Raw genomic sequence first — 71,728 nt, 5'->3', positions numbered from 1 at the left:
AAGTACACGGCGTGGAGCTTGGTTGTAAATTCCACAGTCTGATCTGCTGCTGCTGTCAGTGCCCTGCAAACTCCACGGGAATGACCAAAACCTTGAAGAAAACCCACCCATATTCATGATCCATATTGGAAACACAGACTGCAGACAGTGGCAGCAAAAAGCCTGCTTCTTTCTGCATGTTTCTGAAACATGGAGAGAGGGGAAAGCCAGAACAGACATGGCAGCAGCTCTGCCCTGACGGGGGATGCACCCAGAGTCTGTTAGTATGGAGGGAATACTAGAACTGTGTACATAGGTAGATGGTTGAGTTGCTGCAATCCTCCTGGCTTTCACAAGCAATGGCATGTTAGAACATCACATTGAATCAAAATTGAGTTCTCAGTGATTGCCTCTCTAATGACTTTAATTATAGCAACCCGGTAAATCTCTGTAAATGGAGACTACTGGGGTACCACAGGTGAGGGCTGAGGCTATGGTGTCAGGCTTTAGCTTGGAGCTATGGCTTGGACACCAGATGGCTTTCAGCTCTTGATGAAGTCACTTAACCTTTCAGCTCCATAGTTTTCTAGGCTATCGTGAAGACAGATTATAAAACATTTAGAATGTACGTGGTGAAGGCTAGCTGCTTTTATCATTTAGATACATAAGATATCTATATAGTGTTGATGAAAAATTGCAATTAACAACGCAAAACAAAAGCGTCCGTGTATTCCAAAGTCAGAAATCAAAGAGAAATAAGTTTCCAGAGGAGACCATAAAACAGCAGATTCTCACAACAGTGGCCTGGGGCTGTGGGCACGCCCTCATAAAAAGAAAACAAGCAAAAACAAACCTCAAGTCTGATGAAGGTGTTCGGAAAGGGAAGTCCCGCCCTTCTAAAAAATAAGAGGTACTAAACACATAGTTAAAAGTTGTCAGAACCATGGGAGTCAGCACAGAGTCGTGGCCCATGCCTCCCATCCCAGCAACTGGGAGACAGAGACACACACAAACACACAGCGTAAAGTTTGAAGTTTCTCTGCAATTTGCTTTTTGTCCCTAGATGAAAGTGTGTCACCAATAGTGGATTGTCAGAATATGGCACAGAAATTACGGCGCTATCTTCCTTCCCTGTAGTTGTATCCGTGTGATCAGGTTCTGCCCTGCTCTATGGTTAGATACTGGGAGAAACAAGAGCTCTCAAGGGGTGCCTTGCCCAGGGTTGATTCCATCAAAGGCAGAACGACCTCACATCCTGTTTGTTCATATGGATGCCACTACCTGTCCGGCCTGAAACACGGGGCACAAATCGATAAATAACTTCTTCATGTAATGGGCCACGTATGAACTTTCAGAAGTTCCTGGCTGAGCAAAAACGTGGCTGGGAACCTAGGCTTTCATTGTGAGAAGAAAGGGAAAAGGGCGGACTGTCCTCCAGGGGAGGAAGGTGACGGAACTGAGACATCAGCAGAGTAAATACAGTCAGTTTCTTCTTTCTACAGAAAAGGGCGGTTGTGTTACTTTTCCTGGAGATAGATATAAACAAATACCTGTTCTCTTCGGATAGGCACAGACGAAAGAAATGATTCCACCCAGGTCTAGCCTGACAAACCACTGAATCTAATCGGGGTTGTTTACCAGAACCTGGTAACTTACCTAAGAAGGGTCTTTCCCGAGAAATTATTGACAGATTTGTAGCCTCAAGGAGGGGTGGAATGGCATTTGTAACTGCATGCACCCTTCCCCCACCCTCAAAGAGGCGTGCCAGTAAACCCAACATTGTGAAGGTCTCAGAGCCAAAGTAAAGAGAGAGAGAGAGAGAGAGAGAGAGAGAGAGAGAGAGAGAGAGAGAGGCGGCTTGGTGGCAAGACCAAACACTGTTTTTTATGATTTTTAAAAAAATGCTGTAAGATCCCCAGTGGCAGTAGGCAGCAGAAATGCTGTAGGTCCCAAATGGTGGTAGCAGGTCATGTGGCGGCAGCCAGTGGGCTCTGGGAGCAGCCAATCCCTGGCAGAGATGGCTGCCGGTCCCCAACAATGGCTGGTCACACACACACACACACACACACACACGCACACGCACACGCACACACACACACACACAGCTCACATCTATAGCTTACTCTCATCAGACATTTACATATACAATTAACTACTAATTATTTTACTTTATACAAAATAAGATTAAAGAAAGCAAGCTCGGATGGCTCTATAAATAACATATAAGAGAGGTCTTAAATACAGAGCATTACCCGAAAAAAGAGGATCATGTTATGTTTTTCAAAAAGTTCAATTCACAAAGAATATATTGAGAAATTCTAAAATTGCATATGTCTAATAAAATGACTTTAGTATATAAAATAAAATAGACACAACTATAGAGAAAACTTGAAAATTTACATTTATCCGACACAGCAAAACAATGCTAAGCAGAAAAACAGTGCTGGAAGTATCACAATTCCTGATCTCAAACTACGCTATAAAGCCACAGTAGCAAAACTGCACGGTACTGGCACACAAAGATACAGACAGACCAATGGAGCAGAGAATCAGAAACAAGTTCTCTCAACTGCAGCCAACTTTTGACAAGGTTGTCAACAATAAGTTAGCCTCTTGAACAAATAGCTTGAGAAAGCTACATACCCACATGGAGAAAAACAAGCTAGGTCAGTATCTCTCACCCTGAGCTAAAAGATAATAATGTAAAAAATGTAAGAGCCTGAAACATTGAAACTGTTAGGAGAAAGCACAGGTGAAATGCTTCAGGGTATGTGTGTAGGCAAGGACTCTCAGAAAGAATTCTAGTACAGGAAATAATTCTAAAAATTGAAAAATGAAATTCTATAAAACTAAAAGGCTTCTACACAACTAAAGAAAAAATCCCACCATAGTGAAGACATACATATCTCCACACACCTTTTTCAAAGACAAGAGATTAGTAGTTAGAATATATAAAGAGCTGGAAAAATTAAACACCAAAGAAATTCAAAACATTCCATCAATAAATGGACTAATAAATTAAATAGTTTTTGAAAGAAGAAATACAAGTGACCAATAGATATTTGAAAAGGTATTCAGTGGTCTTGGCTACCAGAGAAATGTAAACAGAAAACCCCCAACCAGAATGGCTACCATCAGCACATTTTGTCAAAGTGCAAGAGGAAGGTGTTCCTAGACACTGCTTTTAGGCAGGGAACATGGTCCAGCCACTGCATATGTCAGTAAGACAGTTCCTCAAAAAGCTAAAAATAGGACTACCACATGATCTGGGTGCACCATTTCTGGATATATGCTAATGTCAACACACCACAGAGATGCCTGCACATCCATAGCAGATGTTTACTGCTATGGTAGTCACAGTGACGAGGAAACGGAACCAACCCAGGCATTTATCAATAAGTGAAAAAACAAGAAAATGTGGCACATAAACACAGTAGAATTTTATCCAAATTGGAAAAAAATTAAAATTGTCTACTTTCAGGGGAAAAAATTGATTGAATTTGAAGCCTTCATGTTCAAGGAAACAAACCAAACTCAGAATGTCAACTGTGATGTTTTGTCTGATATATGAAATCTAAAGTTATGGTGTGTGTGTGTGTGTGTGTGTGTGTGTGTGTGTGTGTGTGTATGTGTTGAGTAGAAACGGGAGAGGACTGTTGTAGGGTATTTGTTTACACTGTATGATGAAATGTGTCTATGTTTTGCCTCACCTGCCTAAGGTACCTGATTGGTTTAATAAAGAGCTGAACGGCCAATAGTTAAGCAGGAAACTCCTGGGCAGAGATGGAAACTCTGCAGAGAAGGGAGGTGGGATTCACCAGTCAGACACGGAGGGAGTTGGACCACAGAGAGTAGATGACTAGAACTGGATTAATTTAAGTTTTAAGAGCTCGTTGGGAACAAACCTAAGCTAAGGCCAGGCTTTCACATTAATAACAAGTCTCTGGGTCATTATTTGGGGGCTGGTAGTTCAAAGAAAGACTAGTAAAAAAAACTTGTTATAGAGGATGAGATTTAAGGTCAGGGGTGGGGAGAGAGAGGGAAAATGGAACACAGGAAACACAAAAGTTGAAGTTGAGGAAAGGAGGACTATGTGGGAGGAAGGAGAAGGCGAACAGGTAGTGGACAGGAGACAGGAGAGGATAGTGGGGAGGAGATAAAGCAATGGCGCGTATATATATATATATGTGTGTGTGTGTGTGTGTGTGTGTATACATATATATGTGTGTGTGTGTGTATATATATACATATATGTGTGTGTATATATATACATATATGTATGTGTGTATACACATATATATATCCATATATATATATAAACACCGTGTTGAAAGTCATTGCTTTTATGTTAAAATTGAAAATTAATCTAAAACACAAATGACACTGACATAAAAGCAAAGCCTACATCCATAGTGACCGATTGTAACCTAATCTCAGTTATGTTTAGACAGCATCAAAGAAGCATTCCAATGAGAAGAAGGCCACCGTACCTAGGAACACATGCACCTCCTGAAACAGGAAGTGGGTTCTCCTGCTCAGGTGAAAGATGTGAATCCAAAGGGAAGCTGAAATGGAAAATACGGCATCAGGCTGGGAATGCAGCCTTACCTGGGCTCAGTACTAAAGTGGGGGAGGGGACTGAAGAACAATGACCTTCTTTTTTGTTTTGTTTGTTTCTCTTGTTTTGTTGTGTTGATGTGGGGTCTCACATAACCCAGGGTAGCCTCGAACTTGCTCTGTAGCTAAGAGTCCTCTGCCTATAGCACTGGGCTTATAGGACTGAACCACCGTGCCTGACTGAGAGAGTCTTTATTACAGAAAACAAAATGTAAGAGATTATCTTAGGTTACCTTCATGTGAGAAGTGAGTAGGCTACAGGAAGAAATTCAAATATTCTTATTTATGAAAGTGCTTATTTATACTGGCTAAATCTAGGAGATAGAAAAAAAAAACTTGGGTACATCAAAAAGCAGAGTTTTGTTTTAGAAAACCAAAGTGAAAACAGGAGCAAGGATGAACGCTATCTGGCTGGGTGTGGTAGCACTTGCTCACAATCCTGGAACCGGGAGACCGAGGAGCCTGAGGCAATGGGCCTGCCCCGTCAGCACACTGAAGTGCTGCCTCAGGCAACCACTCCTCCTCATCCCCACCATTTAACAAACAAAAACAAAAATAAAAACAAAGCCAGCAGTGGTGGTGCACTCCCTTAATCCCAGCACTCCGGAGGCAGAGGCAGGCGGATCTCTGTGAGTTCGAGGCTGGCCTGGTCTATAGAGCAAGTTCCAGGACAGGCTCCAAAGTTACAGAGAACCCTCCCTCGAAAAACCAACCAACCAACTAACAAACGAACAAAACAAAGAACTGGGACAAAATAAACATGGAAATAAGGAAAAAGAGTCAAACTCAAACACAGGAAGCTTTCGTGGGAGGGAACAAAACTTAGAGTTGTTTCCAAAAGATAGTCCTAAAATAAGATTTACATAAACACTGGAATGGAGTTAGTGAGTGTGTGTGTTTGTGTGTGTTCATATGTGCATGTTCTGGCGTGCACATGCATGTCTGGCTCCCGGAAGTTGACTCACATGTATCCTTCTTAATGGCTTGTTACCTCAGCTTTTGCCACAGTCCCTCTCAAGGAACCTGGAACCCGACGGTTCAGCTGGACTGACTGGCAATACCCAGTCTTCACCTCCCCGACTCTGGGCTTAGAGTCATACTCTGCTGTCCCACCTGGCCTTTATGAGGATGCTGGTAACAAAACCCAAGTACTCACGTAACTGACTCAGCCATCTCCCAGATCCTGGAGACAGATTTCTTTTTAAATATAACATATCCTGAGAATAGTTACACAAAGAATAATGATCATAGTGAGTGTGGCGGTATTAATAGCTGGTTGAACTCTATGCTCTCTGCTGTCACTAAAAGAAAGTGAAAGGGACAGCTTTAATTACAGCCCACAGAACTGTGAGAGTCACAGTGACTTGGACATTAATCCCAGATCTTCAAGGTCCAGCAGTCGCTCCTCACCCATGCATGTTCCCTAGGGCAGTTGTAATGTGTTAGCGATGTCTCTAAGCTCACCTGGGCTCCATCTAACCTGTGTCCTCTCAGATCACATCAGATGAGCGTCCTTGGAGCGCACTGAGGATGTAGCTGGGAGGGAAACAGCAGCTAAGGACAGCTGGAGAAGGGCCTGGGGGAGAAGGAGACTTCCCTCTTGAGGCACGGGATTCCCATGCGAAAGAAAACTAGTGTCTTCAGACACCAGAGTCAAGGGATGTAACTTGGGGCTCCAAGATGGTCAGTTTGTGGGTCAATGAGATGGTTCATCAGGTAAAGATACTTGCCGTTCAGCCTGACTCCCTGAGTTCTAGCCCCCAGGACCCATACAGTAGGAGACAACCAGCTCCCTCCAGTTGTCCTCTGACCACCACACTCAGGCCGCAGTACTCACACGCCTTCATGCTGACGTGCGTTTGCTCGTACGACGTTAATGTAAAAGTAAAATCTTTATAGCGACTGTCCCTTTTATCAGAGCCTGACAGCGTTCCATGTTGCAGAATTCCGTCCTTTCTCATTTCACACCCTACATTCTACTGTGCGAGATTTGGAATGCAGCGAAGGTGTTGTGATTCAAGAGCTCACACAGTTACTCTTTACAGCTTACCCCTAGCAGTATCAGCTCAGTAGCCAGTAGAAATAACTCCCTTGGAGCCGAAATCGGAGCTCAGGTTCTCAGACGGCAACCCAGACTGAGGGTAAAGGACGCAACCTTGCCATTTTCACTCAGCAAATACTCTGGTAATGGCCAGAAAGTTCGCGCAGAGTCGCAGTCCACACAACGGTCACAGCAGTCAAGCGCCTGCGGGGTAGGGGAGAAGCAGAGAATGTGCAACCATTGGCGTTTAGTCACAGTTGCCCACAGGTGATTGCTCGGTCCACTGAACCCAGCTACCTGCCACAGCGGGGAGTGCTGCACTTAACCCCAGCACCCCAAGTGCCATCTGTAGGTGCCTGTGCACTCAGGAGGCGGGACCTGTCTTCTGGAACTAATTCCTAGGACAGTTCTCTGTCAGATGGGAATGGTGACTTGAACAAGAAAGGTTTTACATGCAAAACTGTGAATGGACACACGTTAGTAAATAAGGACACTCTGGGCCAAAGGAAGAGAAGCCATTAGAAGGAGAGTCAAGACAACCCTGGAGCTGAGGAAGGGAAGCATTAGAAGGAGAGTGGAGAGCAAAGTTGGATGGGCTGTTCCAGCATGGGGTCAGCTTACGGACCCCTTGGAGAGGATTAGGCTGTAGCCTGTCACACACTGGGTGTAGCCAGCACAGCACCCAGGATGGGCCCGTAGAGATAGGACTTCTAGAGGGCTGGTACCTCCTGGACGCGACAGCTGTGACCATCTACGCTACAGGTTACCCCCAAGAGAGCAGGTAGGCGTGCGAGTGGCAAAGGGTGTGCGCGGAAGCAGGGAAGCTCTGTGGTGTCTCCTAGCATCCTCCACTGACAGAGATGATCCCTACTGTAAGTCAAAGGAGAAAGGTTGACCGTAAATCTGTGTGATTGCATATGGAGGAACAGCTTTGGGGCTGACAAGTAGTCAGTTGGCACCAACTTCGCGTCCCTTTCCTTCCAGGCCTGGAATCAGCCACCAGGCCTTCACTGCCAATGAGGCTGAACCCTGGAGCTGCCCAGGGAGTGTAACCAGAGGGCTCTTAGCTGTTATTATGGGATACAGTAGCCCAGGACGGGCAGGAAATTGGCTGGTATCTACCACCCACATTCCTCAAATCTTCATACTAGTGATTTTAACTACCTCCCCTGCCTCCACACAGTTCCATCTGTCACCCAAGTGACTCTGGGTCTTCCTGTCCCTCATTTTTGATGATTTACTTAACAATAACTTCTGAAGCTACATGTAGACTGTGTGACTGTCCCTTTTGGTGGGGACATTTATCCTTTGGTACACATGCACAAAAACAACAACAACAAAAACCACCCCTACACACACACACATTTTAGTTGGAAGAAGTCAGTAAAGCGAGTAATTGAGTTCTCATTAGAGGGGAGGAAGGTGAGCAAGGTTACAAAGAAGAAGACTGGGTAGGGGCAGAAGCAAAGGCAGAGGTTCACTGTGAGTTCAAGGTCAGTCTACTCTCTGTAGCGAGTTCTAAATCAGCCAACGCTAAAGAGTGAGACAGTAAAGAAAAAAAGCTGAATGAAAAACAAAGGAGGAAATTAAGGCACGAAAGGATAACTTGAATTGTGGAGTTAGAGTAGCTGGCTTGGAATTTCGAAATAAAGTTCCTCCAAATTCCACTTGTTTCTCACACAACACTAGAGAGTCAGAGTTTTCCTTGTTTGCCTGATGCAGCCAGCAAGCTGTGACAGAAAGCGAATTAGGTACAAGACTTCGGCAAACTGAGTCGTCTCACTCTCAGGGCCATTGTCCTTCCCTCTGTCAGAGTTGAGCCTTTTTCAAGCCCAAAAATACTGCAGCAGAAGCGAATTCCTGAGTCCAGAATCTGGCAGTCGAGTTCCCTCACTTCCTGTCCTGTGGCAGAGGCACGCAATCTGACTATAGTGTGACGGTAGTGGTTTCATAGCAAGAAGTCTGCCTGGTACGGGGAAGGAGACTCTGGCTGGCATTGGCAGAACCCTTCAGGCTGGTGACTTTGAGAGAGTCACGGGTGGTTAAATGTCACCAGTGTCTCCACTTTGCAGCCTTGAAGTTTGTGTGTGTGTGTGTGTGTGTGTGTGTGTGTGCATGCGCGTGTGTGTGTGTTCATCTCTACCTTCACAGCTTACTCATGGGACAGCAGGGAAACACATGGCTGGAATCTGGGGAAAGCATTAACTCTGACCTATAGTAAATGCAAAGAGCTTTTAGTTTTAGAGGCAGCTGGCCGTAATCTAATAGGATAAGAAATGGCCATGATGTAATTCCTCCCCGGGAAGAGGAAGCTTCATAACAACATTATTTTCATGTGTACAGTTCATTACCGAGGCCAGGCTTCTTCAGGAGTTTCCAGGCCCCTGATGGATTTGTGTGGCTCTAAGCGATCAAGTGGGTCAGGTCTTCTTCATCTGCTTAGGCCGCTCACCACTAAGTCGGGAGGACTGTGGAAGGGACGCGGCTGCAACTGTCACCCAGCAGGCTGCACCCTCTCCCATGCTCCTCCATCCAAGCTCTGAGATGAGAACCTGAAGCCATTCTTATGCTTGCATGGAGGAGACCTGACATCTGTATCTTCTGATCCCAATGCTCCAGTCTGGAGAACCAGCGTCACAGACCTGTAGCTGTCAGAGAAGCAGGTAGGCAGTGTCCACCACTCCTGTGACTGGTAACAAGTGACTGTCTCACCTTCTACTTTAGTAGATGTGAATCCAGCACCCGTGGACGTGGCAATTGGGCAGACGCTATGGAATCTTGACCATAATGTCTTTCACACTAAGATTCTACAAATATTCAATGAATAAACCTTAGAAAAGCCTTCAAGAAGAGTGCTTCGTTTTACAGCTGAAGAAAAAGATGTACACAGAGGGTAGAGCTTACCCAAGATCACAGCCCCCATGGCCTATTTCAAAGGCTCGTGGTTTTTACCCACGTCCACACACCCAGGCACTCAGAATGGCATGCCAACTGTGTATCTGGAATTAGAGAAAACAGCAGCATGCCTTTAATTACACCTATAATTCCAGTATTTGGAAGGTAGAGGCAGGAGAGTTTCTGTGAGTTTGAGGTCAGTTTGGGCACCAAGTAATAGAGAAAAGGACCATATTGCCATCACAAGAGATGTAAGAAACCAGAGGAGTGCTGTCCTTACTGTAAGTCCTTTTTTGTTCTCTGTGTGTGCAGGTGTGTGTGCCATAACTTTTATGTATGGGTTAGAGAACACCGTTTTGGGAGTTGGAGCTCTCCTCCCACCTTGCTTTTGAGGCAGGGTCTCTCTTGTTATTTCTGGCACTATGTTGTGTATCTGAGCTTCCAACCCATCCTCCTGTCTCTGCCTTGATTCTCTTGTCCCTACCTCCCATCTCTCCATAGAGGTGGTAGTTCTAAAACTACAGACACTAACTATCAGATCTGACTTTTTAAGACATGCGTTCTGGTCATCAGGATTGTGTGTTTACCCACTGGGCCCATCTCACCAGTCAAAGGTCTTTCTATTCTGTTGTTTTTCTTCCAAAGTAACAGTGATAGGAATGGACCCGAGACTCTTCCAATGTCAGGCACCTCCTCTTGCTGCGAACTAGCAGGAAGGGGCAGTGTCTAAAATGGTTATCCCTCCAGTTCAAATGAGAGACCTGATTGGAAGTGGGGTGAGAGGGAAGCAATGTAGGCTCCAGTCTGTGGGACTGCCCTGCCACCTCCTCCTTGGCCAGAGTGCTGGCCACTGGGATTCTTTTCTGTGGTGGTTTGAATAGAAATGGCCCATATAGGCTCATAGGAAGTGGCATTATTAGGAGGTGTGGCCTTGTTGGAGGAAGTGTACCACTGCCACTGGGGGCAGGCTGGCTTTAAGGTTTCAGATGCTTAAGCCAGTTCTAGTGTGAATGTCTCTCTGCCCACTGCCTTCACATCTGAACGGAGAACTCTTAATTACTTCTGCAGCTCCTTGTCGGCCACATGCTAGCAAGCTTCCCGCCGTGATGACAGTGGACGAAACCTCTGAACGGTAAGTCGGTCCCAATTCAGTGTCTGCCTTAAAAAGAGTTAATGAGGTCATCGTGTCTCCTCACAGCAATAGAAAGCCTGAGACATTTTCTCTCTGCTCTCTACAGCCACAGTCAGCTAGCTTTAGAGACCAGTGGCAAAAGGGGACTGAAGGACTCTGACCCTCGACTGACTCTCCACAAGCTGCCATGACAGACCGAGTCTTCGCCAAAGTGTGTAACACGTGTAAAATGATGAATGTATTTTTAGTGGAACAGGCTCTCTGCCTCAGGAGGCAGGCCACTGGGACACGCTTCTGTCCCTCCTATCAAGGAACGGAAATGCTTGGTAGGATCTGGTTGGTTGAAGCCTGTTTCCTGTGTGGCCACACAGAGCTGGTGGGACCCTTAAAAGGTAAGGCCTTGTAGGTGTGCTTGAGGTCACGGGGCTGAGAAACAAACGCTGGTCTGCTGGAGGATGAGTGGTCATGGCTCCTGAGTCGCTCGCTGGCTCACAGGCTAACTCCCGCCACAATGGTTTCCAGCACTATGTGGAATGTATCACCCATGTGATTAGGGATTCCCCTCTGTAGGCTATGAAAACCATTGGTTGATAAAGAAGCTACTTTGGGCCTATTGCAGCACAGAGTAGGGCAAGGTGGGAATGCTAAGGAGAGAGTCGGCCGAGTCGAGAAGTCATGTAGCTCCTGGAGGAGAAAGAAGCCTGCCAGATCCTGCTGCAACTTTGCTGGTAGACCACTACTTCCTGGTGATGCACAGATGAATGGAGATGAGTTCATTTAAGATGTAAGAACAAGCTAGAAATACACTTAAGCTATTGGCCAAACAGTTTTGCAATGAATACATTTTCTGTGTGATTATTTCAGGTCTGGGCGGCTAGGAAACGAACAAGCAGCCTCTGACTACACCTGTGGAGCCATATAATCTTGGGCTGGGAACACTATCAACCTCCTTCAGGTATTGCATTATAAGAATGAAAAATGGGCTAAGACAGTGCCTCTGTGGGATCTGGATGGGATAAAATAGGCTGACATACTAAGTCTTGATCTGACCCCCTAAACTACTAACACCTCTAGAGTTCTGGACAAACACAGGACTCCACCTCTCCACCCCAGCAGAGTTGAGGATTCAGCCCAGGGCCTTCTGCATGCTCAGAGGTACATTCCCAGACCTAGAATACTTCTTGTACATCTTTTCTACCATGGTCTATCTCTAGGAAAGAAACAGCTCCCATTGCCTGACCTGCCCCAGCCCCTACCGAAACAGCCCAAAAGCTCAAACCATGCCATTGAGTCCACCACACCATCAGTTACACAGGTTTTATCAGTAGGAAGTCATTTGGTGAGAGTGTTCCACCTTATGAAGCTATCCCATTTCCCAGCGCCCTTACAGTGTTAGTTAGAGTGGTCATATGCAGGATGGGTGACAGCAGTTAGTGACACAGCCCGTCCATTGTGAGCCAGATGATGTCAGAGGCCCTGCAGTGCAAGTGGCCGGGCAGCAGCGTTCCCATGCACACCCCTCTCCAGGGAACGTTTCCAGTCAGGCCCCGTCCTCCTTCCCAAACTCCTTACTCCGAGAGCTTTAGTTGGACCCATATTTGGTTATATTTGAGGAAGGGGCATGCTGGGCCAAAGGCCTAAAGGAGAAACTATGCGTATATAAAGTAGTGAGAAGTTTAGTTCCCGCATACTGTCTGGGAAAGCAATAGGCCGAGATCATATAACACCAGATCCAAAACCAAACCCTCTTCCTCCATTTGGGAGAACAACTGGCTGCTTTGATCAAATCTCAATTCAAAGGCTGCAGGGATAAGTTGTCATACTTTGGAAGTCTTAGTGGCTACAGGACATTGCTGCTGCCAGGCGGCCTTGCTAATCATCAGAACTCACAGATGTCTGTGTGTGTGTGTGTGTGTGTGTGTGTGTGTGTGTGTGTTTTAAAGTGGGTATCCTTCATCAAGATAACATAAATTGACCGACAAAAGGAAATGACAGACAGCGGGCAGGGGAAGCAGGAGGTGGGAGCAAATGTCCCCGCTAAAACCAGCACCCCACACCCAGGAGAAAATGTCCCTGCTCTGGAAATGCTCAACTTGACTCCAGCCAGTCAGGAAAACCCTGGCACAAGAGCGTCAGTCGCGGGTTGGGTGACCAGTGAGAAAGCGGCACAGGGCTGAGGAGTGTGTGGGCCTAACAAAGCAAGAAGCCAGGAGGAAAGGTCACGGGGCTTGGCTAAAATTAGAACTTATCAGATAGATTTAAGTCCTGAAAATGTTATCTCTCACCACAGCGGGGGGGGGGGGGGGGGGGGGGGGGGGGGAGGTGCTGCCCAAAGGAACACAGACCACAGGATGAATAAGCAGAAAAATGGGAGGAAATGACCATGCAAATACGTCAGGCGTGCGCAGTGGCAGTGGCGGACTGCTGGAGCGCTGACTGAGACAGCAGGGTCAGAGCCCAGGACCAGAATTCGCTCTGGCAGAGCTCTCCACACACCGGCAGACACCCTGTGTGGGGGAAGGAAACAGTTTGCCCCTTCCCGCCTTTCCAGAATTGTGCATCCCCTCTGTTTGCAAAAAGTCAAGTCTGCGGAGATGGTTTCTTGGGAAATTCCCACTTCCAGCATGTTATGGCACACATGCAGTTAAATTTCCAGAATCCAGATAGTTGGTGAATCCCAGGTCCTTCCCCCAGCCCCTGCTCCTTTCTTGGCCACCCACAGCTGGGAAGGCAAGAGGCTTCCTAGAGCCACCAGGTGGCTACTCCAAGACACTAAAATACCAGCACACCAAATGTAATATTGTTATGCCCAAATCTGCAGGGTCCCCACAAAAGTCAACAAAGGAGACCCAGTCCCATATGTAAAAGCAAAGAGCCTTTATTTTAATCAAGTTTGCAAACTCAGTCTCTCCACATGTCCAACGTATTGGAATATCCAGAGAGCCCCAAGTTCAATTAGAATAGGGTTTTTATAGTAGTAGAGGTGGGGGTGAGGGGTCTCTGGGGTTTAGGGCCCCTGATTGGCTGATATTTGTCTAGGGATGTCCTGTTGAGGTGTGCTGACAGGTGTCTCATCTACAACTCTTAGAATACCAGGCTTTTCCTTTGAATGGTCTGCTCTTGGGTGGTGGTCGGGCAATGTCAGCCTGCCAGGCATTGTCTCAGGGTAAACTATTGAGACTCCAGACTCCATTTAAATTCATCGATAGCTAGAGTCCCAGGTGATAATGGTTGGAAATAAAGATTCCTTTGGGTGATCTGCCCAGACTTAGTTTATCATGGCTGACGCCCACAGTGTTAAGTTGGGAGCATCACCCCAGCCCTGGGCATCCATCCCAGCCCCCTGGCCTGGGAGTTGCTTTGGTCTGGACTCCAAATCCCAGCATGCCGGGTCCTGACCCCTCCCCAGGGGAGGATGAGGACCACTCCCACAGGGTATTTAAGTGGGCAGCCAGAGTAGGAACACATGGTTCCGGGTTTTGCATGTGCTCCCGAGTTTCCTGTCTCCATGCCAGGCTCTTGGTCACCCGAGAGTGCTGCATTTAATAAAATATGGGCATTTTAATGATTTTTTCCCCTATTACCAAGTACATCCCCTCACCTCTTAAATCCTGTTTCTCTGTGTAGCTCTGTCTGTCCAGGAACTCACTATGTGTAGACCAGGCTGGTTCCTGGACAGACAGAGCTACATAGAGAAACCCTGGGGTGAGGGGGTGTGGAGATTTCCCAAAAGAGCTTGCACTCAGGAACATATGCAACTCCTTTCAGAAAGGCTGTCTGTCTTAAGTGAGAGAACAACCAAAGATCAAAGTTCCCCCAAATATTCTTTTTTTTTAATTTTAGTCTTATTTCATACTATATAAGTAGACTGAAGGCCATGGGTCACAAGGTAGGAATCTAGCTGTGTCAAGAAGAAAAGGTAGAGCTCCCTCACTTCCCTGGAGGGTTCCTGACGTAGGAACACAGGGGAGGCAGCAGGCACACTGCCCAAACGCTCCAGGCTGCACCCCAGCGTTCTCTGTTCCAAACGACCAGTGTTGCTTACTCCTATCTTAAGGGTGAGGATGTACCCCAAACAACTCATGCCCAAGAGGCCAATGTTGGGTGCAAACCCAACCCTGCCACCCCAGTCTTATGAGGCAGGTACTATTTAAGATCCTATTTAAGAGGCAAGAAAGAATTCAAGAGTGAAGCTGGGGCTTCTGCCTGTGTGGTTTTTACTGAATAAGGACTCCTCCAGAAGGCTAGGCCCGGAACATTTGTGAATAACCCATTATGGGGAGAGGAAAAAAGAGACGGCGTTGAGCATTTAAAGTTCGCATTCTCTCCCGCTCTTTGTTTGCCGTCTGTTCTGCAGGAAGGAAAAGAAACGCCAAGGAACTGGAGGTCTGGGGTCCGGTCCTGCTGTGCTGCTCCATCACTGTAACCTTGGCAGGGCCACCTCACTGTTCTGGGTAGTTTCCCCAGCCGGGAGGGAGGAAGAGCTGCCTCGCTGCGGCTGCAAAGAACAACAGTGTGTCACGTAGCACAGGCCCCATGCACACAGGTATCCCCTGAGGACTGTGGCTCCCCCATTGTTGTAGGCTTCCGTACAGGACTCTTTCGCTCTGTGTTTGCCCTTACAAATGTAAAGATGATGCATAGGACCCAGCCATGGATGCAGTGAGAAATAACACATTAGAAGTGACGCTTGGATGGGACAGGATTAACTAGTCTGGCTCTTGAGTGCAAACCAGGGCATCATTGCTCTACTGAGTTCAAGTGTGGACAGCTTTGGCTTGAGGGGAACTGTTGGTTTCCACTCTGTCTGCTAAGTCTCAAACCACCCTGCTGGCCTATGTTCTTTCCATGCCACTCAAAAGCTTTGGGCCAGAAGTTGAGTTAATTTCAATTATTTTTATTGGAAATAGCTTTGTTGAGTATGACCTTTGCACTTAATCAAGCCTAGATGTACCTGGCATGCCAGCTCCTATCTTACACAAAGTGTTAACCTGGCATAGCTTTATGGCATTTCCCAGTACTGCTTTCTAAGCAACACAGGAAATATCAAGACTGAATGGCTGAATTCAGATGAAAAAAAAACAGCAAAAATAAAAATAATAATAAAGCCAACCTGAGTTACTTATTACAGAAGAAAAACAAAACATGTCTGAATTGATTCAGACAGCCCACAATTTAATTGGTATTAACTACTCTACTAAAGAGTTTTTAAATGCACTTAGGTAAGGCGTTTTATTTCCATGAAATTGGATCTTTGCTTCCAAAATTTAATCTCCTCCTGCGGACTCTGCTCTATTCAGATGATGTAACGGTGAGGTAGGCGCTTAACATTTCATTGCCAGGAATATAAATGAAATTGATCAGATTATTTGCCAAATAATGTTTCTTCAGCAGGCCCAAGTCCTCCCCTAAGTGGGCTGTGGAAGCGAGGGACCAGAGAGCAGACCCTGAGAATCGCATTTTCCCGTGTGACTGTGCAGGCCTCGGAGCAGCCATGAAAAATTAGTGTGCACGAAAAGTGATTTTTTTGTGTGGCTCATTAATTTAGGGGACCTTTGTCTGGAAAGGCTAAAGAATCATGTCCCTTGCGGGGTCAAAATAATGCTAAAATGAAAGCTACAAAATATAGAGATCAGACAGTGCTAAGCAGTTGTCAAGCCCTCTGTCCCGGGGCTGCTGCGACAGCTAGGAGAGCTGGACACCACTTAAAAGTGTACCGGGCAGGCCATACGTGGGCACATGCTGTCAGTATCCCCAACTTGAGTAACCCACAAATAGTTGGGTTCTCCTAGGGAAGGGCTGACCTTCTCCGTAGGCCTCAGCAGCTCCCAGAAGCCCAAAGCTCTGGTAGTGCCTTCCAACAGTCCCTGCAACACAGAAGCTTCTGAGGCCCAAGTTCTGAGAAAACTTCAACAGTATCTTCTGTAGAGGGGACCCCCATCCCCGAGGAAGTGGGAAGAAGGCCCAGGCTCCAGCTTCTTCTACAAAAATCAGGGTTATGTTTGTGCCTCAGCCCAGAACACAGCATTCACGTAGCGTCTACAAGGCTTCTTCCATTGCCTGCATAAAACAGTCTACTTCAGGTGGGCATCCTGGGTCACTGCTGAGTGACTTTGGGTTACAGCATCACCCCAGACTCCCAGGGTCTGGGTAGTGGCTGTCGCCAGTCTTTTTTCTTCCAGAGAAGACTCTTCACTACCCTAGAGCTGACTTCAGGTGAGGGGCTTGTAGCTAGGCTGCCACGCCTCCACCTCTGTCTTGTCACCCGGTACCTGTGTGACCATCTGACCTGCAAGGACCTTTGCATTTCCTGGAGATGAGCAGCCTTATATTTCCCTTTCCAATTTTTTAAATTACACAAGAGATGTGTGTTCTCCTGAAACATTCAAATAGGCCCTGGGAGATGGGCTTGTGATAAGGTATTTGCTGCAGGTCATGACCACCCGAGTTGACTCCCCAGGTCCCCTGCTCCTCATTCTAATGGGGCCTCCAAGACAATCCTGTCTCAGCCTCCCTGGCGGGTTTGCTTTTGCCCAGATCCTGGGCTTGGCACACTGGTCATCCTGCTGGCACAGCAGGTTCTTCAAGGACTGAGCTGCGATAGAGTCCCTCTCACCCCCTTTATAAGTTAGTTTTTAAGATTGTAAGATGTATTCTGATATTCATGTCCATTTTCTGTGCGGAAAAGTTTAATTTTCTTACTCAAAACTGGACAAAGCATAGAGAATAAGGGCCTGTGGAGTGCTCAGCTGCAAATGAAACATCTGTGCACACTCTTCTCATTGGCTCGGAGACCAGTCTTTAAGGGAGCCGACCTAAGAGCACATTCTTAGTTCTTTCTTCTGACAATGTCTTACGTACCTTTGTCATCTGTGTGTCCGCTGTGAGTGCCGGTCAGTGGAGAGCAGAGGACAGCTTTCCCCTTGTTCGAGGAAGAGTTTCTTTATTAACAGGCCACCTGGTCGGAATGCTTCTGAGATCCTATCATCTTCACCTCCCACGTCTCTATAGAAACAATGAGATTACAGGTATGTTTTTGCTGTATCTGGTTTTACAGGGGTTCTGAGGATTTGAACTTGGGTTTTCAAACTTACACAGCGAGTGTTTTACCCATTGAACCATCTCTTCAACCCTCTATTTTTGTTTTGTTTTTTTTAATTAATTTATTTATTCTCTCTCTCTCTCTCTCTCTCTCTCTCTCTCTCTCTCTCTGTGTGTGTGTGTGTGTGTATACACTCTTGCTATGGCATTGGTGTGTGGAGAACGGAGGACAACTCTCTCTCTGAGCCAGGCAGTGGTGGCACATGCCTTTAATCCCAGCACTCAAGAGGCATAAGCAGGCAGATCTCTGAGTTCCAGGCCAGCCTGGATTTACCAGGCTTGGCAGCAAGCTCCTTTCTCCACTAATTACCTCACTACACACCCTCCATTTCTGCGGTATTGTTTTCTCAGATATTGGACTCGTGGTTAATAAGTCTTCTCCTCCCCTCCCCATTCCTCTGGATAGCAGCGCCGCTAGCTTCAGGTCCTGATGACTTCAGCCCTGCTGTCACTCAGCTTCTGGTCCTGATGACTTCAGCCCTGCTGTCACTCAGCAGCTGGTCTTCCTGAACAGGTAGTGTTTTCTTCTCAGGCAAGTTTAGGATTTTTTTTTTCTCTTTACTCCTTTTGAACGTTTAGTTATGATGTTTTTTACTGTTAATTTGCTCTGGCTTAGCCTTTAGCTACCATTACCTATAGGATTTAGAGGGTTTTCTTGCCTCTGGCCTATTTGAGGAGATTGCTAGGTACTATGTGAGGACTTTGGGCCCCACCCTTTTTCCTTGTTAGCTTCTGGAACACTGATGATAGGATCTTGGGTACTTAGGTGTTCAAGTGCATGTGTCTCCCACTGAGGCTCTGAGTGGTCTCTTTGTTTTCAGTTTACTGACCTCTGGTTTTCATGTTGAGTGCACCCTGATATCTTTACATTCTTAGGGTCAAGCTCCCGTAGTCTTTGCTGCAGTGCTGAGCCTGTCCAATGAGGGGCTTTTGTTGTTTTTCCTTAAGATTGAATTTTATTTTATGCGTATGAGTGTTTTGTTTGCATGTATGTATGTGCACTGTGTGCACGCTCGATGCCTGAGGAAGCCGGAAGAAGGCACCAAATGCTATGAAACTAATGTTACAGGCCATCCTGTGGGCGCCGGGAATTGGCCCGAGTTCTCTGAGAGAGCAGCAAGATCCTCAGCCCTGACCATTAGCATTTTAATTATCTGGTGTGGGAGAATTATCTGTATTCTGTCAATCATATTTTAATAAAATGCTGATTGGCCAGGCAGGCAGTATAGGCAGGAAAGCCAGATAGGAAGTAGGGGTGGGGCAAAGAGACTGGGAATATTCTAGGAAGCTCCCTCTGCCAGTTCTGCCCAGACCACCGGAGAGGAAAGATGTAAGCTGCCCCACTGGAAAAGGCACTGAGCCATGTGGCTAACGTAGATAAGGATAATGGGGTAACATAAGTTATAAGAGCTAATAAGCAGCCTGACCTAATGGATCAATCAGCTTATAACTTATAGAGATCTCTGTGTGATTGATTCTCTGGGACTTGCCAGCTGTGGGGTACCGGGACGGACAGAAACCCCAACAAGCCGGCCCTTGTGTTACAATTATCTTTTATTTTTCAGTTCTACAATTTTCGTATTTTACAGCACCTATTTCTTTGCTGAGCTTATTTTTCATGGTGTCAAGGGAATCTGTTGAAGCATTCGTATGGTGAACCTTTTAATCCTTGTGAAATACTGTCAGCGGGATTCACTTCGGTACTCACACCAGGCGTCTCTGTTTGTGTTTGTTTGCTGTTCTTTTCTCGTGAAATGTATGATTTTCCGAGCCTTGATATGACTGACTAGTCGATTTGATTACATCCTAGACACTTTAGTTACACTGCTTGGGGACTCTTGAGGGGACTTAAGTCACGTTCTGCATTGGTCTGTGTCCCGCCCTGTGTTCATGCACCTGACTCACTGTCTTGCCCACTCAGTCCCATGCTGACCTGTAGAATTACCCTCAACGGACATACCTCAAACTGTGCCTTTCCACGCCTCTACATCCCTAATCCTGTCCACAGCTAAAATGACCTAACTCAGCCTGCTGGGATGGGGGTGGGGATGGCAGCTGGTGGTGCCACAGCACAGTGCAGCGCACAGCGAGGATGGGTGCGCTGGTGGAGATGGTGCAGGAAATCCTGACACTGAACCACGCCCTCCCCGTGCGGGGAGAGCCGTGAGCTCATGAACCGGATGGAACACCTGTTATGCGAGGCTGGCCAGCTGTCCTGGCTCAGCCACCTGGCGGCTTCCCCAAAGCTTTAGACTGCGAGCCCATGCTGCTAACAAACCTCGGGATCCAAGCTGCCTCTTACACGATCTACTTGGAAGCCAGGTTCTCCAAGGAGACCCCTAAGATGATATTTTTTAATGATCCTCCTCTCTGGACCAGGAGAGCAGTAAGGGGTCCCCTACTTCGAGAGGGACAGTTCCATGCTGGTTCAGTACCAGTGTAAAACAAACCTTTGGCCTGAATGAACAGAAAAACCTTTGGCCAGGACTAGGACTAGGCACCAGTATGGTCCAGAGAGCTCTCTAGCTAGGACCACTGGGCTCCAACTTTGCTGGGAAGCTTGGCTGCTGCCAGTCCCAGTGACTTTACATCTAACATCACAATCAGCCCTGCCACCTCTCTCTGAAGACCGAGAAGCTCAGGCTCAGAGGCACTTTCTACAGTTAATGTTGGTCTATCCACCAGTCTCTGACATTTTGACTCTCTAAAATTACTTCATTTTACACTCTGCGTTTCGCATTTTCCTCACAAGTTGTATCTTTTGCGTCGGTAAGTCTAGGCATGGGACAGTACGTGGGGAAAGTGTTCAGAACAAATCCCTATGCCGTTGTCCATTTGTATTAAACAAAGTCCCGATCTAATTCCATGTGAGAAAGGCTAACTTCCTCCCCCAACCTCTCCTTACACTGCTGTCTTCATTTCTTTTATTTTCACCCCTAAATGATGTACAGACATAATAAAAATCAGTTAACATATCTAATGCTTCATAAACACGAACACATAGTTAATTATATACTGGAATGTAAGAGCCTTAATAGTTTCCAAAGGATGAATGGGGCTGCAAGTCAGTGGTAGAGCATGGGACTAGCGTGCGTGGGGTCCTAATTTCAGTCCTTGTAGCTGTAAGGTGAAATTCTCAAAGAAAGCGCAGAGGAAAAATCTCCATAACCGCCTTAAATATGAAATAAAATAAAAATGAAAACCTTGATAAATTTGACTTGCATCAAAATTCAAATATTTTGCTTTTACAAAGACAGGGTTCAAAGAATGGAAGGATAAGCCACAGATGTGAAGAAAAGTCTGAAGCTCACATCCCTAATAAATGACATGTGTTCAGAATATGTGACTTTAAAGCCTCTGTGGAAAGACAATTTAAACGAAAGGAAGATTCAGAGTAGGCATGTGGTGGGAAAATGATATATAAATGGTAGTTCATTAACTATTAGGGAGATCCAAGTCAAAACTACCACGCTAGCACTGCAATGCCTGTTAAACAGACATCACCGTGTATTGAGAAGAATGGGGAGAAAGTGAACCCCCACACGCTGGAAAATCGGTCAGTTGGTTATAAAATCCTAAACACAAGCTTCACAGTCTCACCACAGGACAGTTCCACGTGCTGAAATCTGTCCAAGAGAAATGAAAACCCGGGCCCTGAAAGAAAACAATAAAGTCAAATAAGCAGATAGGTACTGCATTTGGTACTAGACCTATGGGGAGCCAAGGAAGCCATCAGTGAACGTGCAAAGAGTGAACGCCATCCTGAGTGGACGTCTACTGCCAAAGACCAATGCCTCAGATGCATGGGAGTAAGCAAAGCCTTCCTTCTGTCCAAGTACTAGAATTTCCAACCCTTACCCAGTGCCTGCAAAAACTAGCAACTGTGACTTCTTCCTCCTAGTGTTCACAGCATGACCAGCCTACAAAGACCCCCCTAAAGTGTCTGGTTCTGGGCATTCTGCCCTCCATCACCCCAGCTTTCTCACCCTTCTCTCAGGAGAAGCCTCCACACAGAACACAAGATTCTGCCAGGGAATGTTATTTTCAGGTGTGTGACTTTTGTTTACGCGGCATTTGTTTAACTCCGTGAACTCCGTGAAGCTGTGTTGATGTGCCTGTCTAAAACACCTGATGGACTAATAAAGCGATGAATGGTGACTAGCGAGGCAGGAGCAAGGACAGGCAGGGCTGGCAGGCAGAGAGGATAAGCAGAAGAAGAATCGAAGAAGAAGAGAAGCAATGAGAGGAGAGGAGGGCGTCAGGGGCCAGGGACCCAGCCACCCAGTCAGTTATGGAGTAAGAAGGAAAGTAAGACACGCAGAAATAGAGAAAGATAAAAAAGCCCAGAGGGAAAGGGTAGATGGATTAATCTAAGATAAGAAAAACTGGTTAGAAACAAGCCAAGCTAAGGCTTGTTATTAAGCTTATAATTAAGAATCAGCCTCCAAGGGATTTATTAGGGAGTTGGGTGGTGGGCTCCTCAAAAAGCCAAAAGAGTAAAACATCACACAATATGGTTCCTCAGAATCAAGGAAAGAAAGATGGTTCCTGAGAGTTCTTGACTTAACCTCTGAACTCTTAAATTCCTAGCCTCTGGCCACAAAGAGCATTATGCCTGGAACCAAAGGTCTGGCTATGAAGCTGGAAGATTGCTTGACCAAACTTTTTGTGCCCAAGAACAGCTACTTAGTATCTCTTAGAGAGTCCACAATGTGTCCTCTGTGATGCCGATGTCTGTGGGCTGCATGAAGATGTCAAGAGCCTGGTACATTGTGGCTCCTAGCGACAGAATCCTCTCCCTGCTGAGCCTGGTACATTGTGGCGCCTAGTGACAGAATTCTCTCCATGCTGAGAGGGTGAGGGTCGGTTTAGGCAAGCAGTGGGTGAGCAGGTTGGCTTTGGCAGCTCAACACCACTTTTCTTGGGTAAGAGTCCAAAGGAACTGGCGGTGTCTCCTGAGCCACATGGATGTGGCCCTCCACAGGAAAGCCTATCAGCTCTAGGTCAGCACCTTTGTACATCCCAAAGACTCAGTGTCTTTTGGACAGCCACTCCCACTTAGAGCCACTGATTAGCATGGCTTCTCCCTACTGACTCCTTCCCTGAGGATGCAAACTCCTTCCCCACCTGCTGGCTTTATAAGTCAAAGGACTGACTCGGTTGTCACCTGCTTGCCCAAACTTGCTCTGTTTCCCCAAGCGAGGTGCTTGGTGTCTCTGACCCTGTTTTCCATGTGGGGCCGTGTGGCATTTACCTGGTGATATTGGTTCCAGAGTATGACGTGGTACAGCGGCAGGCCTATGACAGCAGGGATGTCATGCTATACTGGTGGAAGATAATTTGGCCACTCCCATTATTTGGTCGGTAAGACCTGGCGCTCCACACTGTGGGGACAGAGTGTCAGAGTGCAGATCTGCTATCCGTTAAAACAGAGACCAGGAATCCTCCCAAGTCACACCTCTGCAATCTCTCAAGCAGCCTTTGGCCTTCAGCAATGACACCTGGGAGTTTGGAGACTTGCTCCAGCTGTCTGATGTTTTTCTTTTTCCAACTCAGAACACTGCGAGGTATCAGAGACTTTCTTCTGCCACATCCCATACTTAGTGCATTCAGCGTCACCCTCGGCAATGCAACCAGAAATTATCCTCCTCCATCTAGCACAAGGTGGAAGGACTGCATATTCCAGGAAGCGGCTCTCAGCCTAGAACGTGCCCAGGAGACTCCTACAGACACCTCACCTAGCAGGGCCCATCCACAACCCTACAGCTCACAACTGCAGCCCTATGGCCATCATGGCTTCCTGCTACTCTTGGCCCCAATGTGGGTACCATATACAAAGGAGTAGCATGGTTGTTGGCTGTGCATTAACTGATGCCCTGGGAGATGGCTTAAGACAGCAGCTCCCTTGTGCAACTGGCACAAGCCGGCTTCTACTGGTAACAGGCCCTCTTCTCCTCATGGCTGGCTGTGCCCTGCAGCCTCCCACTCTACTCTTCGTGGGAAGTGTGGAGGCCTGTAGCTTAAGATGGAAGCTACGTGGATCACATATCTCTCTCCAGTCAGTGGTACTGTGTTGGGGAATGTGGACCCCCGGACCCTGAATTTCCTGTAAACAACTTGTCCTCCTGTGCTTGCAGCTGCTCTGAGCACGAGACAGGGGAGTGGTTTCTGGTGGGCTTGCAGTTGAGGGTTGGGTGTGGCCATTGGCCAGGGAAGGCACTTATATAATATAGCTACCCTGGAACACAATAAAGTGGGCATTCTTGATTCAAGTTGGCATTCTTGGGGATTTCAAGGATGACCCATGTCTCTGTCTGTCTGAGTGTCTCTGTGTTTCGGTCTCCAGTGCCTTACCCGATTCCCGAAGCATACCATAGTGTGTAGCATGGGCAAGCATATCATAGCGTGTAGCACGTAGTTCACGTAGAACAGGCGTGGCGCGCTACAGTATTGGGCTAACAGTGAAGGAGTGGCCAGCTGTTAGCTCAGATGCAGCAACTACAGGAAGGGTCCAGGAGCTTGTGCCCTGTTAACATTTACTAACGAAAATTCTTTCTGTTGTTTGTGTTTCTAGACAGGGCTTCTCTGTGTAGCCCTGGCTGACCTGGAACTCACTCTGTCGCAAAGACCCGCCTGCCTCTGCCTCCCCAAGTGCTGGGATTAGAGGTGTGCCCTGTCATCAGCCAGCTACAAACAGTTTTAAGATAAGAAACAAACGCTAAAATATCAGCAGTCACAGCTGGAGATTGGATGGTATGCCTTTCTTTCAGAATACTGCCATGGTCACTCAGAGACGTGAGTAATCCTGGAAAGGTATTTGCCGCTTTACAGAACCTGAGGTGCTTGATCTATCACCTATCGACATTCCTCCGCCACTGAACTTTGAAACACTGTGTGTGAAGGTTCTTTCTGACACTCTCACCCACTTTACAGCCATTAAAGTGCTGAGGAAACACTACTCCAGGCAGCAGGGTGGGGTGGGGTGAAGGACAGTGGGGGGCAGCCCTGGGTATGTGTGTATAGAGTGGATGAAGTCTGGAGTGAAGGAATATTGTTGATACAGCCACGGCCATGTCAAGAGTCAATGCCTCAGACCCACAGGACAGCAAAGCCCGCCCTGTATGGGTGAGGCTCAGGAGGACGCCAAAGCCCTACTGGTAATAGTACCTGCAGTTTCTTCTCAGGAGACTGCAGCCTGAGACAGCTCCCCTTGAAAGATCTCCTCCTGAAACCAGTTAACTCCTCCAGTGCTGTGAGTAGTAAGGTTGCGCTGTTGGGTAGGAGGCACAGCTCGGTCTAGCTGATCCCAGTCTGTTTGTCTGTCTGTCCAGTTTTCATTCTCTTTCCTGTCTCAGTCAGATCAAGACCCAGCTGTGTGGGACATAGCACCTGGGAATGACCTACTCACTTGATAAGCAGACAAGAAATGACATTGTAACCAGAGCTCTGTAAAACTCTCAGCCTGAATTCATAGCAATGACAGGGGCCATGACGGTACAGGTCAGTGGAAGAGTGCTTGCTAGGGCGTTATGAGGCCCCAGGTCATGGTTCTCAATCCTCCTAATGCTATGGCTCTTTAATATAGTTCCTCATGTTGTGGTGACCCCCAGCCATAAATTATTTTCATCACTACTTCATAACTGTAATTTTGATGATGTTATGAATTGTAATCTAAATATCTGATATGCAGGATGTCTGATATTAAGACCTTTATGAAATGGTAGTTTGACCCCCAAAGAGGTCATGACCCACAGGTTGAGAACTATTGTCCTAGATCCAAGCAAGAAAGAAACATAGTCTCAATGCTGGAAACATAAATAAAAAAAATCCAACAAGCCAAAGACAAAGACAAAGAAAATACATCAAACCATTACCGAGGAGGCTGAGTTTATTGAACACATGTTTACTAAGCCCTTGCTATGGGCCAGGTGCTGGGAGTATGTTGCATTGATCAAACATGTACAAAGTCCCTGTCTTTGTTGTACTTAACACTCTAGACACCATAGGCTACAAGACAATAGACATAATAAATAAGGAAATGACATCGTAAGTTAGAAGGTGAAAAATACTAAATAAAATAAAATAGAGCCATGGTGGGAAGGAACGGCAGTTCTTTCTTGACACCTTCCAAAATGATCGAAGGAAAAAGACCAGCTTCTTTCTTGGAAAGTCTGTACATCTGAACACGATGAAACAAAACATTTCCGGGTCTGTGATGCTCGTGGGATTCTAGCAAGAAATTATAGAGATCTCAGAGATGGGGAGGTAGAAGCCAAAACGAGGACGGATAGCTTTTACAAAGCAGGTGCTTAGTGCGGAGTTCTGGAGGAAGCAGCATCCACAAGTCTGGCCGCACTACCAGCCGGTGGCTCTCAAGCTTCAAGGCGGCTAAAGAACAGTTGGTGGGGGCAGACAACTTGGCAGAACTCTAACGGCTTTGAGATCTTTTTATTTCCAATCTCTTTCAAGAATACAGCGCACTGTTCTTCGTCGTTGCTAATGATAACGGTGGGAAGGCGCACTGGCGAAGGGGTTGCCTGCGCTTCCAAACACGTCTTCCTTTTCGACCTGTTCACCGCGCACAAGAGTATTGGGTAGCGCTAGGCTTTACTCTGCCCAGACAGTGGGCAGAAGAATTATGCTGAATTACCAGGAAGTTTTTCTGTCCTTTGATTTCACTTCCAATTTCGATGCCAGAAAAACAACCCAAACTACATGGCCAGTTTTATTCTCTGCATAATTAGGTTCTCCAAGTAAGAAGTCAAAATAGAGAGTAATGGAGTTGTCATCTTCAACAAGAAAGCCATCGATTTAGAAAGTCCAGGTTGTAGGGCCAGGAAAAAGTTGTGTCCACCGTGGGACATTTATAAATGGATCACGATGATAGCAACCCTTCCTAGAGGTAATAACGCCATTAGGTTGTTGTAACTGTCCAGTCTCGGGTTAACATCTGGAAATTGTTGAGATGATATGTATCTCTGTTTCTTGCTGCTAAGGTTTCAAGGGTGCCTCTTTGTGGCATCTGTCACCAATGTGTTTTGCAATCCTCCTCCTTTCAAACAGGAAATATACATAAAGTGCAAATAAGAGTCACTCCTGGGTCTCCTGGGTCTCATCTCAGCAGCCGGATCCCCAAACCTATCCGTTAAACCGCTGGCCAATGCGGACGTTGGCAGGTATTTCTAGAGTTAGCTAACGAGTTCATCTGGCAAAGAGTGTCTGAAGGTCAACTCAGTCCTGGCAAGAAAACACGAAGTACCACAAACAAGACAGGGATGTGAATGATGGAGGCAGTAGGGGATTTTACAGACTCTTTGGCTCTGGATCCTTAAAGTTTCAGGAACCATTACTAAGTGAACGAGGCCAGCGGATTTCCCAGCTACAGTCAGTCTTCAGTTTTCCCTGGGTTGGGGGCAAGAGAGAAAAGAAGAAAAAAAGAGAGAAAGATTAGAAAGTCAATTTGATGAATTATGTCACCAAGTCTCTCTTTCTCTCTCTCTCTCTCTCTCTCTCTCTCTCTCTCTCTCTCTCTCTCCTTCTCTCTCTTTCACACACACATACACACACACACACACACACAGAAACATATATACACTCCCTCTCTTACACATGCACACACACTTAAGCACACACCCCTCTATTAAACAATGTCCCATTTTATAAGCAAATTGAGATTCCTGACAGAACTTTGAAAAGGTGTCTCCCTTGGCATCTGATAGGTATCTCTATACCCATGTGTGAGGTGAAGTTACACCCATGTCTTTATGAAAACATACTTTTATTTATCTGTCAGTGCAGAAGACTGCACCCAGGACACCCTGTGCGTTTGACAAGCCCTCTACCTCTGAGCTGCATCTCCGGGTCTTACTGGAAGACGTCTAAGGCATGTAGTCACTAGCAAGGAGAATACAGGTGCAGCATTTCCCTCATTCAGAGGGTCAGGGCTTTACCTTTTCCATAAACCAACCTGGCAGAATTACTACACTTGTACAACGTTTTGGGGAGACCGTCCCTGGGGGAGTCAGAGACATGGTCTTAGTAGAGGGATCAGGCTGGCCTCACACTCACGCTCCGCCCGTCTCAGCCTCTAAAGCGCTGTTCAGCAATGTTCAGCTTAGTGCCGCCGAGTTTGGGAAGTGTGGTTTATAAATACGGAATGGAGGTGACAGGAATGATATTGTCACGGCAGTTTGGCAAGAGCCCACTTTCATATATGTATTTATATTTTAGACTGAATCAAATCCCGTATCAATGTAAATTAGCTATTGGAGCTAGGATCCATTTTATTTTCTGTATAAATGCTAAATTCATGAACAAAATTTGATATTGCGAGGGGAAAGGACCCCCACATTTCCTTCTTTTTTTTAAAGAGCATGAAGGCCAATATTTCAGATATCATTATATATATGAAGCTAAGTTACAACTGAGATTAAACAGTGTATTGCAAAATAGAAAAAAGCAAAGTCATAGAAAATGATCAGATACATACTAGTTAAATTTCTAAATTTCTTTTTGGCTTCTGCCCTTTCTTCAGCATCAAAGTACCAGACAGTCATAGCGTACCTGTGAAAGACAAGCCCATGTAATTAGAAAACACCAAAGTCTTCAAACTTACTCTGTGAAGCTCACACTAAAACCATTTGTAAAACCACCTCTTATCAGAAGTTCGCTCTTATTTTAATTTCAAAGCATTTCCTCTGGGCTCAATTCTACCTAAGTGTCATCTAGCACGTGGGTTCCGGGCACATGCCAGGTGCTGGGAATGCAATGATGCGGTCACTATTTCCCCCTCTTTAGGCTCTCAGTGCCCAGTGGGCGACTCTGCAGGAAAGATGCCAAGGGGAAGCGCAGTTTGCATAGGAAGGACTGGGGAGAGAGGCTCAAGACATGGGAAGGGACCAGCGCAGGGGAGGTAACATCTCAGTGGCGCTTTCACAAGTCGCAGATTCACAAGTCCAACACGAGGCCTGCTCTCTTTAGTTTTAGACCTCGGTAAAACGGTGCAGTTCAGTACTGACGCCTTGGCTTTGTCCTATCCACGGGACAAATTGTAATCGGAGCTATCTCATGCTTGGACTTTTAAAACTTTGACTTTTATACTCATTCTTAGTCATAAAATTTCCATTAAGATTTCCAGCAAAAATCCCAAGGGCTTCTAATCACTCTTGCTGATATTTTCCCTCTAAAGTTGATCACAATGGGGCTGGGAAATAAGAGAACCCTGCCACAAAACAGGGTCCAATTATTGAGCCCCACAAAACAAGCCACGAGTGGATTTCAGCGGAGAGAACGAGTGGCCTGTTTGTGCAGAGCACGCTACAGTGTGACCAAACCTGTGTCGCTGGGCTCGGGTTGGAGAGTCTAGAGGGCTGTGCCTACGGCAGAAGTGAAGCTTTTTAAGGCTCACCACTGTCCTCCTACAAGGTTCTCTCCCCTACCTCGCTGCTACTCCCAGTACAAGCCTCACTCTGCAGGGCTCTGTGCTCTGCCTGGCCCCCAGCGCTTGGTGGGAGATAAGGGAGAACTGGAGGTAGAAGCAGACATAAGTATTTTTTATCAGAGTTTTCTAGATTAAGATTAGATAATTCTAAGATATTCAGTGACTCTTAAAACCTGTACGTCCATGTGCCAAGGAGGAGGAGAGGCAGGAAAGAAAGAAGAGAGGGACGGAGGGAGGGAGAGAGGGAGGGAAGGAGAGAGGAAGGAAGGAAAGAAGGAAGACAGGGAGGGAGGAAGGAAAGATTTAAAGACATTCAGCTGTAGGTCTGGGGCTGTCGCTCAGTTAACAGAGTGTGTGCACAGCGTGCATAATGCCCTAGCCCCACAAAAGCCACGTGCAATGGCACATGTCTATAATCTCAGCACTCAGAAGGTAGAGGCAGGAGGATCAGAAACTCAAGGTCATTTTCTGCTACAGAGTGAGTTCCAGGTCATCCTGACATGAGACCTTGTCTCAAAAATAGATGAATGGATGAAATGATGAACAGGTGGCGCAAGCAAAAACTAAAAAAATCCAATTGTTATGACACAGGTAATGTTAGCCCAGGCAAACTTTAAGGTTAACTCAGGCAAACAGAAAGAGTGAAAAGGAAATGAATTTAGAACAAATTATTCTTTCCTTTCCCAAGGTTCTTTCTTTGCTTAAATTGACAAACCAAGTTCACTCAAAGAAGCAGAACTTTCAATGACCAGGGCTTAGTTCAACATTAGGCTTTGTTGCTGCTGTTTGGTCCTCGATGTTTCCAAGCCTAGGTCTCACTTCGCTCGCATTGTCTTGGACTCTCAGTCCTCCTGCTTACACTCTGACTGCTGGTATTACAGGAGTGTGATGTGCCCAAGCAACTTTTTTTTTTTTCCCTAAGCGGACGGAGGAAGGGACAGAAGGAAAGGGAAAGGTATCTAAGGAACAGAGACCAGTATGCACAACTCACAGAAAATAAGTTAATAGTTATTTTAAAATGGTTATATTTGTAGATTACTGAATCCTAAAGAGTCCCTTCAATTTCTATCATTCCAAACAGGCTTACCTATCAGTTTTGGGGTGTGACCAGCACTTCCTAGTATGGGATATAAGTTCTAAGAGTTCTCAGGGAACTGGGGGTTCACACACGCTCTAGAAGAAGAACTGTGACCCTGACTCTTACCTGGTTGCATAGGAGGGCTGGACTTCGTGTGGGTTCCTGCGGTCCGACCAGAAGAACAGGAGTCTGTCAAAAATGGGCTCTACATCTGCTACGAACGATTTCCCTTCTGGAAATATCCGCAGAACCCCTCCATGTAACTGAAGGCCAAGAAGAGGAATGGTTATTTCCTGCTCTCATAGGAAGTGTACCAGCAAGATTACATTCGCACTATCAAAGACAAACATCTCATCTGCCTCATTTTAAGTGGGTTCTACCCCCCAGATATTTACTCCCCTCGTACTTTACAGTGAAACTTATCTCAGACTTAGTTACATCAGCTCCTCACTCACTTCAGACCAGCATCTCACACAGCCATGACGGCCACAACACAAAACAGCAGACAGTCAGAGGGCCTCACACAAAACTGTCCGTGTCAGGATGCTTCAACCCCAAAAAGCAAGCAAACAAATCCTAAACAATTTCATAGAGCCGTCAAATACTGAGTCTAAGCGCTCATCACAGACAGCTGCCCCTGCATTAACAGTTTATAGTGCTCCTGTGTCTTCTTCAAATGCCATCTGACCTCCTTGACTGGACCACTCCCTAGATCTCACACCACGCCGTCTACACCTTTTTGGACACCTGACACTTTCTTCACTGGCTTTTCCTTTGTCACACAAACAACCGACTGCCCTCCTGGAACAGGCATTAGAGTAGAAATCAGGCCTCACACATCGATGTTTCTACACCACACCGCTCCAACACTGGCAGAAGATCAAACATTCGCTGATTTCGTTCTTCCTTGTTTATTATTTTTGGAGCAATAACTCTGCACACCATAGCATCCCCAAAGATACTTTTAAGCCCTAGAGGAACTGTTCCAGTCTTACTACTGAATATGAGACAGTCATTGTTACAGACATTACCACAGCCGAGCCTGCACTAATGAACAGCAAACACATGCACAGAATTCCAGTCTAAACAAGCTTCTAAGTTCCCTGGTTACCCAGACCCCTAAATCATTCTTAACTTTCAGAGAGTATACAAGGGGCAGACCACGCTACACCAACGTCACATCTCAATCCATTCCATCTCTACCACCTACCATTCAAAAATAAGCCACACAACCTCTGCCATTCACAAGCTATGACAAACGGTTCCCTTTGGGACACATCATCCCAAGAAAGAGGACAATGTGGGAAATCTGTGTCAGGGACAGTTTGGTACTCCACTCCTCCGTTTCTGTGGAGTTCTCTCAGTGTTGCTGCTGGGAGGTGTACATTATATGCTGAGCTGAGAACCACATCAGCTCTGCACCCCAGTGTTAAATTACTTCCCTCACTAACCCTTGACCTTCATGATCACTTCCCCCTCCTCCACCTAATTAACTTTATAGTCACTGTCCTTAATCTCATCAACTTTGGTACTAATTCCACAAGTAGGGGAAAGGTTAAAAAAAATAAAACAGTGGAGACGGACTATTAGAAACTCTAACCTGAATATTTTTATCTAACTGGAAGTGGCATACTCCTCTCAGGACACGCCTATCTGCACTTTTTATGGCATATATAACCCACTCCAACCCTTCCCCATTATTCCACAGTACCTTGGCATCCCAGTTCTTATTCAGGTAGTAGATACAGGTGATACAGCGGCCATCGCCATTGGGGTTGTCCACATGGCGGACATAACCTGTTCCATTTCCTGGATAGCAAGCCACCATTGCCTGTGGAGACATTGCAAGGATACTGTTTTTTACAAAAAAAGTTTAAATACCCTCATTGTACACAGACGTATATAGTACATAACTTTGGATTACCGTCAGAACATAAAATTAGCACGAGGCAACCTTTGGTATGAAAGCTTATCAGGCAGGCCGTGCCTTAGGACTAGGTGTGGGGCAAGAACACTTTAGAACATCGAGAACCTTCTAAAGGCACTCATCTATGTCATCAACAAGATGTTTGCCTTCCTCTAGCATTTTTGAAAACACAGGTTCCAAGTCCCCGTCTGAGCCCCACAAGATCAGCATCCCAAGATGAGAGAGGCTGGCACAGTGCACACATGGATGAAATGTCAGAACTCAAGCTGGAGCAAGAAGGAGGGAAGAGGGAGGTGCCTGTCTTACACTTAGACCTCTAAGAGGAAGGAAAGAAGAGGCTGGGGAGAGAGGGGAAAGATAAAAGAAAGAACCTTTGGTGTGCGGCTTAGGAACGGTGCTTGGTTAGCAGCGCCCTGAACTGTGGAACTATGCTTGTTTTCTTACAAAAAGGTTATGCCTAATTCCAAAGGGAGTAAGGGGGTCAGTGGGAAGCTAGGCCTTAATCACTCAACACCGATAACACAGGGAGATGTCTTTGAGGGGGAAAAATAAATATATGTATATTAAGTATATTCCATAATTCTTATGTTCTTTTTTTCTGTTAAAGATTGATTTATTTATGTATTTGAATGTTCTATCTGCATAGAAGATTTTTGCCAGAAGAGGGCATCAGATGCCACTATAGATGGCTGTGAGCCACCACGTGGTTGCTGGGAATTGAACTCAGGACCTCTGGAAGAGCAGCCAGTGCTTTTAACCACTGAGCCATCTCTCTAGCCCCCTCTTATGTTCTTCTTGATGATTATCCAACCAGGCGATAACCTGAGGTCCTCTTCTTTGGTCTAAGCAATACCTCTACACTCACAAACTGAATGAAGAAAGTAGAAAGCCACGTAGAAAAAATCCTGAGAATTATAATTACAGACTTATATACCTTTAGTTTCATGATGGAAATATAATGGAGATGGGGGGAAAGAAACAAAATATAAAACATATTCTCATCGCAAGACACCACTATAATTTAAAAATATTTTATAGGGATTCGGGATATCTAAGGAAAATATTGGAACTGGTGATATAAATGAGGGTCGAAAGCTTTTCCCTATCTTGTTTACCAGTGTGATCTTAGCGCCTAAGGAGCACACAGATGTTGCCCGCTGAAAGCTGACAAGTATATCAACGAACTTATGAATGGTTCTTTGTTGAAGCCCAATCCCATGCTACCTAGATAAATAGCTCTTTCTTCTGTTTTGAAAATCTACCTTCAGGTATACTTTAGGGATCCGGTTTAATATTCCCTGATAAATAGGCAAGGTTACTTCATGAGTAAGGTGACAGACTAGACTAGTCGAGTACAGCCCCAAACTAAGCCACCGATGGGTCAGTGAGTGAGTTGATTCCCAACCGAGCCTGAAAACACAGAGCCAAGCTGGGCCTCACACACGTTGCAAGCTAGCTGGTGAGTAGCGGCCTGGCTTTGCAAGGAACTTGAAGTTTAGATCAGAGGATGTCCCACACTTCTCTGCGCAGCTAGCAATCCCACAAGCTGCTTGCAAGGGTCACTGTGATGTCCTGTGCAGAGCTGAAGTTAGTCTGTTAGCCTGGGCATCTCCCTGAAGGTGGGATTTGGAGGTGACTGTAATAAGGATTTAACAAGTGATGGCACCACCAGAGTAGATGGTGGTTTGAGGGAAGGTGATTGGGAGCAGACAGAACGGCCTGGCTGGAGAGGAGGAGACAAATGAAGTCCCTTAGAACACACAGGGAATTGCTATGTGTTCTGGCAGCTGTCAGATGTGTAAGGGCCAACACTGAAAGTCATTTAGGCACAATTACTTGCTGATTTCCCCACCATCCCAGTCTCTCCCTACTGAGTGGACCTTAAAGAAGAAATGAAGGAAGGAAAGAAAAAGTGAGAGAGAGAAAGAAAGAGAGAGAGAGAAAAGAAAAGAGGAAGAAAACAAAGCTGCCTTCAGCTGGTGCTATAGCTTCATACTCCACAACAGCTCTGCTCCCAGGAGAGGTCAGTGGTCTGGAACCGACTGTGTAAGCCCGGGCTCCTTCCTGGGACGAGGAGCACAGGTTACATGGTTTATACTGACTGTCAATTTGGCAGGATGGAGGATCACCCTGGAGATGGGTCTCTGAGCAAGTCTGGGATGGAGTTTGTAGAGTAGTTAGCTCAGGAGGGGAGACTGTCCTAAGTACCAGGCTAACTAAAGAGGAGCTGAGCATCAGCATCCCTCTGTTCTGTCTCTGCCTGGGGCTGCAATGTGACCAGCTGCCTCGTGCCACAATGGACTCTGCCCTGGGACTTGAGACAAAGTAAATCCTCCCTTCCTTGTGTGGCTTTTGTCAGGTGTTTTCACAGCAGTGAGATAAGTGATTAACACAGTCCTCCAGCGGCCAAGAAGAGCAAAGGCTTGATCTAAGTTCACTGCCCAGAAGAACAACAGTGTCTTCTAGAGCATCAAGAAGCACTAACCCGTTTTAGAACATCAGCTTGAAATAAAATACAAGCAGAAAATAATGCCAGTTCCCAGGAACACATCCTCCACTAACTGTAACAGGTATGGAACATACGAAGAGAATGTGCTGGCACAATCCCTTAAGGACTTACCATTAAGACGCCCCTCGAACCATGAGCATCCATGTGTTTAAGGGAAGGAAGAGATCATTTTTCTGGCCAGAGTGAAATTCACCCTCTCTCTGGTTCCAGAAACCATGTGAATCACGTTCGAAACAATGGAAGGAAACCACGGGGAGCTCAAAGGTCCCGCCGCAACCTTGCTAACCAATTGTACCACTGAGGTTTCTGGCTGAGTGCCAGAGGAGACAGGAGACGGGTTTTGGCTCGGACACATTCCCAACTGTCTGCAGGTCCTTGCCAGGATCTCAAATCATGAAGCTAAGGATGCGCTGAGGCAAACCTCAGTGACGGGTCATCAAGTCTGTGCCAATTTGTGCACAGGGTAGTAACGGGCTCCGGAAACTAATGGGTTTATCGGATCTGTTATCTAAGCCTCATCAAGTCTGTAGAAGGATCCAGAGTGCCGAACGGAGGGAAACGCTCCAACACTTTATTGTTTTATGGGAACAGAGCTGGAGTAGTTTAATGATTATCAACACTGACATTCACCAGGAAGGCATCTTATTTATTATAGGCTTTTTATTGGCAAAACCTTCCTGGCCTGACCAATACTTGAAATCCACAGCAGTTTTATAGCAAGCACATCAGTCTCCCTTCAGCGGCAGTCACTGTCACCTGGTTCTAGTCCTGGGTTTGCAGATAAATCAAATCGCCCTCTGATTCCGCACACTGTCTCATGCATCCTTGTTCCTTGCACTGGCCCCCTGCACAAACCCCCATCCCCAGAGGCCTCTCCACAGCTCTGTTGCAACAGGAAATGAGAGGAACGAACCAGGTGTTCCGAGCTGGCTCCGCACCAGAGATATGTGCTTCAGACACCTCCACAGTCACGTTCAAGCAAGAAGAAGAGAACAAACACAGAAACCCTACAGCAGAATCCAAGTATAAAATCTGCTTTACAAACGCCGATAGCAGAAAGGAAAATCATGCTTTTGTGAGGGCTGCAGGAGGACTTTAGAAACAAACAAGGAACCGAGTTCAGAGGTCAAGCCTTGGATTTCCACTCCAAGACCCCATCTGGCTGCTGGAAAGCTTGAACCGCAGCCAGATTGTAAACGCGGTCCAGCGTTCTAACCTTCTAACCGGCACCAACCGCCTCGCTGTCTGACCGTGCAGCAATCGCAACCGTCTTCAGATCACTTGCAGATTACAGAAAACTTGGCATTTCCCCATAGGGCACACTGCAGACTGCACTTGGGGGGAGCGGGTGCAGCCAGGCAGTCAAGCCACACCCAGCATGCATGACTGCGGAGGTTTGATGCCCAGCCCCTCGAAAAGAAAACAAAAGAAGTCATAGCGTGCAGTTTGTGAAAATGTAGTTTATTGTTTGGGACTTTGGAATCAGATTCCTTAGTATACCTTGAGCTTTACAAAACGCAAAGTGGTGTTTTGTGAAAGTTTTTAAAAATTGATCATTTCATGTTTAAAATTTATCACTGGTGTACACATATTGTTTCTGATTAGTCAAGAAGCCTGACGTGGTATCTCATACCTGTTACTCCGTTCCTAGGGAGGCTGAAGCAGGAGGATCCCGCGTTTTATATCAGTCTGGACAGCCTTAAAAACGAAATGCCAAGCCAAGAAGGGCAGAACGTTAAAGACATTGACTGAATAGGCTTTCAATTTTCAGCTACTAGCAAATTTGACCTCTTGATCGCCACACAGAAATAGTAGAAAACTTTTTAAGAATTTGCCCTTTTCATTCTTCCCTCTGGGGGATTCGATGTTATTGTTTAGTTATGTGTACATGGGGGTGACGGGAGCAGCACTTGCAGAGAACAGGAGGCGCTGGATGCCGTTGGAGCTGAAGTTTCCAGGCTGCTGTGAGCAGCCAGACCTGGGTGCTAGGAATCAAATGCAGGTCCGCCGCGAGAGCTACACACCTGTAAGTCCTGAAGCATTTTTTTTTCCTGGCCCTAGGATTTGTTCAATTAAGAGTGGTTTTGTTAAGGAGACCCTGTCTGAAAGAAGGAGAGGGAGGTACAGAATTCTGGGAATGCAGCACAGCCTAGAAATAGGATCACCAGTGCTTAAATCTCTTTGTACCTCAGCTAACTCATCTGTAAAAACGGGTTTATGCAGACTGAAGTAGATAATCCAAGTCAAACGCATCGCGGAAGATCTGGGATTGCTTCCGTTTGGATCGAGGACAATGGAGGCCCTTTCCCTCTTTCCCTCTCTACCCTAAGGCACAGCCACACGGAGAACTTGATGTGTCAAGAATCAGGAGAGAAACAGGAGAGCACACATCTTCATTAGCCTGGAAAAAAGCCCAGTGGGAGAAAGTCACAGCTGAGTTTTCTGGCTTGAAGCAGTCTCATCAGTATTCAGGTAGCAGTAGTGTTTGTGGGGTCTGAGGGTGGCAGAGTGGAAGTCAATACTTGGGGAGAATGCTTTAGAGTGGTTTATGCTCAGCCCATGTTTTAACTCACGCAATGAATGTGAACAGTGAACAGCCAGTTACCTTTGGAACACTTCATGCTGGTAAAGACACCGTGCTTGGGCAGGACCCATGAGGTGACACACGAAGGTGGGGAAGGGTGACAAGTGATTGCACCGGGGCCTACAGAGTCTACCAACAGCTCTGAGCTGGAATTGCTCCCATTTTAAAAAGAAAAATTAAAATCTCTAGATATCGAAATGCCTCATGCAAGCATACGAACACAAAGACCAGAGTGAAGGCGAGGAAAACAAACCAACACACTAGAAGAGACGGAGTCTTTTGCAAGTTTCGTTCTTAAATGTATTTTTTTTTTAAAGTTAGAGACAGCTGAAGCCAGCATGTCAAATTATGTTCTCTATTTGGCTCTGACAATGAGTAGAACTCCAAATATCCATGGCAAATTAAATGCAGAGGCATAAAAAAGCTGACTGAACTGCGGCTTTAGCCCCCAGCCCCCTTCCTCCTCCAGCAAGGGTCTGTGTGCTTCAAGGAGACCAAGATTGAGTTCCCACAACATAAATGGCTCAAGACTGCTTCACAGACCAATGAGATGACACGGTGGGAAAAGGCGCCTACCACCAATCCAGGCTACCCAAGCTCAATCCTGGGGACACACATGGAGAATGGGGAGATCGAACTCTCGAAAGTGGTCCTCTGACCTCTCCACAAGGCACGCCATGGCATGAATGTGTCCACATGAGAGAGAGAGAGAGAGAGAGAGAGAGAGAGAGAGAGAGAGAGGAGAGAGAGGGAGGGGCACAAAGGCTTCTTCATAAGATGCCAAAAGTCATGCAAAACTTTTTCTAAGTTCAAGAAAATGTCACGAGCATAAAGTCCACAAGAGCTGCCAAATGAGCTAGCATAAAACTAAGCAAAAAAAAAAAAAAAAAGTCTGGGTGCGATGGAGAAACAGGATTTGAAAGTGTTTTAGATTATTTTTTTTTATCTTTTTTAGTATTTTTAGCATTGGAGGGTGGGGTTTTAAACTTTTTTATTATAATATGAGTGTGTGTGTTTGGGGGGCAGGCATGTATCCACACATGCCTGTACCCCCACAGCCAGGCCAGATGACAACTGTGGGAATTCTTTCCTTCCACTCTGTGGGCTCTCAAGGACTGAACCCCAATGGCCAAGCCTGGCGACAGCCAGCTCCTTTACCAGCTGAGCCAGCTTTAGAATTATTACAAATTTATTCTAACCACCTAGCAGGGTAAAGAAAGGAGCTGTAGGTAACTCAAGCACTTAGAGAACAAAGGTAGGCAAAGGCTCCTGCTGTCCTGAGTTGTCTCAGCATCTTTCTTGTTATCTGTATCAATGGTTAAGATCAAGCCCTACTATTTCCCCGTCTTTGAGAGCCTCTGGTTAGAGACCATTGTGACAGAATGGAAGGAGGGGAGAAAAGGAAGTGTGGTTTTGGTGGGCAGTAGCATGGTTCTAGCTCCCCCACTTTCCTTCCCAAAGTTTCAAGATGACAGAGCCCAAAGCATGCCAGGTTTCTAATCCTTTCAACCAACCCCGAATCCCCCCTGTTCCCCACTGGTCTAGCTTCACAAGGAAAGCAACACCTGCCTTCCTCACAGTCTCCACGTTCACACCAATGCAGATGTCATTCCCTGCACACACACACACACACCCAGGGTACTGTGCTACACATTAACCTCGCGGCCAGGGCACCGTGATGGTGTGCGTGCCCTTCCACCTGAATTGCACAACCAAGAAGGAACTTGAGCACTTCTGCAAATGGGATTTATAAACGGCGGCGGAGTTACTTTGGCAAAGTGGGTTTGCCTGTCCTTCCTGTTCTGGATCGGGCAGAGAACTCACCATCTTCACCTCCCAGCCTCTCCTGGGTGAACTTGGCCCCAGCTTCCAGGTCATACGAGTAAACACCAGGGACTATGCAGAAGATAATCTTCTACTTAGTTGTTCTGAGATACTGATGATAGCGTCCCAGGTACCAGAGTCTTCTGAGAGCTTTATGTTAAAGAATGAGCTCGCATCCCATGCCCTGAGATGAAGCATTCAGGCAAACACATAGACATCCACCACACAACACACATATGCCCACAAGTCTGCACAAAAGCACAGACGACCACAGGACTATAAAATCGAACAGTATTCGGTCAAGATTCCATTCCAGAGGGTCCCCAAGATATGCACAAAGTTTTGAGTGAGTCACTCCCCGCCCCTCCAAGAAATGAATGAAACTCTCAGAAGGCCAGGACTTTAAGAGACCATTGTCATTCCTTTCTCGGTTGTAGCTAATTCCTTGGCTTGAAGGGGATTCATCTAAGTCCTGCAATTAGGTGCAGTAAACAGGCCTGGCAACATCCACATATCGAAGCAGGCTGCTTGGGTTTGGGAAAGCAGCCCTTCCCGTGGAGGCCTGGCTTCAGGCCAGCTGAGAGATGACTGAGTGACAGGGCTACGTGCGCTTCGTGAGGGTGGCAGCCAGCCCACACCCAAGCACACCGCCAGGCAGCCAGAGGAGGGAACAGACTCTGGGGAGCCCTGGCTCCTCCCCCATCGCGCTCCAGCCACCAGAGAAAGGCTTTCGGCGGCAGGGGCTTCCTCCTTGGCAATCACAAAATCAGCCAGTCTAGCAGGCTGGAGGACAGTCGGACAGGCCAGGCTGTTAACCATTTCCTTCCCAAGGCCTTTGCCCAGATGCTAGCAGTGGCCACTTCCAGGTGGCACTCCTATGGGACCTGTTTCACCGCCTGACTCCTGGGAAGCTGTGTCTCGGTCACGCCACTCACACGGTCGCAGAGGGAGTCATTAACCCTGGTTATCCTATGTACCTAGAGGCTACCACGTCTCCCCGGAGAACAAATACATTAGTCATCCTGCAGGCAATGCACGGGTGGGGGGTGGGGAACGGGACTCATTTAACTTCCTTAACATGAGAAAAAGACTTATGGGGGGGGGATCAAACGTAGCGCCCCAGAGACCACACACAATACGGGAACCTGTGACGGCTGATTGCCCAGAAAATTGTGTGAGGGCCTCTTTATGCTTTTGTCTTAAATTAATTCCAGCATTTGTGAAGGGATTCACGGTGATTTAAATGCAACCTGTAAGAAAAGACTTTATTAATAGATAACACAGAAAAGCATGATCAAAAATGTCCTGAAAAAGAAAACCACACTTTGAAGCAACATTTACTAGACAGGAGAGACCTCCATTCACATTTCAGTGATTAGGAAAATGCAATTGCTAAGTGAAAGAAACCACACTCCGCTCCAAAAGGCATGGGAGTCAGGAAACTCCGTGCTCACACTCAGCTACTGCGCAGCCGCCCAGACTGAGCTCTCACCATCTCCCTGCCAAGTGCTAAAGCATTCTCGTGTGAACCCATCAGGAGGGCACTCATCCTCACAGAAGAAGAAATGGGGGCACACAGGAGTTTAGTGATTTGTGTTTGAGCTGGGTCAGTCTGGCTGAAGACAGTGAAGCTGAAATCCAAAGCCCAGCAAGAATGTTCTCGAAGGTGAAAGACTAACCAGCTTGTCCCCAGGCTTTTGAAGGGAACTGAAGTCTTCAGTTCTATATAAAGTACAGCCACCCCTCAGGATCTCAGTACCCCAAAGTCCTCCATATAAAATGGTGGGATATTCGCATATGGACTACCCAAAACCTTTCCGGACACCTGCTAAAATGTAAATACTATGCAAATAGCTCACAGACTATGGCTTAGGAAATGGCAAAAAGATCAAGATATGTTACGTGCAGGACCAATCTTTCCCAATATGTCCTATCCAGCCTACTGAATATGAAGATCCAGAGAAGTCAACTGTATTCATTTCACCCTTTTCCATAGAGATCGATCAATCGATTGATAGATAGTCAGATAGTCAAAAGAGGCCACAACCAAACGATAAAAAAAATTTTTTACAAAAGATACCAAGGAATGAGTGTGCTTGAAGTTGTCTGTGAACTGCAAGCTGAAGACAGAGCCCAAGGCAAAGGAAAATTCCTGAAATCTTGTAGCAAAACAGCACTGGTCAAGTTGTTTTCTTGGCTTGTGCCACCCTTACAGCAGAGCCAACCTCACCATCAGGTCACTGCTCCCCCTCAGCCTCTTCCACACTAGACCCACACATCCCCCTCCCCCCCAGCCTCCATTCCAAATGCCCCAGTGCCCATCCTAGCCCAGATTCAGTCTACAGGCTGTGTCCTTCCACATTCTGTGATGCTGAGGCCTTCTTTCTAGCACCTTCCTTTCTCAGGTCACGTCAATACAAGCTATGGGTCCCAGACTGGCTTCAGAGTCAGATGATAAATGGTCAATCCAGAAAAAAAAAATTAAATTTAAAGGAAATACAGAAGTTCATTTTCGCCTGGTAAGAAAACAAGAAACACCCAGTAAAGGAGTCCCAGGGAAGAGATCAAGTTTCCCTACTCGGCGGGCACAAAGCTAGTGCCGGAGACAGTTGAACTCTGCCACTACTGCATTAATTAGAATTCACAAGATGCAGGACGTCCGTCCACAGTCACATTAATTAGAATTCACCCGATGCAGACTGCTGGTTTAAAGGAGGGCGGGCATCCAGATGATCTTCCACTGGGGTAGAAGTGGGGGGGGGGCTGAAGGGGCTTCTGAGAAGGATGGACAGCCAGAGGATCTGTGGCAGGGCAGGGGTAGGGAGTAGAAAGGAGGAAAGATGCCTCCACAAATGAGGAGCCAGGGAAGTAGAGATAAGTGTGCCTAGCTCCGCATCAAGCAATTAATTCAATTGTCCCGAAGCTCCTCAGAGTCGACTCTGGGCCCCATCTGACAAGAGAAGGGAATGGTCAGGTATGATCCCACACACTCGTACTTAGCAGAAGTATGAGGTGCAGGGTCACAAGTTCAAGGCCAACCTGGGCTTCATAGCAAGATCTGTCTTAAAACAACAAAACCCAAAACAAATGTGATAACTGAGAGTTGGAGACATTGCAGGGAGGTGTTGGATAGTTCGAAGCAAGGTAGGTGAGCCCACGTTCCAAAGCATGGTCGTCTTCCCACCACTCAACACCGCTTCCAAAATACAAGAAAAATTGTTTTTCTGAAATAGGTGCTAGTGTTTCTAGAGGATCCAGGAATGGAACTGCCTTCCTTCAGTTCCAAGATAAGCAATGAAGAAGCAGGCTATGGTGGGCCAAGCCTGTAATCTTAGCCCTTTGGAAGTGGAGAGGATCCGGAGTTCAATGGCAGCCTCCTTAGCTAGCAGTGAGTTCAAGACAGCCTAGGCAACTGGACTGTCTCCAAACAAACAAAACAAAACAAGACCAAAAAAAAAACAAAAAAAAACAATTAAAGTTCTTCGGAATTCCAAAAACACAGTCTCCAACCCCCAAATGGAAAAATCGCGGACATCCTTACCTAAGCAGGAAGAAGCAAAATGGCAGCCACACCCTGATTTCTACTGAATCATACCTTCGATCCCAGGCAAGGGGCAGAGAGTCCCAAACTTTGGCTCTCTCCTGCCGTCTATAGCTAGAGGACCAGGGACTCCAGGCTCTGAAGTGGTATCCAAAGTTGGAATATATGGATGTTCATTTTTGGGGGGACTCAACTGCTTACAAGTCGCAATTCTCAGACTTGCAATCATCAACGTGACCATGAATCTTTCTTCTCGCTCACTCTCCTAACCTGTGCTCACTAAGATCAGCTTTCCCCTTGACTCACTACAAAAGGAAGGAGTCAGCAGCTCCAAGCTTCATCCCCACTATAGCTCTGGAAAATGGAGTTTATTGGCACAAATAATAGAAAAGCTATAGGCATGTGAGGCATGGTTGCCTCCCTCCCAAATCTCACAAATAAATTAAGAATACTTGGTCCCTATCGGCTGTAGCAACAAACCAATCAGCGTGTGTTTCGTCAACTGAACTCTAGCTTTCTTGCTAACAGAGGGACCAGGAAATTACCAGGACCATACCTCATGAACCTCCCATGGTAACTTTCAAACTTCTGCATGTCAGGGAGTCACCCAGAGAGGGAGGCATTTCTGATTCAGGAGGTTTACAGAAACCCAAGAATGTGTGCTTAGAGCCAAGGGTGCTAGCAGCCCTGAACCTCTGAGAGCCACGACTATTCTGTGCCAGAACCGTGAGTGTGTAAAGCCTCGTTCTAAGTGTTCAAAGGTGAAATGCAGCCAGCGGTGCAGTAGTTAGGGAACCTGGGTGGAGAGCAGGAAGTGGGAGGGCCCCCAGGGTGTTTCTGCAAGGGTTTGCTCTGTCAGTCCCACAGCAGGCAGGAAGCACCCAGTTGTTTCTTTCCAGCCAAGGCTGTCATGCCAGGCTGGGGTCTGCCTCTAGGAACAAGTGGGGTGGCCTCAGAAATCAACTAGTTTCCATTCCCGTGGGAAATCTAGTCCCCACTTTCATCTAACTCCTTATACTCTTGGAAGGAGATGTAATATCGCACCCGTCTTACAGATGCAGAGAATGGGCTCGGAGAATAGATTTGCCCAAGAGCCCAGTGAGATGAAATAAAGTGTAAGGTTTCCTTTCTAGTATCTAATAACAGATAACACCCAAGTTTAATTTAAAATGTACAAATTAATACCTAACTCACTCATAAAGGAGTGGGAGACGTTCCGAGAGGCTGCCTTGCAAGGGGCCGAGCTAGGACCAGAACTTGAGGAATCTAAGTTTCAGTCTGGGCAACTCGCATCTCTGAGGCAAACCTGTGGAGAACCTGCCAGGTTCTAGGTGTGGCACAGGATTTCCCAACGAGAGAAAATAACTTATAAAGGTAAGGTTCTCCTTCGGAATGGCCCCCGCATAGCTTGTCCAATGAAAGACTGTGATACAAACCCTTTTTACTCCTTACAAATATATGTGCTTCTTCTCCTCCTCCTTCTTCTTTTAAACACCCTGACATTCATTGAGTTCAAAATTCCTTTCAAAGATGAAATGAAGCCAACCACCTAGAATCTTAAGAAAATACATATACAAAGTGCAGTGGCCTCTGAATTCAGGAACTTCTAAATTGAAGGGAGGCAGAACAAACAACCAAATAAACATCCCGGGGCAATCTAGACTGTGCCGCGCATTGACTTCCAGGGGACAGAGAGCCGGCTTCCTAAGACAGGCACTGCATGGCATGGGGGGTGAAGAGTAGGCTAGGTGCCTGGCAAATCCCCTTCTAGCATGTCAGGGTGGAGGAAGAAGGCAGTGCGGGGAGAAGTGTAAAAGGGTCAGACAAGGACAGACAGAAAGACCTCTCTGACTCAGCAAGAAGTCCAAAGGGTTGTGACAGTGGTCAATGGGGAGGGAATAGCACCGGCGACTCCCACGCTTCTACAAACGGGGACGACACGATTGGTGGGGGCCTACATGACCAGATTCTAGCCAAAGCAGGGAAGGGAGGTTACGAAGAAGGTGAGAATCCAAGGCAGCTGATTTCCTTCCTTAAAGAAAGAAAATTCTAGTTGAAAAGGAAGTCACGAAACTTGAGGTTCCACCCACAGTGAAGTTGAGAAGCAAAGCGGACCCAGTTTTGATCCTGGATCTTGCGCGTGCCTCCTGCCTGCGTGGTTGAAAGGAGTGCAATGGTCCGTTCAGGCCACTCAAATTATTCCATAAAACAGCGTGAATATGAAAGGTACGTTTTTGTTTGTGTGTTTTTTAAAAACTCATCTAACTGCCGAGAGGGGAGGGGTTGGTTTCACACACAGTCACTGATGATGATGGATAGAAGGCAGGGGAGCTGAAGGGAGGTACTTGGATGCCATCTTTGCTGTTCACCAGTGAATACCAGGGGCAAGCTTAGGTGATACACAGACTACACCTCCAAGCGGCATCCTGAAACCCTTCAAGTTCTCCATTAAAACCAGCCCTGGATTGTAGGGACACTCAGAGCTGAGTGTCCCATTGTCTTCCAACTGGCATAAAATCAAGACTTCTGTCACGTCCTTTAATTATACACATCTGGGGCTATTTTTGTTTCAATGAGAACGATGCACTGCTTTGGTTAGTTTTCTTCTTGGGGCGACCAAATACCCGACAAGAAGCAACTTAACGTAGGCAGGGTTTATGTTGGATTAAAACCTGAGGGGATGCAGTCCAGCCTGGCCAGGGAAGGAAGCAGGCCTGCGTGTGTGGCTGCTGCTCCATTGCCTGCTGCCAGGAAGCTGGGAGCACATAGCAGCTGAGGCTGGGCTAGCAGCTCCCAAGAGCCTCCTCCAGTGACCCACAGTGACCCACTACCTCCAGCCAGGCTCCCCTTTCCGAGGGCTCTACAGCTTTGCAAAGCAATGCCAGCTCAGGGCCAAGTGCTCACACCCGCATCTATGGAGGGGGGCGGTCCGCCAAGCCACAGCACGCATTTACTCTAAAACGCGGGTAACGTTACTAACGTGCCTTCTAAAGAATCAAAAACTGTCTTGACTTAAAACAAGGATGTCCCAACACCGTTCTGAGCATAGGGAACCTTGGGCAAGGAGCCAAATAAGTCCCACTTTAAAACCTGAGAGGCTACGTTTTACAGTGTAGCACGGGGGGTCAGTAAGGCTGAGATGGGGCAGGGGGTATAAAAGAGAGGCACGGAAGTGGCTCCCAGCTCACCAAAACTATGGGCAGAAACTCATCCATACCTCGGTATCACAAGAGGAGGCAAAGTGAAGCAAACGCGGCACTGGCTTAGGACAGAAATAACTGAGAGAAAGGGGGTACAAATCCTATGTATAATTAACCGAGCTCAGTGATCTTACTTGGCAAGCACCCACGGAGCCACGAATGCAAGCCCAAATCAATGGTTCCTGGCCATCTGCCAAAGATGAATTCTTTCGTCTGGCATCATAAAATGATCTGTCTGTTGTGTTTGCAATTCCAGCGCTTCTGGATTCAGCCACCCACTGGGCAGGCACCCCTGGCAGATGCCCAGCAGAACACATCAGAGCTATCATTACCGTCAGAACATGTGCATTTGACAAACACCAGAGAGAAGTGGCACGTATCTCGCAGACCAGCATTAGTCAACGGCCACAAAGTCCTGCTACAAGGGAATCATCCAGTCTGTGGCTAACATAACTAAAACCAAAAAACCAAAAAACCTAATGGCCTTGTCCACAGTACTAACTTGTCCACTACTCTTTGGTCTTCGATAGGCCCGAGTCAAATGTCATTTGTTGACCCAGCACCAGAGAATTCAGCCAAGAGCTGCACTGCGGAGCTGACCAAGCCTTCCGAGCCTTGCCCTAGAGGACACATCCTACCGACGGACCTCAAGATGCTCACCAGACAGCTCTGCTCAGGGCAAGTCTTCAGGCCTCATGGCAGTGTCTCCCATATATGGTGGGCTCATAGGATACCTTTCTAGGATGCAAAGCTAACTTTGTCATCATGAAAAACTAGTTTTCCTAACCAGTGTCGGGAATCGGAAGAGAATGTGCAGATTTCGCTTAAGCCGCCAGAAAGAGGAACTGCTCCTGACATCCAAAAGCCTGTCACAGAGATAAGCAACGTAATTCTGCCTTACAGGGGATTATCGCTTTCAGTCTGGAGCATATTTAAAAATCTCAAATGAAATACTGAATTCATGTGGTAGCATTCACCAGCTAGTCCTGGGCCACATGACCCCAGGACCAACCAGCTAAGGCCTCTCTGTGAGACACCTGTTCCCCTAAGCCCCTTGTCTAGGAGCTGCTCAAGGTGTCCTCCCTCGCCTAAAAACTTTCTTGCTGAATCAGAGGCCAGACACACACACACACACACACACACACACACACACACTAGGGGCTAGAGAGTTGGCACAGCTGTTAAGAGCATATACTGCTCATGCAGAGGACCCGAGATCAGTTTCTGTCACCCACATAAGACAGCTTACAACTACCTGTAACTCCAACTTCAGGAGATAATGGCACTCCTGACCTACAGGCACCTGCACACACCCCCACACAGATATGCGCACACACATAATTAAAAATAATAAAAATACTTTTGAGACATCTCACTGGGTAGCACTGGCTATTCTGGAACTCGCTCTGTAGACCGGGCTGGCCTTAAAATCACAGAGGTCCACCCACCTCTGCCTCGGATAACAGTCCAAAGAAAGCAAGACTAAAGAATGCAAGGGTGGGTTTTCCAATCAGAAAACCAGACTAAAGATGGTCGGGGTGACATCAGTTACACTTGTGCTGACTGCTACATCCACGCTCACCTTAGTCCTTGGGCTTTCTAAGTACTCCCCTCCTTCTTCCACCTACCCATTCTCACTAAGATCTGCCACAGAGCAACCAGACACCAGCTACCCTCTGGAGAAAACACTAACCCGATGCCCACTGATTTCTAGCTCGGTCATGAGCAGGGAAGACGCCTGAGTAGCCACACAGCGCAGTGAATGCTTGCTCCCTCACCAACGACAGGCTTCCCTCTCACTGAGGCTGTGTTGCAGAAATGATCTCTTCAAACAGGTGAAGACGATAACTGTAGAGACGGTACAGGCAAACCTCTGCTCTCTAAGAATCACGCCTGCCTGCCGTGGGCTCTGGCAACCACATTTGTGATACTTGCTTCGATAGGCTTCCGTCACCCCAACCAGGGCTCATGGGGCCCCAAAGTTAGCTAAGGTGAAGACAAGCAGGCTTTCTCCAGGGCAATGGAAACTTGAATTCTGGGCTTGTGTTCAAGCCTCCGTCCATCTTGGCCTCAAGGCTGAAGCGGCCATTGTGAGGCATAACCTTACGCCATGTGTGTACAGCAGCAGCAAACGCTGGACTAGAAGGAGAGGGGGAAGAGAGAGAGCACAAGCAGAGGAGCAAAGAGAAAGGCCTTAAAACTCAGCAAGTGAGCACAGCTGGATACGAAGGGTCCATGTTCACGGCTCCAGTCCTCTGAGACTCCTGATTGCATTTCCTGTGCTTGTGTGCTGAGAGATATCTGATCGGCACCGTACCTCATCCCATGTTTGCTTAGAGTCATGTCCAGCTAGGGTGAGTTCCATTAAGTAACGGGTGGGCGCTCTGGATACAACCAGAAGGGTGGGCCAAACAGCTGCTCCACAACGGGGAGCAAGCCCACCACCGCGTGCTGAGCTTTCTCTAATTCATCAACTTCCTGCTGCTTCATTGGCCCTCTGCATTGTCTCCAGGGAAGGGCTGGCCTGTCTGCACTTAACAAACCCTGTCACCACCACAGTCCACAGATGCTCTGGTTAGGGTCCTAATAACTGCCCTAGCAATACTTTCCTAAAAACAGCACTGGAAAATCCAACCCGGAACTTCATCCCTTCAAAGGCATTTGACTGATCCACTTCATTCAACGTGTGTGTGTGTGTGTGTGTGTGTGTGTGTGTGTGTGTGTGTTATAGCCTGAGATATAGTTAACTATGAACTAGACTATTCTACAGTTCACTTGTATGTGTGAGTGTAAGCTGGCTCACAAGGGTTCTGCACAGAAACCCACAGACACACATGTGCACTTGGGGTATTAAACTGAAAAGCTTAATGGTTAAGCACACACACTCAGTCAGACAAATCTAGACTAGAATCTCACACTTCACTCGGAGCCTTTAAGCAAGGACAGAGACTGAAAATTCTAAGAATTTTACATGGATTATAAAGTCTTTTCCCCCAAAGTCTTTGTGTTGTTATTATTTTACACTGAATAAGACCTAAACGACTTCTCAAAAGCCACAGGCTTAGCAATGCCAAGCCTCACTCCCGAACTCTTTCGGAAATTGCCTCTTGCCCTCACTGGGAGAGGCCCTGGGTCTATTATTTAGGTGCTCAGTTCCTTCAGGACCGCTGCGGAGAAGAGTAAGTAAAGCCAGCACATTAGCACAGTGCTGAGAAAGGAGCCAGGCAGCAGCACACTGCTCGGTAAAAGGTATTTATTATTGCTAGCGTTCCCAACTCTGGGTCTACAGTGAGTGCTTCAGGCAAAGGGACATTCGGTTCTATAAATTACACGTTCTCTGGAAAACAGCCATTTCCAAACTCTGGGCAGCCAAAGAAAAGGAGCAAATTATAAGCGGTATTTGTCTTGGCTATGGTCTCCATCTCCAGGAGGGACGAACAGATAACCCATGCTAGCTGGAAGCAATGACCACACTTGAGGGTAGGGGGCGCCATGCCACACTCCTGGGCACAAGGGGATTCTGCTTTCCCCAGGGGAACTCCAAACCCCACTTGGCTTCAACAAAAGAAAAGCAGACAAAGTCTAACCAATAGCAACTTTTACTTTTGACAGGGAAAGGTACCACCTAACAGCTCTCCCACAGTTTCAGTTTGGGGTCCAGTAAATACTCTTGTTTATTCCCAGTGTCTTTGCAATTCCACTCACAGTATTCAATGACCTTTACAAGTCCAGTTAAAAAAAATAAAATGCAACGAGGATGTACGCACTCATAAGCACAATGCATAGAAATTTAAAGTGTACTTTAGAGCAAAAAAAAAAAAAAGTCTGCTAGAACTGCCTGGTGGAAGTTCATATTAGCCCATCTATATTTGTAAATATTAGAAATTCCCTCCATCAAAAGTTATAAATAAGTTTAAGATTTGTACAAATTCTCTCTATGAAAAAAATTTCCCCTGAAACTATAAGCAGGAAACTAGGTCTGTCTATATCAGTACTGTGGGAAGCTGTACAGAATGAGGACGCGGAGGGAGGAAAGGCACGTAAGGAAGAAAACAGGCCAACTGAAAGGAAGCAGTGTGGCCCTATAGACAGGATGTTCCTTACAATGCATCATCGGCGAACTCGGAGTAAGGGACGGGAGGTTGCTGTCTCACAGATGTAAATCAAAGTGCTACAGTTTAAAAAACAAACAAACAAACGAAAACAGCTACAGTGATTGTTAAGCTTGGTTTTTGCTTGTTTGGTGTTTTTGTTGTTTTTGGTTTTTGTTTTTGTTTTTTTGGTTCTAATTAGCCAGGGAATAGTCCAATGTAGAGGTGGACTTTCTACAGGGTATGAATGAAGCTTTGTGCCAGGAAAAGTGGAGAGAGCCGAAATCTGGGTAAGGAAAGACGCCTCTTCAGGGGGGTAAGACCAACTTCCCTTTCCAATGCATAGTCACCTTCTGACACAGCTGACAAGAGACTTCGTCCGCCCAGGAGAGAACCTGGGATTGAAAAATCCACCCAGCCTGCCACCTTACCCTGGGTGACTAAGGTTTTTTGTTTTGTTTCGTTGTCATTCCCTTTGAATTAAACTTTTGCTCGGGATCCCTGTCATCCATCAAGTCAAAGTAATGTAAATTTTAAACTCTATTCGTGACATGACTTATCAATTAATTTCAGTCTCCCTCAGAGGAGGGAAATTTATTCCTAAACCACCGAGGGAAAATTCTTTAACACCCAAGTTTGTTAGAAACTTTACCGACTTGATAAGGAGCCATTTGTCCTTCCAGGTCAAAGCAGACTTGGAGGCTAACCCTAGGGTTATCTGCAAGGTTATTTAGGGCAGAAACAACACTGATCAAAACACAGATGACCTTCGAGTCTACCACCAAACTCACGGAAGAAGAAAAAACCACACTCTACCATCATGCTTCAACAGAGTCCTGCTAACTCCAAACTACTCCCAAATCAAACTAAAATGTGGACGCCAAAACTTTCTTCCAAGATTGACTTTGAGTCCAAGCGTCCATGAGGACACTTGTCAGGCAGTCAGGCAGGACACATCCTCCTAGCTTGATGGCAGTTTTCAGCTCCCCACACAACTCATCCATCTCAGCCCTTCATCTCCAGACATTTCTAGTGGACTGCTTGCTTTTTAATAAGAATACTCTTTCCAGTTTGGGGGACAAATAAGACTACAAAAGTTCATCCTAAGACCAAACCTCTACTGGGAAACCTCACATTTAATATCAAAGAGTGGTGCGGAGGCTCATGGTCCCTCAGTTGCTAGTAGGCTCTGCCTCGCTAGACTTGACAAGTTTCAATGATTCTGAGAGTCTCTTGACCAGACAGCAATGTCAGGACAAATCACTCTGAATTGCTCCTGGAAAGAGGGTTTGACTATCGTTAAAGGAAGAAGAGGCCAAGGTAGCTAGCCAAGACTGACCCAAAGCAACAAAGCAATGGGTGTGCACCGTCTCAGCCCCTCCACCTCCCATTGGCCTGCCTGCCAATCTCTACCTGGAAACGTTTCCAACATAAATCACCACCACCCACCGCACCATACCCGGCTCTGTGAAGAAAAACAAGGTTTCTACCTAGAGATACTTCACCACTCTCTCCAAGGTCCTTATCAGATTGTTTGAGTGGACTTTGCCATGAGTTTATAGGAAAAGAAAGGCGACGGCCGTAGGGCTCGGCACCAGGTGAGACTTTTCAGTTGGGTCGATGGGTCTAAGAGAATCCTGGGTGCCAGGGGTCAAAGGCTGCACGCAGAAGTGGCGTCTTAACCGGTCCACATATCAAACTCTTCCTTCCCACCCTACCAGACTCTACAAACCAACTCACACAAGGCAAAAAGTGCACTTGCCTCTAGTAGGGTTAAGAGTGAGTGCCTCTGCACAGTGAAGGGCAATGCCGGGTTGGCTTTAAAGCAGGCACTTCGGATCACGGACATGTGTGTTGCAGTGTTTGGAATCTTTTCCCTCCACAAGCCAGTTGTCCTGCGAACATCACCAAAACCAGAGTAATTCTTTCAGAGTCGGCAGAAGCTCATCACCACGACACACCTGAGCCCCTTAACGTGGACTTTTGCTTAAGGAGGTGGGCCGGGAGGTGGAGGGGACGCGAGGGAGCAGATAAGGCAAGCTGATTTCTTGGTCATAAACCAAAGTTCGCTGCAGCCCAGCGAAGGAGACACAACACTCCGAAGGAAGGTTTCCCGTCCCTGGCAGCTGTAGCGCCCGCACGCATCCTACCTTGGACCTCTCCTTGACATAGTATTTGCCCAGTCGGCTCCCGCAGTACAGGACCAGCCTGTCGATGAGGGACAGGAGGAAGTTGATGGCCTCGCAGCCCTCCTCATTGCCCCCGATCCACGTGATCTGGTCGCCCCGCAGGTGCCGCTTGGAGACGCCGGCGCGCGGCCCCGCCAGCTGGCCGTCACGCAGGGCCCCGTTGTAGTGCAGTTGCTTGACTCGCTCCAGCACGCAGTCGCCCACCACCTCGCCTAGGAAGTTGTCCAGGTAGCAGAAGCCAACCTCGTGCAGACAGGGCACGATGTACTCCAAGGCGATCTTCTCCAGATCCAGCCTCATGATGTGTCCCAGAGGCATCTCGCCTGCAGAGCCGACGCGGGGGACCCCCACGGTGCACGCGCCAAAGACTTGACCTGCTCGAGCTTACAACCGGGACGCGGAGAGCCGGGCCCGGGGCTCACCCACCTGCGGCGGCCACGGTCCCCGAGCCACTTTAACGCCAGGGGCAGGGAAAGTTGCTCGCAACTCGGGGAAGAAGGGAGTCCCGCTCCAAGACCGGCTGGAGCAGTGTGCGGCTCCGCCACCCAGCACCGGACTGGCCCAGTGAGAAGTCAGAGGGCCCCTTTTGGCGATGCAAAGGCACCGCCGCGGCGGCCGCAGCCAAGGGAGGAACAAGAGGAGGCCCCGCCTTGACCTTAACGTCATGGTCCCGCCCCCGGCACAGCCCTCCTCTGAGCCCTTCCTCGTGAACTGGTGCTGCGGAGTGACAGGGCGAGTCCTTCACTAACCTGTGTGTGACCCAAGAAAGGGCTGGAATCTTTTTTTAAAAAATGCTCTCTATTTACATATTGTTTTGCATAAAATTTCCTAACAAATTTGAGAACCTGTATCCCAGATCTGAGATGTCCGTGAAGTTAGCCGCACAGTTTACAGTCACTTTCTGGGAGTCACCTCTCTGATGACTGTATTTCTTAACTGTTGACCTAGCGCTAGCTTTACCTGGTGTCTTTCCGTCCTCCTTTTCCCTCTTCTGTTTGACTCGGGTCTGGCAGTTCCAACCTCTGAGAGTGAGTGTAAGATGAATTCAGTTTTAATAGAAACTGATACATTAACAAATATTCCCCTTGACACCCCCCACAGGCCAGTCTGGTGTGCATAACTGAGGGGAGGGTAGAGACTTTACGGGAAGGAGGGGCGTTGCCAAACCCTGCAAATGTTTGTATTTTGCCCTGCGGGAGATGTTCATGCCCCACTTACTACCCAAGCTCCTTACTAAAAGGCTCTGAGAGTCTATCTCAAACCACTCACATGCTCCCCAAGAGATACACTGTGTTCCAGATCTCTCTGACTTTAGCCACAAGCAACTGGACTCGCCAGGGAGTGCAAGACTTAAATATCTACCGATAAACTGGTGACTGTATTGATTTCTGACGTCCTTTCCTTCCAAATACTAGAGATCAGAAGGGAAGGAGGGAGAGATGGCAGGAAGGGAAGGAGGGAGGGAGGGAAGTATTGAAGCTGACATGCAAAGCTATTTCCATTTTCTGATTTTCACATCTTTGTACATTTGGATTTTCACTTAAGTTGAATGAAAAACTGCCCCAGTCTTTCGGGCTTCCTTTATTTTGGACCTAAAGTCCCTACAGCCTTTTCACTTTCCACCTCTTCCCAATAGCCCCTCTCCTCTCCTCCTCTGAGGGCAGAAGCGGGGTGCAGTTCATACCGAGAAAGAGAGGCAGAAGAAGAGAGAGTGTTGATGGGCTAGAAGAAGCCTGGGGCAGGTGAGGGCAAGCAGGCCGCCGGGGAGTGGCAGCAACGGTGGAGGATGAAGCAGGTTTGAGGAAACCTGGCTAGCTCTATGGAGAACGGGCCCTGTGGGTGCCTGGTTGGCCTCTTGGATATGTTTGTCCTGGAGGAAGTGTCCTTCCTTAGCATAAAAGTCCAAATTGGCCTGAGCTCAAGAAGTTGTCAACAGAAAGCCCACAGCAGCACGGGGTGATAGGAGCCCACGCCCTTGGAACGCTGATGCCAGCACAGGATAAATGGTTGGAAAATAGTTTCTTGAGACCTGGAACCTGGGCCTGCCCTGCAACCTCACTTAAGATTTTAGACAGGGAGCCAGCAGGACAGGTCCTTTTGCAAGAAGGACTGAGGAGCCTCCCAGGGCATTCGCTGGGATGGAGTGTCAAGAACAAGACCTTTGTGGCCACTGGAGGGGGACAGTGAGAACTTCTGTTAGATGCTGGTCTCACCAGCTGGCCCTGTCTTGTCCCAGTATTAGCAAATAAAGAAAAGGCTCGAGGGTTATTTATCTCCATTGGGAGCGGGATGGAAATGACTCTCAAAGAGAAGGAAGGGCCATCTCCCCGCTGTTATCTGAATCCCCAGTCTCTAGGAGCCACTCTGAGCCCAGGTATGCCCTTCTGCCGGAACACTGTGGCTAACCAGGTAAGGTAGGGAGTGCCTTGGGGCTTTTGCAGCATGGAGACTGTAGTAGACCTCAGAGTAGATAGCTCTGAAGAGGGGTCAGAGAAGCAGATAGTTCTTAGAAACTGGCCAAAATTCTTCTAACCTATGGTTCCATTTAGGTCCAGCCCATCCATATGTAGGCAGAGTTTTTCGTCAGGACCTCTGGCTCCCCAGTAACCCACTGGAGACTTTTTATTAATTATAAATGCTCAGCCAATAGCTCAGGCTTATTACTAACTAGCTCTTTAAACTTAAATTAACCCATTTTTTAAATCTACACTCTACCACATGGTGATACCTTTTTTCAGCATGGCATATTTATCTCCTACTTCCTCTGTATCTGGCTGGCAAATCCACACTCCTTCTTCTCAGCATTCTCTCAGTTTGGCTCTCACACCTAACCTCTTTCTGCCTAGGTATTGGCCAGTCAGCTCTTTATTAACCATGAGAGCAACACATCTTCACAATGTACAAAAGGATTATTCCACAGCACCCATGTTCCTGAGGCTGATAGAAGGGGATTCATAAAGACCTGAAAACCTATGGTTCTTGTGGAGGGGTTAGTTAATAAAACACACAAAAGTACATATCCACATCCCCGGATGACCAAGTTTACCTGTAACTTTAAATTACCTGTAACTTTAAATGCCGGGATTAAGTCATTTAACTTAGTTTTCAATTAATATTTCCTTAAGTTCAGAGCACAGTAGCTTCGACTGTAGTCACAACTAGAACAATGGTTCAGCAGGTTCAAGACTGAAGTTATTCTAGATGACATTGGTTCCAAAACGCAGGCTGTTAAGGAAGGGACTCAGTCCTGAAGCACCATCCCTGCCCAGCAAGAGCATTTACTAATCAACTGCAGACCTGCCAATCACCTCAGGGCTGCCAGCACTGAGTACAGTAAGGGATTCAGAGATACTGTAACTGGTAGAAATCAAAGTTGATGACTACATCAAGGGCACAGACGAGCAGGAGCCAATCAGGCTCTAAGACTGAACATCAGATAGGCAAAACCCAAGTTACCTTTTAAGTATATTTCATTCAGACACTTGTCCATAACTTGTATTTTAAAAATCAATATTATATTAATCATATTTCCATGGATATAGCAAAATGCCTGGAGCAACCCTCTAAAATGGTTTTGAGGTGTCACTCCATAGTCTTTAGGGACCTGGCAAGGCCTATCCTGTCTGGGGAGCCAGGAAGAGCGACAGAGTTCCGGGTTCTGGTATATGGTTCAGTAACCTAATTTCTTTCTAGTAGACCACTCTCCTAGAGTTCTACCATTTCCCAGTGGCACCATGGGCTACCAATCAAATCTTAACATATGAACCTGCAGCAGACCTCTGAGAGCCAAACTATAGCAAGCATCAAAATAACTTTTCAAAAAACATAAAGCCATCTTCCTTATTTTTGATTCTGACAAAATACCCTGATAAAAGCAGCACAGAGGAAAAGGGATTTCTTTTAGCTCAGAAGTCGCAGGGAAGTCAAGCTGCCAGGGATGAAAAGCAGCGAGACACATTAAATCCACAGTCAAGAGTAGAGAGCAAGGGGTGAATGCATGCATGCTTGCTTCACCATCTCCGCTCTTACACATCTAGGATCCTCTGCCTGGGGAATGGTGCCACCCAGAGTGGGCAGGTCCTTCCCAGGCATTAACTTAATCCATATAACACCCTCACAGACTCCTCACAGGCCAACCTGTCTATGCGACTCATCACAGAGGGACTAGAGAGACGGATCAGCAGTTAAGAGCACTTGCTTCTCTTCCAGGAGACCAGGATTCCATTCTCAGAAGCCACATGATGATTTGCAACCCTCTAGAACTCCAGTTCCCAGGAATCCAACACCGCTTTCTGATCCACAAGAGAACCAGACACATGTGTAGGGCATATATGTAAATGCAGGCAAAACACCCATATATGTAAAATAATAAATAAATGAAGTATAGATAACTCCTCACTGAGGCTCCCTTCCCAGGTGTCTCCAGGTCTCTAGAGTTTGTCAAGTTAGCAAAACTAGACATCACACTATTCCAAAGTGAACATTTCAGGGGCATTTAGTACAATCACAGTGTGTTCCAGCCACCACCTCTCTCTAGGACAGAAACATTTGCACAGCCCCAAAAGGAAATTCTAGACCCCTTGAGCAGTAATTTTCTATTCCCACCTTTCACCAATCCCTGGAAACCATTGATCTGCTTCTGCTTTCACGGAGTTACTTATACCAGATACTTCCTGTAAGTGAATCATGCATACTATATGAGACTTCTTCCAACTGGCTTCTTTCATAGCACATGAAGCTGTTTTTCAGGTTCATCCACATTGTATCATTTATCAAAGCTTCATTTTTTATGGCTGAATAACAATTCGTATGTCTACTTAACAGCTAATGGGTACCAGGACCAAAAGGCCAGTTGGAGGGGAAAGGGTTTATTCGGCTTGCACTTCCACATCACTGTTCATCACTGAAGGAAGTCAGGACAGGAACTCAAACAGGTCAGGAACCTAGAGGCAGGAGATGATGCAGAGGTCATGGAGGGGTGCTGTTTACTGCCTTGCTTCCCCTGGTTTGCCCAACCTGCTTTCTTATATAGCTCAGGACCACCAGCCTGAGAGAGAGAGGACAGCATCCACAATGGGCTGGGCCTTCTCACATCAATCACTAACTAAGAAAATGCCCAAAACCTGATCTTGTGAATACATTTTCTCGATTGTGGTTCCCCTTTTCAGATAGCTCTTTGGGTGTCAAGTTGACCTAGGACAAGACAGCACAATGGGTATCTAGGTTCTTTCCACCTTTGAGCTGTTATGAGTAGAGCCTTTGTGAATATATGTATCTAAGAATCTGAGTGTCCATTTTTAATTTGGGAGGTAAAGGTATGTACCTAGGTGATGGAGGAGGGTTATCTGTCTATTGTGTTATTTTCATTGGTCAATAAAGAGACTGCCTTGGCCCTTTGATGGGACAGAAAATTAGGTAGGCGGAGTAAACAGAATAGAATGCTGGGAAGAGGGCAGTGAGGCAGAAGCCATGGAGCCAGCCACCAGGTCAGACATGCTGAATCTTTTCCGGTAAGCCACCACCTCGTGGTGCTACAGATTATTAGAAATGGGTTAATATCAAGATATGAGAGTTAGTCAGTAACTAACTCTCTAGAGATAATGAGCCAGGCAGTGCTTAAATGAATACAATTTGTGTGTTGTTATTTCTGGGACTAAGCTAGCCGTGCGGGAGCCGGGCAGGACGAAAAGCAGGCCTGCCCCGCAACTCCTCACTCCAGATGGCGCCCACATGGATAACTGAATCCACAGAAAGCCTGAGAAAGCTTGGGAAAGAATAGAGTAAAGCATGTTTTCTTGGTAGCAGCAATTTCTCGGGTCTGCTCTGCTTGCTAGAGGCAAGCAAATGCTCTCATCTAAGAGAGGCTTCCTGACTCAGCTTTAGCTGCAAAACTTTGCAGCTCTTTAAGAGGTCCTGTCATGAAACACTTAAACGGTGTTGATGAAAACCTGAACGCATGCTTTTCGGGTTTTCAGCCGTAGCAGGAAAAAAGCTCCGTCGTTTTAAAATGCCGACTTTCTGGGTCGACCTGCCAGGACAAACTCTGGCTCTTTCAGGCAGGCAGCCTGAAGCACTTGAGTGTGGTTTGTGAGTAGAATGCTGCAGCTTGCTTGCTGACACGGACTTTGAAATGCCACAGAGTTGTGACAATAAAAAATGGTACCTCTGCCATGAAGCTGGAAAGCTAAGAAATGGCCTAGATCCAGCCGTCAAAGCCACGGTTTTAGGCTCATGTGGTCAGAAAAAAAGGAGAGATATACAGTAAAGAGAGATTCAAAGACGAAGAAAACCTCTAAATGGTTTATAGTGTGTTACAAATAAATGCAGGATAAAAGTTAAAGTTCTTAAAGTAAAAAGAGAGTGGTTATGTGTGGTGGTACACACCTTTAATCCCAATGCCCGGGAGGTAGAGGCATATTGACCTCTGACTTCAAGGGGTAGAGGTAGATTGACCTCTATGACTTCAAGGTGTGGTAACACACACCTTTAATCCCAATGCCTGAGAGGCAGAGACAGAGGATCTCTGAGTTCAAGGTGTGGTAGCACACGCCTTTAATCCCAGCACTGGGGAGGCAGAGACAGACAGATCTCTGTGAGTTCAAGGACAGCCTGGTCTACAGAGTTATTCCAGGACAAAGATATACAGAGAACCTGTGTCAAAAAGTAAAAGTAAAAATAAAAGAAATAGAGGTTAAAAATAAAGCTGCATAAAGATGGAAAATGCACAGAGAATCTTGATACTGTATGCTATTATGCTCTCTTTGAATTGTTTGAATGCTGAGGAAGGAGCAACAGCTACTAAAAGATATTTATTTATAAATGCTGCTGAACTAATCCAAGATAGATATGTTGAAAATACCTTGACTTCTAAATTTGGGTCTAAGAATATGATACTTTGGAAAGGAGGTTCTTCTTTTGTTTTCACAGAGGATGAGACCCTGTGGATTGCTTCTATCCCAATATGGTATGATAGACCACGCCCTCCTGAAAGGTTTCTGTGAACACCCTCAAAAAATTTCTTCACTCAACTGCCGACTGAGATGAACCTGGCAGACAGGTTATACCATGAAAGACCTGATTAACTGCGCCCCTATACAGCAGGAAGAAGTTTGGAGAGAAATAACTACGTCCATATTCCCAAATATTGTTTATAAATGTTCTTTTACATTTAAAGGGGGATATGATATAGATATGAATAATTTGCTTTGTTATGGATTTTAAGGTCAATTTTGTTATATGTATATATGTTTCTGATCTTGATTGAGGTATTGTGATTGTGTAGTTTATTTAAAAATGCAATGTATAATTAAAAATATAGATTGTTAATGGATAATCATCGATAATAGTCAAGCTTGTAGTAATGTTAGTCTGATTTTCTAGAAGTGCATAGATATATTTCAGATAGACATTCATATCTTTCAAAGACTACAGAACATGGCATTTAATGTTTTAATAACTTAGGACTTTTCATGACAATGAGACACGTCTGCTCCTGGCAGCACCAATCTACTTCAAGAGGAAGATGGGCATCGAAGAGGCTCCTTATGGAGTTTGATAGCCATTTTGGGCAAGAAACTGCTCTTGCCTGGACTGTTATATAAACTGGACACAGAACCCGCAGAGAGAGGACTGCTGAACTTGCCTAAAGGTGAGATGATCTTTCAGGGTTCCTGATTCATGAAAGAGTCTGCGAGACATTCTGCAGGACACAACAGATAGTGACTGAACTGCCTTTGAAATTTCCTGCTTCATGGAAATGTCTCTGGATATTATGGGCCTGAAGGCCGAAAATGGATGCCCCAACGATACAGAGGAACTTTGGGTGACTGTCCAGGCAGCGAGATGTCTCTGTCATTTCTAGAGTTTTGGAAGTTGCTTACTTCTTGTTTACTTAGGTAATATCCTTCTGGAGTCTTTGATGGAGTTGAAGAATGGATAGTCATAGTTATAGTTTTCCATTATTATGATAAAGATATAGTTATAAATATTGTGACTGTAATTCTTGCTTGATAATTGTTTTGCTATGTGTAATTTTACTATGTTAAAATGAAAGCCTTTCTTTTTTGTTTAAACAGAAAAAGGGGAAATGATGGAGGAGGGTTATCTGTCTATTGTGTTATTTTCATTGGTCAATAAAGAGACTGCCTTGGCCCTTTGATGGGACAGAAAATTAGGTAGGCGGAGTAAACAGAATAGAATGCTGGGAAGAGGGCAGTGAGGCAGAAGCCATGGAGCCAGCCACCAGGTCAGACATGCTGAATCTTTTCCGGTAAGCCACCACCTCGTGGTGCTACAGATTATTAGAAATGGGTTAATATCAAGATATGAGAGTTAGTCAGTAACTAACTCTCTAGAGATAATGAGCCAGGCAGTGCTTAAATGAATACAATTTGTGTGTTGTTATTTCTGGGACTAAGCTAGCCGTGCGGGAGCCGGGCAGGACGAAAAGCAGGCCTGCCCCGCAACTCCTCACTCCACCTAGGAATGAAATTTTGGAGTCACATTTTGAAAAGCCACCAAACAATTTTCTACAACAACTTACTCTTTTCCATTCCCACTTGTAGTATGAATAATAAAACCCAGAGACAGATATTGGTGCTCCAGCTGAAGATCAGAAAAGCAAAGCAGCCAGCCATTGGCTCTTACCTCTACCTAAGACTGAAAATGGGCAAGATCCTGTCTCAATGAATTGTGAAAACTCCACACGCCACTGACTTCCTGTTTCTTTTCCTTTTATTCCTCTCCCTTACATTCCTCTCTCCACCCAGTCATATAGCTCCTGTCTTCACCTCCCTAGTGCTGGGATTAAAGACATGTGATCCCAACTGCTGGGATCACCTTTGTGTGAGCTCTGTTTCACTTTTAGACAGATTCAATCTTGTGTAGGTCAGAGTGAACTTGAACTTTCAAGTTCAAGGACCTTTCAGAGGAACTTTCAGAGAATCTCTTGAACTCACAGAGGTCCGTCTTCTGAGTGCTGGGATTAAAGGTATGTGCCACCATTCCCTTACCTGTATGGCTGACTAGTATGGCTGCTTTGCTCCCTGATCTTCAGTCAAGCTTTGATTATTAAAACACAAATAATATACCACTCTACCCACCATGTGGAAGGAATCTATCAGTTTTTTTCAAGGAAGGGTCTCGCTTTACAGCTCTGACTGGTTTGGAACTCATTAGAAGACCAAGCTATTTGCAAACCCACAGAGATCTGTCTGCCTCTTGAGTGCTGGAATTAAAGGTACTTGTCATCATGTTCGTCTCAAATTCTTAATTTTATGTGTAGCAGGGTTTGGCCTGCATGTATTTCTGTACAACATCTGTACAACATGTGGTCAGAAGAGGGAGTTGGAGCTCTTGGAACTAGAGTTCCAGACGGTTGTGAGCCCCTGTGTGAGTGATGGGCTCGGTCTTTCGGTCCATCCATGCTTTTAACTGCTGGCCTGTCACTGCAGCCCCTCAAATCCTTGTTTAATCCTTGTGTAATGTATCATTTTCCATCAAACTCCTGCTGTCTGAGTTTCCTTCCATCCTAGTAAGTGTATGGATATCGTGTGTGTGTGTGTGTGTGAAAGAGAGAGAGAGAGAGACAGAGAGAGAGAAACAGAGACAGAGAGAGAGAGACAGAGAGAGAGAAACAGAGACAGAGAGAGAGAGAGAGAGGTCATTGAGATTTACCATTATATTGAATGGCTTTATACTGAATGACTTACAGATTTATACTGAATGAATATACAAATGATACCTACTGACTAAAATACTCTCCTATCATTTCGTATGGTGTCATAGACTTTACAACCGCTACTTCAGTTAACCTTTATAACACTAGGACTTAACTTCAATTATGAGTGACTATAAAAAAAACTATGAGTTACTATTTTTGTGACTATATTTTTAAAAAGTGGGGCATGGGGATGGTAAATAATTCGCTGAAGTTTACATTGAACATACAACAGTGTAGGGTCTTCCAGTACGCTGAGACTGTGGGACATGTTAGGCCAGGTGCTGAGCATAGTGATCCTTTACTCCTGAGCACTTTTTTTTTCTGCTGTTCTTAGTTAGGACACTTAAGTGTGTAAAATTTTTGCTTCCTTAGTAATACCTTTTGCCAATGGGACATAAGCCAAATATACCATACACTGTTTAGATGCCAGTCACTTTTCAAACTGCAAATTAGAGTCTGCTTCTTGCTCCATCCTAATTATAGCCCAGCATTCCAGGATGCAAAACATAAATTGCAGTGATGTATTGGCCTGTTGAGAACAATCCCTAGCCATGAGCTACGGAGGGTGCATTCATAGAACACGGGAAGTGAGTTCATTTCAAGGCGGCTAGTGAAACAAGACCAAAGGGAATTTATGGTTGTGAGACCATGGGCATAAATTGGGTTCCGAGGAGGAAGTGTTTGATTACATCGTTTTCCCTGTGGACGTGAGCCCTCCTGGTCTTTCCCAGGTCATGCTGGAGAGCTGGGACAGTGGCCTTGAGTCAATCCTTAATGACTTCTCAGCAGACGGGCACATCTCCATCCATCGCGACTGTGCTGTGATTATTCTGTCAGGTTCTGGTTCTGGGAAATGTGACATTAAGAATCCCCGTTAATATGCCCCAGTTTCCCCTCGTTTATGTTTTAAGTGTCTAAAATGCTTTTGCATTAGCTGCAAAGATACAGCTGGATCAACTTTTAAGACAGTATTTTAAGAGCCTTTTTGCTTAATTTCACAAAGGGTTTTCCGTAAGTGTGTCTATTCCTTAGAATTTTACACCATGCTGTATATTTTTAAAAATAAACGTATCCTAAAATAATCAGAGATGCACAGAGAAGCTGTGAAGACTTTATGCAGAGTCTCCAAACACCTCACAGGCTGTTCCCCCACGGTTAACATCTTGTATTATTTGATAGAGTTGTGGTGACTTCCAAATGGCTCTGATATATTTTTAATAACGAAAGCCCTGATTTCGCTCAGATTTTCTTTACTTTCATGCAGTGACAAGTTGTCTTTCCCAGGATCCTGTTGACATCGTGGAAAGGTGGAAAGATGCCCACACTTCCCTGGACCTGGAGCTCCTGGATAAACCAATCGGAAGAGCTCTGTGGTGGAGAGCCATAGAAAGCCACCAGACATGCCTGTCTCCTTTCTGTGTGCCCCTTTGTGTGACTGGGAGTTAGTGGGATGGTTGGAAGCTCTCCTTTGTACATCCAGGGATCTCAGGTAGCTGACTTTGCCATGTTTTTTCTCCTTGCCTGGCAGTGGGAAGAGCATGCCAGGCCCAGCAGCCCTTGGCTTACTGTCCTACTAGAGCTTTGCCTTACTTGACCTGTTATTGCCTTTGCCTTGCTACAGAGAAAGCATTGCATGCTCTAAGACAGAGAGTCTAAAACTTGAGTATCCATCAGAGTCCTTGGCAAACTTGTTCCAATGGTGTCCCTGATGGTCCCCATCCCTGGGATTTCAGCAGATGAACCCCTGATCAGTTCCCAGAAGCTGCTTCTGCTGGTCTGCAGTGTTGCATTAAGCCACTGTCCCCATCCAATCAGAACACCATTACCCCAGTGAGGGAATGTTACTGGTTTGTGGTGACCAAGGGACTACACTGCACCAACCAAATCCTGCGACTCAGTAGAAATTCCTAAGAGCTATGAAAGAAATGGCCTACACTGAGGCCCCTCCCCAGGCTGGGTATGGGCAGCTTGTTAAGAGTTTAAATAAATGATGTTAGATATAGTAAATCATTATGTAAACATAATAAAAATAAGCAAATCCGTAAAGCTTTCTTGTGGGAGCAAGAACAAGCTGCTTGAGCGGAAGGTTTACATTAGAGAAATCATCGTTCCTTTTATGCTGTCCAGGAAAAGGGAATGCAACCCTGTAGCAGCTAACTGGGTACCACAGAGGAGTCTATTCTCAGGACGGAGGCCACACAGGGCAAGGCAGAGTGTTGAGGAACACGGGGAATTGAGGAACGTCTCCGAGTTGTTCATCCCTCAGTACTTAGAGCCTCTTCTACCTTGGGACTTCTGGTTATGGGAGATAATATGTTTCCTCATTCTGTAAGTCAACGTATGTCACAATTCTTAGTGACCAGCCTTCAAGATCATCCTAACAGATACTGAGAAATACGGCCACCCTGTAATCTTAAGAGACAGTATCTATTTAAAGTGAGGGTGTAGTGATGCATGCTTTTAATCCCAGTACTTGGGAGACAGAGCATGAGGATCTCTGTAAACTGGTCCACATAGCAAGTTTTAGGTCAGCCGGGACTATATGGCAGAATCCAGTCTTGAATAAATATATGCAAATGTATCTATTTCATTTTAATTTAATTTTTACTAATTAAATTTAATTTAATTGAGACAAGGTCTCACTGTGTAGCCCTGACTGGCTTGGAACTCACTGTGTTGACCAGTTCAAGATTTCTCTTGAACTCTGAGAAATCTGTCTGTCTCTGCCTCCCAAGTGCTGAGATTAAAGGTATATGCTGCCATGCCTGGCTAGACCTGTATTCTTGAAGCCCTGAACTCAAGTCTTTGCCTCGAATCCTCTGCAGAAATGTGACTCAGAAGAGGCCAGACAGACTAGCACAGAGGCGGGTCTAATGCAAGGATGGGGTGGGCCTAAGGCAGACCAAGGGCAGAGCTCCTCCCCGCCTACACCCTGCTTAGCTCTGCCTGGGAGTTCTAAGGACTTCCCCCTCTGCAGAGAAAATGAAGAGAACAGTCAAGCCCTGTCTTTCCTGTGTTTTCTACTTTTACCTAAGGAAATACTAAATACTAGTCCAATAGGAGGTTATGTTCTGACCGTTTTCTGCATGAGCTGCTTTCTTGAATTGCAGTTTATTCTTAGGCAGTAATTCTTCTCTTTTTTAAAAATTTCCAGTTAGAAAATATGGTAGTGCATTTAATTCTCAACACTGGGAGACAGAACAAAGGAAATGGTTGTCCAGTGGTTTATGGCATGCATTTAGTATACTGGATTACAAAACAGAATAGCAGGTAAGGGAGAGAGGGAGAGGGAATAGATAGTCTAGATGGTATTGAGGACTGTGGGGAGATAGGGGGTGTGGGGTGAGACTTATATTCAGTTGTTTACGTTTTTCTCCCTAATGGGTTTGTGTTACAGTTTTAGAAAGAAATACAATTAAGGATACACTTTTCTTTGCCCTGCTTAAAAACAAGTCTCTATTCTCCAGTCCTGGCCCTTGGCTTCTTGGCACTAGGAGTATGTTCTGACGGCACTGCTGTGTTGGCAGGGGCCTTAAGTCCTGCAAACTGCATTTCCCAGAGGCCTTTGCCAGCCAGCTGGGCAAGTTGCTGCCCGAGGTGGGAAACTGCACTAAATGAGGAAGTAATTTTGCCCTTATCTTAAGCTCCTGCAAGTGGCTAGGGTAGGGTACACTTGCAGCAGTGGGGTTCCCGCCACTTTTTAGCAGTTTCAAGGACCCCATGCCTAGCTCCAACTGTGCTGGTGGCTTCCCATGTAGTCAGGGGCCAGCCACTCCTGGGTACCCAGAGCATCATGCCTTCCATTTTGCCTTCAGCTGTGGAAGTCACCGTAACTTTCTGAAGATATTTATTCCTAGGTTACCTGGACCCTCAGGATCCTCCAGTTGTCCAACATATTTATGACTGTTTCCTTGTGGAAATACCTTCTACATGTTCTACTATCTTAGCTAAACACCAACTGATATGCCCGAACACCCTTCCAGGTCACAGGGAGTCTGTCTGTGAATACTGCCACTGGCACCTCCATCTCCTCTCTTCTCCCAATCTCCACTGCCTTTGCCAATCCATGTCCATCACTACTTTCCACAGTGAGGACCATAGACTCCTCAGACCTCCCAGCTTCCACACTTGGACCACTTCCAACGCTGTGCAATCCCCCAGCCTGCTTCCCAAGGAATAGGTTGGATGGAGTCACCCTCTTTTTGTGAGTACTTGCTGGTATTGTCAACCCTTGACAAGAGATGCATATGAGAGTCACCTGGGCTACAGGTGACAAAAAGCCATAACAGGGGCTGAGAAGATTGACCTCAAGCATGAAGGTCTGAGATCTGAACCCTGATGCCCACACAGAAAGCCAGGCAGACATAACTGTATAATCCCTGCACTGGGGAGGCAGATAAAAGGTCCTGCATGGTTTCTGGCTGGCCTATCTAACTCTGGGCTCAGTGAGAGACTCTGTTTCCAAATACAAGGTGAAGATTCAACTGAAAAAGGCATTTTTTGAAAAAGATCCGATGTTGGTCTCTGAATACTATAAGCGCACATACATACCAGTGCAAACACACATCAACACGGATATAAACACTTGTGCATATATGAGGAAAATAAAATGAAACAGCTCAGGAAGATGAGTGGCCCAGGATCAGTGCCGTCACTTTGTCTTCTTCATTCACTGGGACCCAGTCTCACCACGTCTCCCATAGTTGCCCGAGCAAGTCTAATCTCTTACCACCTCTGCAATGCGTCCATCCTTGTCTCTTCCCTACAGAAACCTGAGTGTTTGTGGTCTGAGCACTCAGGAGCCCGAAGCAGGAGGATCAAAAGTTTGATCGGTCTGGGCTGCGTGGTGAGGCCGTTTAAAAAAGAAACAACAGACAACTGACATTATATTGTTGGTTTGTTTTTCTGGGTCGACCTTCTTTCTGTCTATCCAGGACTACGGGGGCAGGAGGATGCCAGTCACAGTATTCCTACTGCCAAGCACTGAGCCTGACATAACACCACTGTTTGCTACAAACTGGCAAACATTGTTTACTTTACTGTTTCCATATTCATGCATGGACATCAACACCTTTGGCTCTTATTTCCTCCAGTGCTTTCAACGAGGCATCCAATCACACACTCAGTCATCCATTTATTCAATGGACAACAAGTTTCTTGATGTCTCAATATGTCAGGCACCCAGTAGCAGAGCCAAAGACAAGACGACAGGATTCCTGTATGTCTGTGGGCTGCCTACAAGAAGACAGGCAGTATATCAGGAAGTCCCCAGATAAGCACAGAACTGTGAGTAGCTGTTGAATGTGGCAAGAGAACAAAGGCAGGTGAATGGAGGTGGTGGTGGGGGGTCACATCAAGCCCATAGTATCTTCAAAGTCTTCCTTGAAAAGGCTACCTTTGCCCAGAGGCTAGAATTCCCCAGAAGGAATGGTGAAGTTAAGGTCTCTCCTCCCTTCCCTCTCTAAACAATAAAACTTTGTTTTTATTTTATGGGCATTGGTGTTTTACCTGCATGTATGAGGATGCCAGATCCCCCGGAACTGGAGTTCCAGACAGGTGTGAGCTGCCAGGTGTCTCCAGGATTACTATAGACCTTAATCTCCATCCTGCTCCTCTCCTTTCCTGGAGATTGGAGGCGGGTCCTAGCCCAGCTGAGGCTAAGGCAGTATATTAGGATAAATTCAAGTGTCAGCCAATGGGCTTTTTAGGATTGGCAAAAGACACTTTATGACTTGACTGCTGAAATTCCCAGGGTTTTAGAAACTGATGACAGAAACCATGAACAAAGACCAAATCTACTGCCCTGTCTTAGCTACTTATCTCTCACTGCGATAAGACACCATGACCAAGGCAACACATAAAACGAAGAGTTTATTTGGGCTTATGGTTTCAGAGGGTTCAAGTCTATAATCATCATGACAGGGCAAGCAACAGGCAGGATGACCTGGCACTGGAGCAGTATCTTAGAGCTCACATCTTGAGACGAAACTACGAGGCAGGGAGGGGGAAGGAGAGGGCGGCTGGGAATGTGGGAATGGCCAGAGTCTTTTGAAACCTCAAAGCCCACCCCTAGTGGCCCACCTCCTCTGAGAGAACTGGGAGCTTAGGGAAGGGAAGGACTCAGACAGTGTTCTGCTGTTGTCTTGGTAAACTTTAGACAAGGTCAGAAGCAAGGGAGAGGAACTGAGGCAGGGGCAAGGCTGACTAGCCTTGCTTCTCCCCACGTTAAGAACTGGGGGAACTGGGCTGATGAAAACAGGGTGACTCTCCAATGCAGGCACAAACTTGTAGCAGCACCAAACTGTACTCTTTGAATAGTGGGCCACCGCAATGGCCAACCATGGGAGACTAAAGAGACTTCTCGCCAGTGGAAACCTTCATTTCATGCAAAGAGCAGAAACAAACTCTATTCAGAGGGCACTGGGCTGGACCGTGCTGGATGTATCAGAGGCCTTGAAAGAAGCCCTTGATGCAAATTCAGAAGAAAAGGCCACGGGTCTAGGCAGGGCACATCAGGAAGGGTTAAGAGCCAAGCACTAAAAATGAAAGCATTCAGAGATTTTAAACATTATTATAGTGACTGTCTCTTGTCCAGGGTGGGAATGAGCTCCGGTGTTCACCAGCGAGTTTCCTGTTGCTGGGAGTTTCTAGACAGAGGTGCCACAGCTTGGTCAGACACAGACAGGATGGTAACCTGTCCTTGAGGTTGGATTGGTTGACAGCTGTCACCTTTCTAGCATATCAAGATGTTGAGATTCTCTGTGATACTGGTGCTTTGGAGTCTCTCTTTCCTCACGAGGTCTCTCTCCTCTCTCTCTCTCTCTCTCTCTCTCTCTCTCTCTCCCCCCCCCCCCCATTATCTGCTCCCACTTGCTGCTGCTGCTGCTGCTGCTGCTGTAGCTGGCCTGTCTGACAGCACTGAATATTCATTCACACTGGCTTGTGCTCTCTCTTTGGCTGTCAGACTCTCGAAAGAATGAACCCCCAAGAAATTAGTATTTCCCCAGGAATCTCCTGCTGGGAAGAGGAAATGGCTGAAGCCCTGGGACCAGCCAGAGAAGGAGATTGTCTCCTGGAGAAAAAGACTTACAACTTGTTAGATGGCTTCGCAGGACGGACTAGGAGCTTGGACAATGGTGGGCAGGAGACACAACTGACATGTTTTGTTACCCGGGTTTCTTCCTTCTATTTAAAGCCCATCCTCACCCTCCATGCTCATCCGCCCTCACCCTCCATGCTCATCCGCCCTCACCCTCCATGCTCATCCGCCCTCACCCTCCATGCTCATCCGCCCCACCCTCCATGCTCATCCGCCCCACCCTCCATGCTCATCCGCCCCACCCCAGATGGACTGGAAGTTGCTGATTTTCTTTGTCCATCTTCCTAGTGTGGCCATATTGAAATCTCATTTTTCTGTTTTTTCACTATTAATTTGGCTCCTTTAATTGGTTTAGCGAGCACGGGTGACAAACCTGGAAGGGATCTAGGCTGTGCTTTCTAAGTTTGATAACTCTGCCAATGATTTATTCTTGGTTCCACTGATTGCAGTAAAGGCCATGGCTATATAGTGGTTGCATACAAATATGTTTCCTGTCTCTACCTAGCACTTACATGCACCTGACAATGATCCCTCTTTGACGTAGGAATATTTAAGAACAAGGCCACCTCTTCTCCCTTGTGGGCTATATTCTGGTACACAGTCACAGATCTATAAGATCCTCACAGACAGGCAAGACTAATGGCTACTTGTTAGTGGAGAGTGAGCATAAGATTGGTCAAAATCAGAATTATTTGGGAGCCTCTCCTCTTGAAGGTAGAGTGCAGCGGGAAAGGCGTTGAGGGCCATAAAAATACCATGGATGCGCAGTTGCGAGCTTAGGAATCCTGAAAAACCATCACTGAGACCAGAGCTAGGGAAAAGTCAGCTAGAATCTGACATTGAGGTGGAAAGACAAAAGAAAGAAGAAAAGGAGGTCAGGCAGAGCTGTAGACTGGAGCTGAAGCAGCCGAGTGAGGGACTGGGGAGAGAGACAGCAAACAGGTGATGTGCACTGAGCACCCCCCAAAGGCCAGAAACTAAGAGTGTTACAGACTCCCGTCTCTTTTAACTTCAAAACAACCTTGCAAGCTAAGAAACTCCTAGTGAAATGGCTCGGTGGGTAAGAGCAGTAGCTACTGTTGGAAAAGAAGATGGGGGAGATATACAGAATATTGATCCTGGGTGGATAACCACCTTTGTTTAGGAGGGAAAAAGTTTCTCACAAGCATGAACACCTGCGTTCTATTCCCAGCCCCCACATCAAAAAGCTAGGCATGGCTGCATACAATGACCTCCTCTGGTCTCCACATGCACGCCCACAGGTGCATGCCTCTGTACACATGTGTGTAGAGGGCCCGACCACATTCTCCATTGCTTCTAGGAACAAAGGTAGAGATTGACCTCTGTGACCTCAAGGTGTGGCGGTACACGCCTTTAGTCCTGATGCCTGGGCGGCAGAGGCAGATTGACCTCTGCAACCTCAAGGCGTGGTAGTACACGCCTTTGGTCCCGATGCCTGGGAAGCAGAGACAGGCAGACCTCTGTGAGTTCAAGGTGATGTAGCACACGCCTTTAATCCCAGCGCACGTGCTTGGTAACTCTCTACTGCTGCGTCCCTGCCTACTCCCGAGGCATCATCTGGGATAATGGGCAGCGGACCAATCCAAGAGTGACACATCAGAAGCGAGGACTGTTTCCTTTATGAGGGCTGGGTTCCCCTCATTCTGGGTCTCCGCTTTGGAAGCTGATGCTCTCCCTCTCAAGACGCATTAAAGCTTTACTGCAGAAGTATCCTAAGTGCCCTGCGTCGTTCTTGCTGGCGAGAAGGTAGCGCGGGACACATGTGTACATATATCATCCATATACATACATACATACAGTTTTCATCTTAGTTTCACAGCTGTGGAAATGAAGGCTTGGGAAATTCAAGTGGCTTCTAAGGCGCAAAGCCAGTGCACAGCAGAGCTGGGATTTAGGTGGCATCACTCCTCCACTCCCCCAGAGAAGAAAGGAGGTGCCTCTGTTATCACAAACCACTGGCTGGTAATGCAGAGAGCCTGAGAGGTCCCTGGGGAGCCCCAGTGTGATCTCAGGCACACGCGTTGCATTAGGAAAGAGCTCTGGGCTCAGAAGGCAGGAGAGGAAAACCGGGGTCACTACAGTTTCTCCACCTGACCCCACCCTGACCAAGGTATGATGCTTGTTCTAACGCCAGGATTTATCCAGCGATCTCCTGGTTTCCTCAAAGGAAGATATTGACATGCGATTTCTTTGCAGTTTTCTGTTTATCTGCCGCTACGTCGCTTCTATACACAGCTGTTCTCACTCAGGGATCTGAAATCCTACACAAGGATTACCATAAGGCCAGGCGTGGCGGTCTGCTAGCCCAGCGTTTGTGTCCATGACCAAAAGCAACCTGGGGAAGAAAGGATTTATTTCAGCTTGCCCTCCACAGTCCGTCAGAAACTCAGGACAGGAACTTGAGGCAGCAACAGGAGCTGATACAGAGACCACGCTGCTTACTGACTTACTCCCCAGGGCTGCTCAGCCTGCTTTCTTATAACACCCAGAACCACCTTCCCAGGGGGGGCATCCTTCCCAGTAGTCTGGGCCTTCCCACATCAATCGTTAATCCAAGAAAATGTCTCCACAGATTTGCCTACGGACAGTTTGGTGGAGGCATTTTCTCCGTTGAGGTTTCTTTTTCCCAGATAACTCTAACATAACTAACCAGGACATCTTAGAAAGTCGGAGGTCAACCTGGGTTAAATACTGAGTTCCAGGTCAGTCAAGACTACACAGTGGAGTTGTATCTTCTAA

At 46.5% G+C, this 71,728-nt stretch overlaps 1 protein-coding gene and 1 long non-coding RNA gene across 2 annotated transcripts; both read right to left on the bottom strand.

Moving 5' to 3' along the window:
• Positions 1 to 14,864: 14,864 nt before the first annotated feature.
• Positions 14,865 to 21,421, bottom strand: LOC146892419 (uncharacterized). Its single transcript, XR_015004472.2, has 3 exons — positions 21,366 to 21,421; positions 17,526 to 17,669; positions 14,865 to 15,162 (listed from the first exon to the last, which is right to left on the bottom strand). It is a non-coding gene; the product is annotated as an uncharacterized LOC146892419 (long non-coding RNA).
• Positions 21,422 to 25,635: 4,214 nt separating this feature from the next.
• Egln3 (egl-9 family hypoxia inducible factor 3) lies at positions 25,636 to 52,763 on the bottom strand. Its single transcript, XM_087911802.1, has 5 exons — positions 52,110 to 52,763; positions 31,995 to 32,114; positions 30,410 to 30,546; positions 28,255 to 28,328; positions 25,636 to 27,167 (listed from the first exon to the last, which is right to left on the bottom strand). The coding sequence occupies exons 1-5, from the start codon at positions 52,464 to 52,466 to the stop codon at positions 27,151 to 27,153; spliced, it is 705 nt and encodes a 234-aa protein (XP_087767928.1). The 5' UTR covers positions 52,467 to 52,763; the 3' UTR covers positions 25,636 to 27,150.
• Positions 52,764 to 71,728: the final 18,965 nt, after the last annotated feature.

Source organism: Myodes glareolus, chromosome 11 (assembly GCF_982192425.1).
Source record: "Myodes glareolus chromosome 11, mMyoGla1.1, whole genome shotgun sequence".
In the NCBI taxonomy this organism is placed as follows: Eukaryota; Metazoa; Chordata; class Mammalia; order Rodentia; family Cricetidae; genus Myodes; species Myodes glareolus.
This window is presented reverse-complemented; position numbering and strand designations above follow the sequence as displayed.

Excerpts from the sequence above, each read along its gene's own strand:
- Egln3 (XM_087911802.1), bottom strand. The coding sequence starts at position 52,466 with ATGCCTCTGGGACACATCATGAGGCTGGATCTGGAGAAGATCGCCTTG. Across the intron at positions 30,547-31,994 it reads ATAAGAACTGGGATGCCAAG|TTACATGGAGGGGTTCTGCG; the intron begins GTACTGTGGAAT and ends CTTGGCCTTCAG. Across the intron at positions 28,329-30,409 it reads CAGCCCTCCTATGCAACCAG|GTACGCTATGACTGTCTGGT; the intron begins GTAAGAGTCAGG and ends TGTCTTTCACAG.